We start from the raw sequence: 72,089 nt of genomic DNA, 5'->3' as shown, positions 1-72,089 counted from the left end.
TAAAATAGTGAATTTTTAATTTTTTGCAAGCTAAAATACTTGGTCTGCTTGAAGGTTGCTAAAATACTGCTTGAAGTAAGTGGATGATAAAAGAAAATTGTCTGAAAAATGAATGGAAAACTACAATAAAACGACATTTGCTAAAGAAAAATAATTTTCTCGTAATAATTTTAGCAAAACACGCATAGCAATAGAAAAATTAAATTAGAAACAATATTATAAAACGATAATAATTCATGATTCGAGTTAAATTGTAAGGTATATCTTTAGGTATATTAAAAATATAAACCGCATGGATAAAGTTTTTATTTATTTTTTTTTTTTTTTAAGAGGGTTTAAGATTCGAACCCGGGACCTTTACCTTATAGTGATGAGCGCCGTGTCAACACCTAACTGTTGCGGCTGTCAACGCCCTTTGGATAATGTTGAAATGTTGTGTATGCAAAAATTTTCTTTGCACACTTTTATTGATTAACGAGGGGATGTGTTCACGTTGGACGTGATAATCGGCTGAATTTTTAATTTTTTGCAAGCTAAAATACTTGGACTACTTGAAGTAAGTTGATGAGAAAAGAAAATTATCTGAAAAATGAATGGAAAACTCCAATGAAACCACATTTGCTAAAGAAAAATAATTTTCAAGTAATAATTTTTGCAAAACACATATAACAACAGAAAAATTAATATTGTACTTATTAGAAACAATATCATCAAACTATAATAATTCATGCTTCGTGTTAAATTGGAAATATCTTTAGGGGTGTTAAAAATATAAACCCCATGGATAAAGTTTTATTTAATTTTTTAATTTTTTTTACGAAAGTTCGCAACAGCAGAGGTTATATCAACCCTCGGGGTGCTAGTGTTTTTGAAAAAAAGCACATTTGTAAGTATTGTATGTCGGGTTCGAATGCAGGGCCGCTGGATTCGAACCCGGAACCTTTACGTTGCAGTGATGAGCGCCATGTCAATGCCTAAACCGTTGCGGCCACCGAAGCCCCCCCCCCCTGTATCCTTATTATGACAGTTTCAATGAAAATTATCTTTTATACGAAGGGCACTTTTCTATATCATGATTATTCGAGTGCAGTAACCACATCCAAATGTCTTTACACAAAATCATCAAACTTGCTCAAAAGATTGGATCATTATTTTAACAGTAAAATTAAGTGTTTCATATTAATTGTTGGGAGAGTTTGAAAAAACAATATTTGAAGCCATCCTTTTCCCAAGTTAATATAAAAATGGATTTTTTTATAAGTTACAGCTGGTTACTTGCATAATTTCAAAAAATCGAATAAAAATGCACCACCAGACCAGAACAATTTAATCAAATAGGCGACACTTGTCTATCTCTCTTTATGGTTTATTGATTGGATTACGGCACGATGATCGACCGGTTCGAAACATTATCGGCAATCCATCTCTTGATGGTTTCGTCCCCGGCGCCAACGAATCGCTCCATTTTACTACATTTCTTTTGACGTGATCAAATGAAAAAAAATCTCTTCTATCATCTACGTTTATTTCGAAATGTTCGATCCAGTAGAGCCAAGAGAGTCGACACGGTTTAGTCATAGTTCAAAGTGTTTCTTTTTGTTTAAATATAAATTTAAATAATAACGTAGATGTCAAAGAAATATAAAACTATTAATGATAAGCAATTGATTTGTGACTTACCAATCTTTATTAAAGTGTTTACTTTCTTACATTCATCCTGAGGTTCGCGTTGCTCTTCGGCTTTATCCACAATCTCAGGTTATTTATAAGACGCAAAGTATGCTGAATACTCCTAATGAAGGCTCTGTCTTCAGGCAATATATTATTTAACTATATGATTACAGGATGCTTTAAGAACCAAACAAATATTCTGGGCTAGAGGATCTTGAGTGAAATATGAACCGCCTCCGCGGATTGCTCCACAACATGCTACCCCGTTCTACACTGACACGCACGGATTTAATCAGTTTCGTAATCACTTCTATGCCGTTTAAAATTAAACTAATTAACGTGTTCCTGGCGAATTTGTAAGCGGAACAAGAAGAAGAAGAAATAGAAAAGTTTCTAACTTGATTTTTTTTTGTTAACCGTTTAACAGAGAGTGCGGGTTCGGAACTCGCAAATAATTTTTATCGAAAGGTAACTGAACAAATTTAAACCAGGTAAACTAAACTTCCGTTTAAATAACCGACCACCTGGTTTTTAAGCGAAAAAATGATTAACTTTGGATTTGCATATTTTCTCAGCCTTTTAAGTAGACCAGTGCTGGGTCTCATTTTTAGAAAATTTTACGCTGAACAAGATGGCTTTTTCAATTATTTCTTTACATCAGTCATTCATCAGTAAATTCAAAAATTCGGGAACGTGTTAATTTTTGCTGTTTTTACGAAAACTTCAAATTGACCTGTGGAGTCAGGAAATAGTCTGGAGCGCGCCCCCTACAACAATTGATGGGAAATTTTAATAAGCTTTCAATTGGTCACCTTCCACTTTTCCCGATTTCTCAACCGTTTTCGAACTATTCGGGATTTTTGGGCAAAAAGCGTGTTTTTTTACGTGCTGATGGAAAAAAAATCGATCACCCTTTCTCTCCCGATTTTCAAGGATGCAGAAATTTCGAACCATGTTTTCGCAAATTTGACCCTATCTCAAATTTCTTTGAAGACCGACTCAGTCCTAACATTGCCAAGAGCTCTGACCTTTGTTGTCAAACATAACGGTTCACCTTCATCGTGAAAGAAACTACAGCTGCAAATTCGTAGTATGCTATTGAAAATTAAACAAAAATATTGATAGTAGTAGAGAGTTCGAGATAATTTGAGATATTGTACCGAAAAATGCCAATATTTTTGTCTCTCTTTGAAAAGCAACGACATTAATATTGCTGAAATATGGTATGTCAAGTTTAATGCTTAACGGAAAAATATGAACTCTTATGAAAAAAACAATGCGTATCAGAATTAAAACAGAAGTGGGCGGTAACAAAGGAAAAATCAGTTGTTTGTCCGAAAAAAGTTTGCCATTGCCTCGAATAAGTCGAAATGAATTTTTCAATTTTGCTGAAGTTTGATTAGAGAACGAACCAGCTGTCTCAATTGTTAGTATCATTGTTGGTTGGAAAACGAGAAACCTTTTGATGCGTCCCAACGTATACAGAGTACCTTGGGTAAATTGCTAATTAGACCAAAGGCCATGGGCTGACCCTAAATCTTAACTATCTCAACTTTTTGTCAGACCTGGAGCATCAATTCAACCGGTATAAATGATTGTTAAGAAAGCCAGCAATTTTAAATTCGTCTCCTTGATTTGTTATTTATGCTAATTGGAATTTGAGCCGCAACGTTTGCGTGTCCCGGTTACTTAAAGGCTCCATGTTGCAATATCGGTTTAAAACAACGGCCTCAAAAATATTATGTTCCATTTTAACAGCGCTGGTGTTTTTATAATGTACGCAATTAATCCAAATGCATACGGTAGCAGATTTCAATTAAATTTTATGGCTGATTGGGTTTTTATATTGTCTACAATAAGTACAAGTAGAAACATGTCCATATTTACTCATAGAAAATTTGTGTATCCTGGAAGAGAGACAAAACCACTTTACAACAATTTTCTCATGTTATTCTAAAAAAATTGATGATTTATATCGGGATTCGAACCCAGAAATACTGGCATGGCAAATACGATTCGGAGGCCCTAATTACTCCACCACTGTGGTTCTACTACAGCATTTTCTCGTCGAATGAACCATTTTTAATTTCAAATTAATCCTATATACTTCAAATTTTTCATTTATAACTTTAAAATAATTTATTAATTCCAAATTTTCCCCTTTTAACTTCAAATTACTCATTTTTACCTCAAGTTAATCTTTTTCAATGTACCTCTTGTTGACTTAAAATTAACGTTTTTAATTTTAAATTAACATTTTATACTTCACATTAACCCTTTAAAATTTCAAATTAACCCCTTTTTTATGCTTTCAAAAACCTTAGGGGTGGTATGAAATAAAACGATATCAGTAGAGTAAATTTAATGTATATTTGAGATTTTTTTTTAATATAAAACAATTTGGTTTGTATAAAAGCATAATAAAATTAAAAATAAAAATCATATAAAATTAAATAAATACCTTTTATTTTCAAATTATATTTTTTAATTTTCATTTAACTTTTTCGCATAAAATTAACCTTTTCGTTATATTCACTACTTTCGTGGTCCGCTTGACCAATTAATACATGACAATTAATTAAGGTTTTTAGTTGAGATAAAAAAGTGAATGGCACAAACGGGATTCGAACCCACGATCTTCGGCTAGATGTCGTGTAATCGGATTGAATTCTCGGCGACAAATGAAATGGCCACGAAGAGCTTTATCCAATCCGATTACACGCCATTTGAAAAATGGCAGAAAGGAGGGAAAACTCAAAAGGTGGGGTTGAGATAGGAAGTTGATGTCCGAGTGGATCGAAGTCACGATAGCTCAGGTGTTAGAGCAGCGGCGTATCTAGCCGAAGATCGTGGGTTCGAATCCCGCTCGTGCCATTCATTTTTTTATCTCAACTAAAAACCTTTTCTTTATAGTTCTTCTAAATTCTTTAGCAGGAAAAGTAAATTTTTTTAGAATATGAAACAAATTACAATTAAAAGTAAAAATTACGTAAATTATAAATAATTAGGTCTTAAAAAATGTACCACGTTTCGTAAATGATTACAACATACAATATTTTTACAAACTCCTCTTTTATGCGGCGGAGCGTTAAGACGTCTGAGGCTACGGTTACTATGGATGCGAATTCTGACGAAATTTTGTTTTGACGAGTTCGTCCGAACAAAAAAATACTTCTTTTATAATGGGAGTGTTTACTTTGGCAGTGAAGTACATGTCAGAACATGCACAATGTCGTCAGACCCATTCCAGCATTTAAACCAGTTTGATTGTTCTGACGTTCATTTTAGAAAGTTTTGGTATTTCACCATGGATAAAGATAAACTGATTAGTCTTGTTTTTGAGAATCGGTGTTTGTAAGACATGAACGACAAAAATTATCAGAACGGCGATATTTCTCGGTCAAAGTGGGAGAAAGATTTTCAAGAAATCAACACTAGCAATAAGCCATATTTGGTTAGTGGTCATAATCAACCATATTAATTATTCTCATGAATAATTCTTTATATACCAGATTTTTGGTTGTGACGAAAAATTAGTGTCACGAGCGAGATTCGAACCCACGACCTTCGGCTCAATATGCCGCTGCTCTAACCATTGAGGCTAACGTGACTCGATCCCCTCGGACACCAACTCATCTCAACCTACAACCGTTCGAATTTTCTCTCTTTTTGCCATTTTTCAAATTTCATTTTAATTAATATCATCAATTATGACCGCTAAACATTTATGGATTAATATGCATTTTTTTATGAGACTAGCAATTAATTTGAAACTCTCCCGTTTCGTTTCTTGCGGAAAATAAGTGTTTAATATGCCCTGTTTTCCGACCTCCTACCAACATCTAATCACGGACTTTCAAGAAAATAAAACGACTTAAGTTTCTACATTTTGCTGGGAAGCAGAAACGTACTGACTATCAAAACACGCGCACGATGTAACCACCTTGTTCTGACGAGGATTTCGGACGTACTCGTCATAAAAAAATTTCGTCAGAATTCGCATCCATAGTAATCTTTTTCTGACTCGTATTTGCCACACTAGCGGTCCTCGGTTCGAAACCCGGCACAGCCCGAGGATTTTCAACTGTGAATAATTTGCAGAGAGTATTGCAATGTAGTTTGACCTCTGCGAAACCCAACTTGTTGGACGTTAAACTTCCTGTAAGACTGGAATTATTTTACTATTTTAAGTCCCTTTTTTTTAAATTAATTTCAAATACAATGCCATATGCTGTGCCGGGATCGGCTCGAGTAGCTACGCGGTACCCTGAAAAAAAAACAACATTATTTTCAATAAAAAATAAAACTCAGACTCTCAACACGACACGCAAGAATGGCACAATTACACAGAAAACAAGCATTTTGAGCCCTGAAGATGATCTCAATAAAGATTAAGAACGTTGGCACGATAAAGAAAATGTTTTTCTGAAACCTACATCACACCAGACCGCATCTCACGATTTCTGAATAATCTTTGACTAACGGTCACTAATCACCACACATAAAAAATAAAATTAATTCAAAGGCTTTTGACAAGGTCTGGCATGAGGGATACACCGAGTCAAGAGTGTAATGTAGTATACCAAACAAATAAACTCAACTATGCCAAAAGCGTTGTTTAAAACGTGCGACTTCTTTAACGCAACACGTGTTAGTGAATATCGAATGTAAAAATATATAAAAAAATAAATCCGCTATTCATCGGAAACGCGACGTCTCTTAAACGCCGCCCCATTTCAAGAGGTGAAGCTAATCTTTGATAGCCGTCTATGGACACGGTGGATAAGGTCGATGAAGAACTTTCCCAATATCGTTACCGCTTTTCATTAGGTACAAGTAATGCCGGTTTTGTTTACATAAGAACATAGGCTATCATTAACGTTGTAAGAGGATAGGGCCACGGAAAATATTGACTTAATATTAATATCGCCGTAATTTCTTGTGAGACCCGGGGGCAGGGGTGCTAAAAAGCTCGCAACCGCAAATCCTCTAAAACGTTAAGGCAAGCCGTAAGGGCCAAACACGTTTCTAAAAATCGTAAAATATTTTGTTTAGTTTCTTTGTAATACACTTTCCATTAAAGTACTAGTAATTGACATTAGAATTAGAATCATTTCCCTGTTTGACAGCGTTTCGACTTTTTATTAAAAACCGTTTTTAATTCATTAGGTAAATTAAAATAAAGCAAATATTTTCATCTAATATAAAATATTTTCTAAATAAAAGTAAACCAAGCTAAATTTAAACACGTGGCTAATATAAAAGTTCTCTACGTCTTGAACCCTTTTTTAATTAAGAGAAAATTTAAAATAATTAACGAGATAATACGTTTAAGAGACCGTTTTTCAGATATTCTACACACACAATTATTATTAAAACGATGAAACAAGTCGAATATGAGTGGTATTGAAACAATCGACTGGACATCAAAATTAGTGATAATTTTATGTTAAAAACAGGTCGATTGGTTAATAAAACTTGCCATTAATTAATGCAGACTTTACGAAACTAATTAAATCCCGAACAGTAATCGAATAACGTCAAAAATCACTCATAAACCTCCCCTTTTACCCGAAGTGTTTTTAAAACAATTTGTTTTTTAAATAAAATGATTTTACAGCATATTGCTGAATACCTCCTACTAGCTAGAAGACAGCTAGTAGGTAGCCCGATTCTTCAGATTGCAAAAAATATAAAATACTCTGATGAACATAGCTACCCTGTTACCATAATATAAGTAGGTAATAATTTTTCATACTCGCTATTTTTCTCCCTTTCATTTTACTATATTAGTTATTAATCTGTAGTTCCTCTTGAATGTTTCTTTTGTTGGCAGTCTTTGACTTCGAAAAAAAAAAGAATTGAAAATGTAAGGGGTAACAGTTCTTTCTTTCTTACCAACTCTCTCTCTCTCTCTCTCACTCACTATCTCTCTCGCTCTCTCTCCCTCTCTCCCGCTCTCTCACTCCCTCTCTCACTCTCTCTCTCTCACTGACTATCTCACTCTGCTTTGCTCTCTCTCTCCTTCTCTCCCTCTCTCTCGCTCTCTCTCCCTCTCACTCACTTTCACTCTCTCACTCATTGTACCTTTCTTCCTATTATCTATCCAAAAAAAAAAATATATATATCACTCTCTCTCTCTCTCTCTCTNTTCTTGCTTTTTCCCTTTCTCATTCTCTCTCTCTCTCTCTCTCTCTCTCTCTCTCTCTCTCTCTCTCTCTCTCTCTCTCTCTCTCTCTTCATCATGATTCCTTATGTACCTCACCTGCAAGGTTTGCATACCTCGAATCTGGTGATTCGAGTTACAGATACCTCTTGGTTAAGAGCGTTTGTGTTACATAGTTGCATGTGTATCCTGATTCACTGAAGCAATTCCTCATTATCGATTACGGCAGGTGGTCCCGTATCTTGTTCCCGAGGGCCCGGTTCTATATTTCACAGTGTTTCAAAAGTTCATTTGCCTTTTGAAAGTCAATTACTTGGTTTTCAGTTGGTGTACAAAACGGAATATATAAAAAAAATGAAGAAGAAATCTCGTCCTTATAAAGTTAATGAAAGTATTAAAATGAGATTAGCATTTTGAATACTTACTCATTTTTATATTAAACTGTTTTTGCTACAGCGGTCCGCCTTATTAGTTTTTAATATTATTATTATTTATTCACTGAAATCAACTTTATTTGTCGTTGGATGTGGTTTTTACACTTTGAACTTATGATGTCCATGTTAACTTTTTGCGATTTTATTTTTATTTACACCGTCGTGGCATGGTCATAAAATTTTTAGCCGAGGAAAAATGAAATCAAAATGACATAACTAAAATATTTATATAATAGGTTAATGGGTACATTTTTCTTAGCGTGTGTTGTATACTTTGACGGTTAACTTATCTTGCATTGAGCATGATTTTCACGGTCGCAAAGTTTATGAGAGAACATCGATTTACCTATGTCGGAGATGTATCACCGGTGTACAATAAAAAAGGGGAAAAATCAAAATCGCTATAAGAAATCGCTTGTCGTTTTCAAATAACGGACTCCCCAATAAGATCTTGAAATTGAATAATAACAATTATTATGTTTGGAAAATCGTTCTCTATTATTTCCATGGAGCAATAAAGCTTGAATAAATCGATTATGAGGCTTCATGGTTATTCAGCAAGGAAGGGACGCGAAAAAAAATTTATTGGTTGTTACTACGGGTTGAATGGCGGTAGTAGAATAACACCAGAGCGGCTCTCCTATTTCAGAGACGTTGACGAGTTACGATATACTTTTTTGTTGTTTAGTGAAAAAAAATCGCAGCTGACGTCGAAAAATTGCACTTTCTTCCCTTTTTCGTTCTCCTTTCTTCAGTTTAGTCATTTACGGACACAGAGTTCAATTTCCTATGGGACTATATCGGTTTCATTCACATCTATGGGTAGAATGCATAAATGTCTTTATCTGTACAAAAGTTATTATTTTTTTGCTAGGCATAAAGCAGGAAGATGATTATCGTTTATGATAGTTATTTTATTCCTATTGTTAGTAAATATCCATATCCAATGTTCACGATTTTTCTATTTAATTTTTTCCCCAAATTGTTTTGCATACAAAACTACTTGAAAGGTTCACTTGGAATTATTTCGACTGATTCTTGTATTTGTTTGACGTACGCTTGTGTTTCATCACATCTGATCATCATTAGAGAAAAAGAGAGGGAGGGGGAGAGAGGGGGAGAAAGAGAGAAGAGAGAGAGAGAGAGAGAGGGAGAGAGAGAGAGAGAGAGTGAGAGAGAGAGAATTGAGTGTGTAAAAGAGAAATAGAGTGAGAGAGATAAAGAGTGAGAGTGAGAGAATGAGAGAGGAAGAGAGAGAGAAAGGGAGAGAGAGAGTTGGGTGTGTAAAAGGGAGATAGAGTGAGAGAGGCAGATAGTGAGAGTGAGAGAATGAGAGAGGGAGAGAGAGAAATGGTGAGAGAGGGAGGAAGAAGAGAGAGAGAAAGGGAGAGAGAGGGAGAGAGAGAAAGAGAGTGAGAAAGAGAGGGACAGAGAGAGAGGGAGAGAGAGAAAGAGAGTGAGAAAGAGAGGGACAGAGAGAGAAAGGGAGAGAGAGAGAGAGAGAGAGAGTTGAGTGTGTAAAAGAGAGATAGAGTGAGAGAGACAGATAGTGAGAGTGAGAGAATGAGAGAGGGAGAGAGAGAAAGGGTGCGAGAGGGAGAGAGAGAAAGGGTGAGAGAGGGAGAGAGAGAAGAGAGAGGAGAGAGAGAACGAGAGAGAGACAAAGAACGGGAGAGAGGGAGAGAGAACGGGAGAGAGAGAATTGAGTGTGTAAAAGGGAAATAGAGTGAGAGAGACAGAGAGTGAGAGTGGAGAATGAGAGAGGGAGAGAGAGAGAAAGAGAATGAGAGGAGACAGAGAACGGGAGGCTTCGTTTATAGTGGTTGAATTTGTTCTATGGTCACATTGTACCTCCCAAAGCACTTCCTCCTGCGGGCATATGTAGAACCACAGTTTGTTAGTAGATGTGTTGCTATTTCCTCTGCTTCTTTGCAGACTCTGCTCTCGCCGTTATGGGTTGTGCCAATCTTCTTCAAATGTCAATTTAATTTGGAGTGTCCTGTTAGGATTCGAGGTAGTTTTTTCTGCTTCCCTTTATTCTGTTAATTTCTTTTCTTCCAACATTTGTCAGGAGGTTGTTGGATTGTTTATGTCCAATGATTGAGTTCCGTTGTTCCCTCATTTCTTTTGACCCTTCTGTCTGAGGTGAAGTAAGAGAGAGTAAGTAAGTGAATGAATAGAAAGAGAGAGAGAGAGAGAGATAGATAGATAGATAGATAGATAGATAGATAGAGAGGGAGAGAGTGAGTGAGAAACATTGAGTATGAATGTGTAAAAGATTGAAGATGTGAATGAGTTAGTGATTGAATGTTTGTGAGTGTCAGCATGACACATTTTGTTCATAAATCATTCGAAAATGACGGTTCTAAATAATTGTTCACTAGGTTAAGCGATAGTTACCGGATTAGGGCAGTCTAGATAGGAGAGTTTCACAAAGGGTTCAGATGTAACGGAAGTTGTTCACATGCGGAAGTTCCATAATTGATAATTTCAAGTTAAATATCCCTTTTCGAGGTAAAGGCTTTATGACGTGATTACGTTTCCTTCCCCAACATTCAGCCGAATTCTACAGGTCCAAATTATTAACCAACTCGAGGTAACTGCCAATCGAAACTTACGTACGAACAGCCCATCTGGGTGCAAGTTCTTACATAATGTCGCTTTTCTGAAAATACAGTGCCATGTAACCCCTGAGAAACGATCAATCTTTATAAAACACAGAGAAAAACATTCTTGACTAACGCCCACTATGGAAATTTTACAAAATTTATAATTTTCACGTATTTTAAATTAAAAAATTATCAGTGCATTGAACAGGTAACAAAGTGCTGTTTTTTTAATCACTGCACAATTAATTTTATTGAGGACTTTTGTTGCAATTAATACTGAATATTTTACTGAAAATTATTCCAATACGTTCAAAATGAAATATCAAATTGATCAAATCAATCGCTTGATTGACATTTATCATCTCTCGGTCCGCACAATCACGCTGTTTATTTTTGGCCGACGCGTTTCGAATTACCACCAGCCGATTATCACGTCCAACGTGAACACATCCCCTCGTTAATCAATAAAAGTGTGCAAAGAAAATTTTTGCATACACAACATTTCAACATTATCCAAAGGGCGTTGACAGCCGCAACAGTTAGGTGTTGACACGGCGCTCATCACTATAAGGTAAAGGTCCCGGGTTCGAATCTTAAACCCTCTTAAAAAAAAAAAAAAATAAATAAAAACTTTATCCATGCGGTTTATATTTTTAATATACCTAAAGATATACCTTACAATTTAACTCGAATCATGAATTATTATCGTTTAATAATATTGTTTCTAATTTAATTTTTCTATTGCTATGTGTGTTTTGCTAAAATTATTACGAGAAAATTATTTTTCTTTAGCAAATGTCGTGTTATTGTAGTTTTCCATTCATTTTTCAGACAATTTTCTTTTCTCATCCACTTACTTCAAGCAGTATTTTAGCAACCTTCAAGCAGACCAAGTATTTTAGCTTGCAAAACATTAAAAAATCACTATTTTAAACCCTTCTAGCTACAAGTTTTTAGTATTCTATTAAATTTTCAGTTGATCCTGGCATTCAGCTAGGTTTGACAAGGTAAATGCCGAATTCGCAATTGACATCACCCAGTTTCACAAATGTGTTATTCAAAGTGTTTTCAGCATAGCGACAAAAGAGGACACATTGCACGTTTAATCGGCCAGTTACAAAATCAACAAACTATATTATACGTTCACCACGTTCGGGTCAGTTTTTGTTAAACCAAGAATTCAAGACGGAAGAAAACCACTCAGACAAAAAATCCTAGATGTTTTTAGAATGTTAGCGACCGTTTTTCCACCCAAAAAGTCCACTTTATTTCAATTTAATTTTATTATATTAAAGTACAATCTTTCTGGCCCGGAAGAAAACTGGACCTGTGAGATTCCGTTCTTGAAATGTGCTACAAATTATTCTTTGAATAGTAGCAAATCAAGTGGTTTATTATGTTTTGAAAAACCTGCACGATTTTTGCATTTTGGGTATATTCTGTGGTCAAAAAGTGACGTCTTAAATAAAACGTACTTGATCAAATACAAACTGCAATCGGCATCGGTCTGTCTAATCTGTGTTTCTTGGGCGCTAATGGAAGAAATTCAATCTCGATCAGAAAATCGCTTTTTTTTAAACGTGTATTTTTACCATTTCGGCACAATTTGTTCCAAACCATTTTTACATATTGAATTACATTTTACATATTATTTTATTGAAAAAAGCAAGAAAATTCAATTGTGTTGGATTTTTTTGCACAAAAATACATACAGAAGCGAAGAAATCAATTTTTTGTTTGAGGGGAAATGTATAAAAATTCCTCACAATTTTACATTATTAACAAAATCGAAATGTCGCTTTTTTACACAACGTTCTTAGCTAGAAATATGTACTGCATAATGAAAAATAAAACCAAACATATTCGTTGTAAGAGACTATTAATTCAGAGATTATTGTACCAAAAAAGTATGTTACCGAAAAAAATTATTTATTCAATTCTTGGTTTACTATTGGTCAAATAATGACAATTCGATATACATTTCGGTAGGCAAATTCCGGTGCCATCGCCAAAACGAAATTATAACCAATGGGAAATTAAAAAATGAGCGGACATGTAGAATTCGTTAGAATGCCTTTCCGTTTTTTATACAAATATATATTTGTAGATAGTTTTTATAAATAAAAAAAAACGGAAAGGCATTCTAACGAATTCTACATGTCCGCTCATTTTTTAATTTCCCATTGGTTATAATTTCGTTGTAGATAGTTTTTATAAATAAAAAAACGGAAATTATAAATAAAAAAAATGTATATACATACATACAGGGTGTCCTCCATTTTAGATGACCGGCTAAATTTCTCTTAAACCAATGACGCTATCACAAAATACGTGTTTAATATTTTTTATTCTAGTTTACTTTTTTTGGAAAAAAATTATACAGGGTATCTCAGGCAGTTCAACTTCAAAATTTCATATACGATCCTATACATGCTGACACATCATTTTCAAGGAATTTTTGCGATGAAAACAATGTTCCATGCCAGGGCTCTTAGCACTCAACTCTGGAGCAATAATAACAGACATTACGACAGGCAGAGGGCTCGTATCTATAGACCTAGGCACTGCAAAGATACAGATATCCCACCACGTTTTAATACATGAGCAACTTGATTTTTTTACATTTTTTAACAATAACTTTAAACCAAACGGCCGTACTATAAAAACATGCCAAAATCATTAATGAGAATTGTCGGCTTAAAATATCATCTGGTTCATCATTTTTAACAAAGCAAGAAAGTTAAAAAAATAATATTGAATGTGATTAAATTTTGGGCTGATGTAAAATTCGTCGATATAAGGTTCCATTTTCGATAATATTTCTATATAGTGAGGACCCTTTACCTCTCCGATACAGTTTTATGTCTCATATTGATGGTGATTAAGGCTTATCCTTTTGATGGGTGTGCATTAGAGATCAATGGATAAAAGGGTGTATCAATATACTTGAAAAAATCATTTATTGTGGGAAATAACCCTTTAGCCGACACCTCTTCAGCCGTTTTCGCCTTCGAACAACACATAAGTAAGTGTATTATGGATGATATGAACGGGATAAATACATCGACGTGATGAAACGACGCCGTTGGTTCGCTGGCTAAATTTGGAATATATCTTCCGTAACCAGCCTCTGTATGACAACATCGGCTTTCTCTCGGAAACATCAAGATTCGGGGAAGGGTGGACTTCTTTATGCATATTATGATCTGATTAATTAAGGTCGGATAAATAATAATGGGAAGGTTCAACTGTACGTTTGCCTTTTTGACACATGCCTATCGCCCGCTTTTGCTTGGCTGAAATTCGAGATAACGGATGAATTCTGTAGGTCAGACTATTTTACGAAAAAATTTCACCAACCTAGTACATAAAAGTGCAACTTGGTTTTTATTTGTACAATAAATGCATACATTCATGGACAATAAACGAAACAGCTGCCTGTAAAACACCGTACACCAGACGTAAAGTTAAATTGTTAATAAATTTATCAATACGATTGCAATGAAAGATGTGAACATAGTATCTTAAAAAAATTGAAGCGCTTTTTCTAAGTAGAATCGATATTTTAAACTAACATATTCCTTTTGAAAAAAAATCATCTTTTTTTTTAGATTTATTTAAACCTTTATCTTACTTTCCCAAAAATTCAACGTTACCAGCTGGGCGATAAAATAGATATACGTTTTTTTTTAGATTTTTAAGTATAATTTTTTTTTAAATATAATGGTTACTATTTTATTTGCTTTACTTTATTTTTGATATATTTTATATAATTGGTGTCCCGTGAAAAAAACGTCAATACTTTAGAATTTATTCGATATGTCAAATATGACGATAAAGCCTCTATTGCCCATAGTCTGATGTTTATTTGTATTCAAAATATTTCACTTTTCAGATTAATTCAACCTGGCTCAACTTAATTCTATAAAGTATCCTACATCTCAGGATTTTTCATCTTATTGTAAATTTGATTATACCAACGGAAATAGAATTAAAAATCCTATATGATTATTTTTTTATTGTGCACTAAGGCTTATGAAATAAAAATTCGGTTATTTTTTCATGTTTAAAGGCTAAGGAAGATTTTTTAGGCTCTGGAAATAGTTATAGATATGGCACTTACAGAAACATTTTTCATTCCAATGCGCTTTAACCACATATGCTTAATTTCTGAAATGTCTGTTATCACCAGTGTAAAATTAATGTATAATTGTTTAAAAAAATTTAATGGAAAATCTTTAAAAAAATCAACATTAAGATGTTGAAACTGTTATTATAAAAATCCTGTCAAGAGTTCATCCTGCTTCTCTTCTCTCATAAAAAACATGATTCCTTAATCCTTTCTATGAGGTCCTTACTTGTGAAAGGTAGGGAATAGATGACAATTTACAGAATTCCACATATATAAACGTCCAACGGGGTAAAATCCGCGTTCTTTTCTTATTTTAAATTTTGTACCAAAAAATATTTTGTTTACTTTACATTGCTTTCAATTTTTAAATAGCAGTTTCAAAATCTTAACTTAAATCAAATGGTTGGGTTGAGATGGGAAGTTGGTGTCCGAGTGAATCGAGGTCACGATAGCTCAAGTGGTAGAGCAGCGGCGTATCAAGCCGAAGATCGTGGGTTCGAATCCCGCTCGTGCCATTGACTTTTTTATCTCAACTAAAAACCTTAATTAATTGTAATATATTAATTGGTCAAGCGGACCACGAAATTAGTGAATTTAATTATACTTAAGTTTAAAAAATCAGTATTATTTTCATCAACTTGAAGAACTATAAAAATTTAACGACGTCGTTAATCGGTATTATTTGTACCGACTGTTTCGTCTCGTAAGTAGTAAATGCAAAAAAATATTTATTTCGAAGTGTTATTTTTATTTTAAACCAGTTTTATTACTAATAAAACTCAAGATTACAAAACAAAAATCTGTTCTCAACTAATAAAATTTATGTTGTACTTATAATTTTTGTTTGTTGTTGATACCACGTTCAAGAACTAATTCAAAAGAAAAACAAACACGTTCAGGTAACTTTATTGGCATGTGTAGAAACTTCAGTAATGTAAATTGCCTGGTGTCCCATGTCATTGGACCCAAATCGCTCACTTGTGCGACGCCGATTTCGATTGTTCTCATACGTGACTACTCGTTGCCCCAACTCGCGCTGAAACAATGGTCAGTTAAATTGGATTCCAGGATGAGATAATAAGTATTGATGAAAAAGCGTTTAAGCGTGAGTATTTTTTTTAACGAGTGTTCGCAACAGCAGAGGTCATCTCAACCCTCGGGGGGTCGGTGTTTTCGAAAAAAAACGCTTTTGTGGGTAGGTAGAGTTCATTCAAATGCAGGGTCGCTGGATTCGAACACGGGGAAAATCCTGAGTTATGGTAGATTTTGAGAAGAATAAAAAAATATTTTAATCTTTTAACATTTCATTATTAAATTTTTGTCTACAAATAGATATATTTACAAATAACGTGTTTGATTTTTAGTCCTTTAGTTTAAAGTTTAGGTGTCGCTTAAATTGATTAATTTTTCCTTTCCTGACTTCATATCGTAGGCTAATTTTATTTTAAATAGTGATATATTTTATATTAATTCATTTGGACAGGTTTTTTACATATTATAGAAATCTTTTTTTTTTACGTTAACATAGGTGGTTCTAAGTAGGTCTTTATGCATGTATAATCTCGCTTATAAGAAAATCCACATAAACAAAATTTAAAAACAACTGGAATTTTGAGTGAAGAAAAGATATTGAGGGCCACAAAAACAAAATGTGAAAGCAACTTGAAGAAGTGTTTTTAACAATAGAAATTAAGCTGAAGTACAAGACGTCATATAAGAAAAACTGGTCAAATTCGGCTGTTCAAATTTGTCCGGCTTTATTGCTTATTAATTCTGCTTAATTCGTATACTTTACCTACGACAATGAACGGTTTCTGAGTACTTTACTTTATTCTGCAGGTACTCTTTAAAAGGATAGTTCCTACTCACAGTAAGTTCTTTTGCAACGATCCGGATTTCGAGCCTTTTATCTCATCATCAGGTTGAAGGACTTCTACAACCACGTCTCTCGGCATGAATTGCCAAAGTGAACCGCTGATACCTCCGCCAACGCAACGTTCCAATTATCAGCTGATTTTTTTAATGACGCTCAATTTGAACGTGCGAAACGCGGAAATTATAACACAAATAAATATTAGAATAATAAATACTTAATATTACTATAAATTACTATAAAAATAATAACAATTAAAATAATTAGATTAATTATTTGGATATTTGATATTATTTATGTACATATTTAAAATGGGAGGTAGATCAAAATCTGTTATATTATTAATGCATTTATCACCATGTTCAATTTTACATTTTTTAATTTCAAATTTCTCAAACCAATCTAGTTCTTTCCCTTTGTTGAAACTATGTAACACTCTTGTATTCAAATTTGAATCGAAATTATGTTTTGTTTCTTTTAGATGGTCCTTAAATCTAAAGGACTATCGATCTAATTTATCATTTCTATTATTCTGCAGGTTCTCATGGTTGGTAAGCTCAGTTTAATCGTAGGGTGTTCTAGGTAAATCAAAAATTTTTTTGTTTACTATTTAACTATATTTTAATAGTTGCGTTCATTATTAAATTTTTGTTGTATTTAAAATTAGCAGTTCTATGAGTGATATAATAAACGGAAGCCTTTAACAAAGGATGGTCTGATTTTATGTTTTCCCTTCTGTGAACAATGTACGCAAACTTTTATTTTTCTCAATATTCACCGAGGATAAATGCGGTCCGTTCGAAAAGACGTCTATCATTAGATCAAAGTAAAAGAATCCCTGCAATCCCCCAAATTTCCTTACATAGAATTAAGTGCGCTTCGTCGGCGCACAAACCTTTTTGAAGGTCAGGACGTAAACATTCCGCCTGCGGGCTCCGTATGGTATTTACTCCGGTACACCGAATTTGTTTGCCTGGTGTAATATATGCTAAAAGGAACGGTTTAGTGATAAAAGAGGAGGAGGCTCGTTTCAGAAAGGGATGGGATTGGAGGGACGCCACTCGTCCTGAATTCCAAGCGGCATTCATGACCCAGAGCACACGGAGTAGTTCCCGACGGACGAATCGGAAAAATTCAACCCTCTCGCCTATCAAAAGATTATTTAAGGTAGAACCCCCTTTAGCAAGTTTCCTGGGGTGAAACTTGCGGTGGGCCGCTGGTTGAGGCTGGGTAAGTTGATCTTTGAAGGAGGCCGCTTTGAAACGTTGGCAGCGGTGATGGGAATCGGTAATGCCCATAATGTGCCCGGTCACAAAAGTGAAACGACTTAAGCGGTCAGTTTATCATTCTCTTTCCCTTTTTCCATCACGATAACATCTTTATTCCTTTTTGAGGTGAATTATATATTAAATTCGTTGAAATTTAACAACGGACGTTCCTGCTACGAGAGATTTTTTCCCTCCAGCTTTTCTATCAACTATATTTTATCATCCAAAGAATACCAATAATATTATTGATTTTTAGCAAATTATTTTTATATTTTTGTCATTGTACGAATAATCTTATTTTTATAAAAAACATATTCACATGATACTCGCGCCGATTATTAAATAAACACAATTTATAGAGAGAATGATTACAAAAAAGCAAAATAGTGGCCAGTAACAAAAACGAAGTGTTCAAATAACAAATATATTTTCATCTAAATTGAAGCGTCTAAATTATTATAAAAACAGTGAACAGAAAGCCCTTCAAAATGTATAACATTTAGGCAATTTTCATTTTTAAGTAAACAGCAAAAATGTCACAGAACAAAAGTTCGTCGAAACAAAAAACAATCTTAAAAAATAAAATATTTCAAAATCATTAAAGAAAATTTTCATTTGATAGTGATTTGACTAATAAATATGCTAGATTATCAAATAAAAATCGGTCGAAATGTATAGCAGTAAATATGTATGGGTATTCCGCGTCTTCATCAAACGATATCCATACGTTGTATGTCTGTATACAACCTGCCTGCAGAAATCTGCCAGTAGTATACTTCATTTTCATGGCAATACATGGCGTAGGGTTTTTAGTTTTCCAAGAATTTCTGGTAGTGATAGTTTTACTTTCAGCAAGGCGTGGAATTTTTTATTACAATATAAACTTTTTTATTTCTTCATCAAACATTATGATGTGCGCTGGTGTAATTGTTTGTGTATTTATAACCTGCATGGGGACTTTTAGGGTTGTCTGCTTCATTTTCATGGCATCTTACGGCGTTCGAATCTTAATTTTATCAAGTCCTAACGATCTTAATAGTTTAGCATCTAGCGCGCCGTTAATTTCTTTATTCCAGTATAAAGTTTTTCCACTTCATCAAACTTCATGATGTCCACACGTGTTTTTGTGTGCTTGTGTATATAACCTGGCTGAAAAAAAGTCTGACTGTAGTATAAGTCATTTTCACGGCATATCACGACGCAGGGGTCTTTAGTTTTGCAAGACTTGCCGGTCGTGATGGTTTAGCATCTAGCGCGCCGTGAATTTCTTTATTCCAGTATAAACTTTTTCCACTTCCTTAAACTTCATGATGTCCACAGGTGTTTTTGTGTGCTTGTGTATATGACCTGGCTGAAAAAAAGTCTGACTGTAGTATAATTCATTTTCACGGCATATCACGATGCAGGGGTCTTTAGTTTTTCATGACTTGCCGGTCGTGATGGTTTAGCACGCCGTGAAATGTTTTAAATTCCATTCTCTTTCCACTTTTTCATCAAACCTCGTGATATCCACAGCTGTGTTTATTGTGTTTCTATGTATTTTTTTGAATTAACAAAATTATCAAAAAAAACATTTTTTTACCATCCAAGGCGTAGTAATAACCTATAAATTTTTCCAACTCGTTTCCATCAGATTGTTTAGTGAGAGTTTAATATACAGTACATTTTTATATACATGCATATATATGCAAATGTTTTGACGACTGTCTTTCGAGCGCTTTTTTGTGTAAAAGAATTTTTGAAAACAGCTGAAAACAGGGAAAGGAAAGGAAAGAAAAAGAAAAAAGTGTGAATAAACACACATGTATGAGAAAAAAAATGTTTCCCCAATTTGGAAATAAATCTTATTCGAAAAAAAAAAACAGTTAAAAAAACGGTTTTTGAGGTTTCCATTAAAGTAAGATGTATAACATCATTAACATAACGGTCGGATAAGGATATTTATGAAATTTTCTTTTTGTGTAAGTTCAATTTTTTCTATAAACTTTTGTTAATTAAACATTAGCATTGATTTTATCAGGAGTTGTTGAATTGCCCATTACCTTTGATCGTAAGTTAATTATCCAACTGTTACAGGTTATGATGCAGAGAAAAATCAATCTCATATCAGAATTGGCCTTACGCGGTTTATAAAGCGGTTACAGATGAATAATAGGTAATTGACTTCTGATTTAGGCAAGTAGGAAAATGCACTCCGTTCTTCCTACCAAAGTTAGCCTTCGACTCGTGAAGAATAATATCTTAAGCGCGGAGTGCCAGCCATAATGATACCGGCTGTGTTTTTGATGAGTACTTTTTTAACGGTGGATCTTTGACCAAATGGATCCTTTATTACTTCTAAAATTCAAAAAGTGCAGTTCGAACTATAGTTTATCACTTTTTGCGTTTTTATTCGCTTATTTTTTTACACATTAGACCATTCTAAAAAGTCTGTACATTTTTTTTTTTATCAGGGGGTTTTTCCGATAGTTTTTTCAATTTTTTGACGTTGTATAAATATCTGTATTTTCCTTAATTCTATTCCTACTACAATAAAAGGCTTTAGCTTTTTTTTATTGCTGTTTCATGTGTTTAGGAACCTGTTTGCATGTTTTGCACCTGCTGAATTAAGACGGGGGGGGGGTTATTTCTTTTTCCATACATTCAATACCACTCGTAGCGTTGTATTGACGTTAAAGTTCAGGTTCAAAATAGTTGAGGTCTGGTCCTGTTTTTATCAGTTTATTCAGTCTGCTTAGTTTAATCTCCTTGTCTTCTTATACCAGAAGACAACAGATTTTCCTGATTACGTTTTCCCAGGAAGTGGAGATATTTTAGCCATTCCCAGATTAGCTTTCAATGAAATGTTGAGTAGTTTAAGGCCTTCTCTAAAAATGTAGATTTGAACACATGTTATCCTTTTTCAGGAATTTCTTGCGCACACAGTTCTACGGCCGAGACTCGTCTTGGAAAATTGATGGTGTGGAGCCTAAAGATTTTGTAAAATTTGTTCCATTTACCATTTTTATAAAAATTATTATCTGTAGTGAGATAGTGGGTTTGAATAAATGTTTATGCTTAAAACTGTTACGAGTTTGAGCTTATATTTTGTGGGAAGAACAGAACAAAAACTGCACCGCTATACAGGGTGATTCAAAAACTATGGGCGAAACTCAAGGAGATAATTTTTCAGCTTTGAAACAAAAACTATTCTATACATGTTTTACAAAATCTTAATAGTTTCGGTGATATTTATAAATTAATTTCTTTTCTCCAAAAAGTTGTTTTCCGGTTAAAACCGTCATAACTTTTTTGCGCTTTAAAACTCTTTTTAGTAGTAAATTATTGGATAGTAACAACAATGGAAAAGGATTGTAATAATTATGTAAACAAGTTCATTTGTGTACACAAAAGTATCTATTTCTTGTCAATTAATTTTGTATTTTTCTTAAAAAGGGGACGTTATTTTATCCTCAAAAGTAATTATTTATTTATTTTATTATCGATATGAATTTAGAAAAAAGAAAGCATTCGCCACTTTTTGGGATTGATTTTCTTATTCCAACCCTTTTTTCTTATTTCAAGCTTATTACATGAAGAACGTTTTCTTACTCGCATAGCTATATAGCCCATAAAAGCCATAGCCCATAAGTGTTCAGGTTTGAATGCAGTTTAAAGCTCTAACTGAAATGAAAAAAACTAGATTTTTCATGGTTAAACAGAAAATGAAATGAAGATATGATGTTCGTCGATCGACCTGCTGATAATCTATGTAGGGTTCCAATCTTCGTAGAGGTCATTAGACAGGTGAAAAAAAGACTACATGCTGGGTTCACCGAGCTTTCGGCAATTTATAGTGCCATCATCAGGGTTTTCTCAAGGACGAAGAAAAGATATTAAACGTTTCTTCATCCTTGGGAAAGCCCTGATGATAGCACTATAAATTGCTGAAAGCTCGGTGATCCCAGCATTTTGTCTTTTTTCACCCGTCTAATGACCTCTACGAAAATTGGAAACTTACATAAAAATGAAATGCTTAAAAGAATCATTTTACAAACGTATTTATCACTGTAATTGGAAATTTATCCTTCTTTCTAATGGTCCTGTTTGATTTGATATGCATTAAAGAGCGAAAAAGTTATAATGGTTTTAACCTAAAAAACAACGTTTTTTGAGAAAAGAAATTAATGTATAAATATCTCCAAAAGTGTTAAGAATATTTAAAAAATGTAAAAGATATTTTTTGTTGAAAATAAGCTGACGAATCATCTCCGTGAATTTGGCCCAAAATTTGTGAATCACCCTGAATACTGGAGAAGGAATTTAGTAAAGCCTGATTCCAGTTCTAAAATACATTCTAATTACGAAGGACTATGCAAAAATCAATGAACTCAACTCAAAATAATTTGTCTTTTTTTCGTACCTATGGAGCATTCTAACATTGTAAGAGTCCATGTTGAAACAGCATATCAAGCGATCGTGATAAAACGTCTGCGGTAAATATTACAAGGTCGAGAAACGTCGTCGGTTTGAAGGCGGGTCTTCGGGAATGGAGAACAAATGTTGATCAAGTTGTTACCATGGATTGGAAGAGGGCGGTTGTCAGGTAAATAGAGCCGGCAATAAACGACCTGACGGACCCAGTTATCGCCGCCCCCGCCGCACAACGGTTCAACCGGAGGCACAGCTCACTCAAGCCGTCTGGCAGACGTCTTCATTCCAATCAGTCTTGTCCGTTTTATTGCGACTAAAACCAGTGCCCAACCACATATAAATCAACCTTAAATAACTTACTATCTTTTATTTCCACTCCTACATTAGTAAAATTACCCATGATTCCTATCTTTTTTTTGACTCAATGACCATTTGTTCTTTGCGACTTTGTAACAGAATAGAGTAGAATAGTTTTATTGTATCCAAAAATTTATAGTACAAACTTCAAAAATAAATATACAGTTATAAATACACAATTCATTACTTTATGCTTTTTACAACAGACCTATTCATCCTTCCGGTATATAGGATTTTCTATTAATAATTATTTTATAAATGTTAAAAATTCTTTAGTCGATAACAATTTTATCTTATAGGGGACCCTGTTGTATGTCATAATTGAATGTTTTCTGGGCTATTTGTTGATTTTTTTTTCGTTGAACATAAAATGATAACTAAATTATTACAACTGCGAGTATCTTGGTTGTTTCGAAGCGAGTCTCAATGACACGCCTTTCGATTATTTGGAGGTCGTGAAATGCGGTCTGGTGTGACGTAGGATTTAGAAAAACATTTTCTTTATCGTGCCAACGTTTCGATCTTTATTGAGATCATCTTCAGGGCCGGGGATTTATAAATATTGTTTAAATTTATAAATACATGGAGGATGTGTAAAAAAATATATGAATTTATGCAATGCTAGAAATTTTAGATTCAATGTATTTATACTCACTCAAAGTAGTTGTTTTCTGCGTAATTGTCCCATTCTTGTCGGTCGTGTCGAGAGTGCCAGTGAGGTATTGATGTTTTATGTCTATATACGTTGGATTTTGAAGAGGTGGGGAAGGAAGTCGGGATAGAAAGACATTTTTATATCAGGAGTCGGCTTGTTTGAGGTGAAAGAGCCGACAATGGGAAAAAATGGGTAATGGTTCGGACTGATTATCATTTCACGATTATACAGACGGCGATAATTAGGGAAAGGAAAGCCAAATTGTTGAAGAATTAGACTATATAAAATTATTTGATGTTCGAAATGTGAGATTGTTTTATATGTTATTTTATATGTTTTGTGTTATGTGATGATGATACATGCATGTTATCCATATTGAATTTGATTAATGATATTGGCGTAGCTGCACTGAGTTTACATGTGTCTATTATGTAATTGATGCTGTTTTTTCTCTGCTGATGTAAACCATTTCTAAAAAGCTACGATTATCTTGGTTTTGTTCTGTGTGTAATATTTTTCGATTGTTGAAGTTTGGTGTTCAAAATGGTGGGCAGTAGTATAAAAGTATATTTAGAAAAGAAAACAAAATATTACATTTTTTTACAAAATAACAAAATAATACTTGTAATGGCATGATCTAGTCGTCTGCCAGTTGACCCTTACATATTTACATTCAAATAAAACATAAATTATCATACAAATTATAAACTTAACATAAAATTATCTCTGCAATTCAGCGCATCTATAATATATCTATACAAACTAAACCAATCTTTCCCATTTAAAAGTTCTATATACTCACGGAATGTCAAACGACATCTGTAGAACCAAATTAACCTAAACTTCTCCAAAGTTGGACAAAGTGCCAAAAAATGAAACAAATCTTCCACCGTTTTTAGTTTACATACATGCTTGGTCTCTTTCCTCCAGCTAAGGCTTAAAACTTCAATATAATTGACCTCTCGCGCGAAAAACAACCTTGATCAAATTCCAGTTGTATTCCTTATACAAGTAATTGTTGTCTCAAAGATCGAAGTTCAATTTCTTGTATATTAAATGGTATGTAGAACATTGCACTTTTCTTAAACATTCTTCTTTATGATGAGTTTCTACTGCCTGTAATAATTGTACTGCCCAAATTTTGAAATATTTCGCATCTGTAAAATTTATACGAGAACTACAATTCAGTCAGAGGTAGAGCAAATGATCTTGTTTCAGACCCAAAACCCGCTGTATATAATTTAAATGACTCCTAAACGTATACACAAACAAAGGTCTAAAGCCTAATTCTAAATAAAGAAAATAACTTGGTGTATAATAGGGAGCGCCAAAGAACTACTTAATAAAAAAAACAAAGAAGTTTTTCTACCACTTCATACTGATGGTAGCCCCATATTTGTGATGCATAAAACATCACAGCCCTAGAGATGGAATTAAAAACTTTAACTTTACTTTTTATAGGAACATCTCCTCTATTGAGAAACCGTTCCAGGTTATATTCAATCCTTGTTTAGCAACCCTAAGTTTATTGGCCAAATGCATATTGAAGGTGGGTAGCCAGTGCTGTAGAATTTTGTTTGGGTTTTTTGCAATCATAGATATGTTGCATTACTCTCTTATCCAGATATTGGGATGTAATACCGTTGTAAGTTGCCGGGCAATTTAAACAATTGATATTGTAAATTACGTCAGATTTATTTGTTACTGGTGTGGGTTCTTTAATTTTGGAAAAAAGTGTGTGAATTGTTTTATAGTTTTTGAAAGCTATTTTAACGTCATCTGAAGAGAGAAATGTGTTTAATTTATGCGATAGACCGTGAATGAATGGCATGGAAATGTATGTTTGTTTGTCTGTATTTGATAGAATTGATGTAGTAATCCATCCATTAGTAATAATCCATTATTAGTAATAGTGGATGGTGTTAGTGTTCAGTTGTAGTTGTTTATTATTCTGAGAATTATTTGTTTAGGGTGATTTGTTACGTAGGATATGTCTGTATATCTTTATATTCTTGCATTTTTTCTATTTTTCTGCATATTTTTTACCTCCCCAAAATCTTATGCTACAATTTGCAATTCCTTGACATAGTGTTAATTCTACAGACGTAGTATTCAGATAACAGCGATATTTCTTAATGTTCTTAGTATAAAACCGATTTTTCAAAACGTTTTCTACATATATAGTTAATATAATTTTGCACTTTAAGCTTATGATATAGTACAAAGCCTAGAAAGCTTACAGTTTTGTTTTCATTGTTTCACTCAATTAATTATACACAATTTTTTGAAATGAAAAATTTGTGTCACACGTGGGTCTCGAACCCACGACCTTTGGCTAAATACGCCGCTGCTCTACTGGTTGAGCTACCACACGGCACAGACTTCTCATTTCAACTCTCATTTATTCCAATTGTTGTTTTCAATATCCTAGCTGTTGAACTGATTTTTATTCACATTTATAGGTAGGAAGTTGGCGTAGAATTGATCATATACTTCATTTAATACTGTTGTCAAATTTTTATATAAAATTAGTATCATCAGCAAGTTTAAAGGGAGAAATATTCTTATCTGTACTAGTTAGAAAAGCTTTAGCTTGACTAGAATAAGTTTCATTAAATATTACAGTCTGTTTTTCAAGAAGTTTTAACACAATTTTAACGATGTACCCCTAATGCCAAAATGGTGTAACTTTTCCAACTGAATTGTGTGATTAACTGTGTCGAACGCCCTTGATCACATAGTGAAATTGTTATGGGTGTGTAATAAATTGTGATATGACTGTTGTATTACATTTTGATATAATGTAAGCATTAATAATAATTAAGTTAATAAAAACTATAAATACTTTTTACAATAAATCTTTTTGGCTTGAATAAATAAGAAAAAAAGTCTTGGCGATATCTTTAAATCTTTAAACTTTTGGATATACATTTCTCAAGACCGAACAGTATTTTACATCAAAACACTCAAAAGTAAATTGCATTTGTTTATATTTCATTTATAAATGCAGTGTAACTATTATTGTTGATATAAATTGTCTGGTTTTGTAAGTTCAAAATGACCAGACCTAGGTAAAAAATTGGTTTTCTTTAAAACTTTCAACGTTGTTATAATCGAACAGAAATTTTCTTAACCCATTCTTGTTCTACTCCACGTACACTATCTAATGTTTATTCTCACTTCCACACATATTGATGTGGTGTCTCGCGAGGCTACATCCTTGGACCCACTCTCTAATCAGCATACACTTCAGACATTCTTATCAAACAAAATTCATAAATTTTGCAGATAACGCCAAGCTTTTCAGCAATCCCAAGCAAGCAGTGACCTTGAGAAACCTACCGGACGATCAGTCTTGTTCTTCCTCGGATAACGAAATAGGGGATCAGAATTGACAAAATCAAGTTACAACAAATTCTCTTAACCCTCCTTTGCTTTTCTTCAACTTTGTTTATCTTCCAGCAACCAATTACGTTTACTATTTGGAACTTTACATCGACAAATTACATACTTAAAACTCCAATACTAGACTAAAATAATTGGAAGGGAACGGAATTATAATGTAATTCAGAACAGACCAAATTGCTAACTAGAAAATAAACGCCTCCTTTACAGATTACTACAATCAATCTGGACCTAGTAATGTATAACGATAAAATTTGGCTTTTTAAGTCAGCCAAATAATCAAACCCGGTCTATTTTCCAGTTCAGATCCGCCTAAACCCGCTTTATTGAATGGTGGAATGAAAAGTATTTGACGAATAGCTTGTGATTCATGGGTGCTATGCTCGGAATTATATCTCTTTGAGATTTATACTTTAAAGGAAACGGCTACAAACCCTTCCCAAAAAATGATTATATTAATATTTATGAATTGAATCTTTCACGGCGAAAAGCTTTGGTTGTATGCTAATTACATTCGTGGGGTAGATAAAGAACTTGGAGAATAATTTTAGAATTTGCCGGTTCACAGGAAGTATCCGTTACGGCTAAGAGTCTAAGTACTTTTATTTATTCATCTTCCTCCTTTTCCTTCTCTTTCACTATCATTCTTTCTCTTTCCCCAGCGTTTTTCATCCAAAAGGTTTATTTTTATTTATTTCCTTCCAGTGGTTTTTAAAAAAACTTTAATATATTTTTCTGAAAATTGAAGAAATATTATTTTAACACAATTTATATATTTTACTCTGTTGGTTATTATTAATTTTAAGAACTTAAAAGTAAATAAAATTGAAAAACCTCTTCTCTTTTGTGCATCATTTAAGTCCCAGTTCATACACAGACTCAGAAGTTTGAACGGCTTAGGAAATGTTTTGAATAAATTTCACTAGCACATTAGATATTAAGTAAATTATTCTAAAAAATATGGCCCAACCCAACCCGGACAAGGCCATAAAAAAACCCGAATAATAACGATTAAAATGAAAAAATTAACATAACATAGAGGATTTTTTTAGCATTGAAAAGAGTCATAGGGACTTTATTTTAACTTTATATAAAGGGGCGTCGGTTGCGACAACTAGATTTTCGAAAACGTCACCAAAACAAAAACGATTTCGAGAATACATAAAAACCCCGTCAAAATGAATTAATATAAAATATATCACTGTTTAAAAGAATAATATAAAATTTGTCAATTCTAGCAGCAACGAAATTGATCAAAATAAATACTAAAAATTTTAAAAAGTTCTGTGTAAATATATATTGTTTCCAACGAAAATTGATTAATGAAACGTTAAAAGGTAAAAATATTTTGTTATTCTATCCAAAATCTTCCATACCTCAGAATTTTACATGAAAAAAACACTGGATTTTCGTACAAAATACAAACCACAATATAAACAATATTGTCAATACTTTAGAAACTAATTTTTAATTATTTAAAACATTATATTTACATAACTAATTATTGAAAAGGTCGAAGGTTCATCTAAGCTTACCGTCAAATAATTTCCAAGTTCTCAGCACTCAGCCAGGCATACCGTATCAAGTGCAGTATTTTATTAAAACGGCTATTTGCCAGCTAGACATTTCCATAACTAAATTTTTAATTAGTTCATAGTGGTTGAAACTATTTCCTCTTCTTTAGAGAACAATGAGTATTTTTGAGTTTGGGTGCCTTCCTGGATGTGGCCCAGGCTTTCGAAAAGGACCGAACACAGGCATTTTTCATATGCTTAAACGTGGCCACCAGTGACAGTTTCGATTCCAGCGGCTCTGCTTTAGAAACCTACATATCAACAATGTTTTTTTTAGACACCAACACCCCAACAATGATTTCCGCTGTTGCGAACCCTCCTAAAAAACCTTAAATATGCCATATAACATGCACTAACAAACCCTCAAATATGCCAAATAATTTGCTCTAAAAATATTAAAATACATAGCAAGAATGTCATAGATATCACCCGGCTAATAAAATACCAATTGTTTGTAATCAAGACAGTTTTTTTAAGTGTGACAAAATTGTGCAACTTTTATTAAACAAAAAATATTTTCCCCGTTCCTAGGTGTTTCTTTTTGTAATTATTAATTTCCGAAATTATGAAACGAATCACTTTAATATGGGGAAAATATTTAGATAAAAACCGATAAACGAAAAAGCAAACTTTTTCAGGAAGCGCAACTTTGTGATCGAGCTAAAATATCTACCGTTGTCCTTATTTATAATTTTTAAAAGGAAATATAGTTTTTAACACAGGAAACACTTTAATATGGGTATCTAATAAAAATTGTTTTTTTTTTCAAACAGAATAACGAATGGCGAGTTGCAAGATCATCAAGACAAGAGATATCAAAACACTTGATTTATAACTTTCAAAATATCCGTCAAAGTACTTACAAAGCACATAACCGTATGAGACCAGTTTCGTTTTGTCGAAAAAATGTCGCTTTCAAAACAAATATTGTATTTTATTTTGTACTATTGTTAGGTGTAAATTAATTATTTTAAAAAATAATTTTGGTTTTTTTTAGACCTTGTAGAAAACATAATTTTTAATATTTTGAAGTCCCAATTAAAACAAGGGTTTGGACGTTTATCTCGCATTGATTGTTCCAAGATTTATTTCCAAATTTCTCTCAACATCACTTGGGCACAGGTTTGAATGTTAATCCCGCATAGTGTAGAATCTACAGTCAGTCGATATCTCTTAATCAATTTGTATTTAAATTCAATTTGCGATTTCAGAATGGTTGGGTTGCTTTATCACTTCAAGGATTGACCCGTTTAGGAATCACCTGTAGGTTATATAAATTATCCTAATAATTAAACATATACAGAACCGAACGGGTTAGTTGTTTTCTTGTTTGGATTTAATATTATTATGGCGTGCATTTATTTATTTGTTTAAATATTTCATTACTGTGATTATGTTTTATACGTGAACATGAGCAGAGCAAGAAGGAATTTTTGCAACAAAATTTAAGTTAACAATTATTCCAAAATACAGTCTTTTTATTGCAGCACCAACTTATAAAACTACTTTACGGGATAAAGGTTTCTACTCATGATGGCATCTAATATTAAAAAAGTTTTTTTTTAATAGCCTGACGATAGAAACTAAGTATTAATATTTATCAAGGCTTAATTCACCGTTAATTGCTATAGATAGAAAGTAAAAAATAGACAGATTGATGTATAGACAATTAGCAGGATTCAGGGAAATAACTGGAAACGTAAATCGATAGACTGATACAGACAGAGATAAAGAAAGTGAAAGAAGGAAACAATGAATGAATGAATATCTCTTACAATTGTCGAGAAGAAAGGGAAAGCAAAGAGAGTCAGAGGAAGAAGAATGAGTGAGTGCAGGAATGAGCAAGAGAAAAGATAAGAGAGAGAGAGAGAGAGAGTGTGTGTGTGAGAGAGTGATAGAGAGAGAAGGAAAGAGAAAGAGAGAGAGAGAACGTATAAAAGTTGAAATTTACAAATTTTGTTTTCATTTTTTCCATACTTGGACCGGGACAACGCAACCTGCCCCCAGATATCGACATGTCATGATAACAACCCGATTTAAGACTGTGAAAACTGCGCCTTCCCGAGGAATGAACCTAATACCTTAAAAAAATGATTTAAAAAAATTCTAAACATTTTCGACCAACATTTTGGTACGATTTCTCGAGTGTTTTTGCTTGTGCTCCTTCTATAACTGTTTTTTTTTTCGACTTAACCCTTCATCATTTCAAATTAATTTTTTAGTTTCACATGAACACTTTATAACTTCAAATTAACCATATATTTAAGCATTATAAAATTATAAGACATTATGAAATATTGGCATCTAAATTAACATAAAGGTATATTTGCTTATTTTTAAAAAGTAAGAAATAATTGGGCTCTTAGAAAACTGATTGAATGATAATTACAATTGAAATTAGGTATTATATAAAATTAAATATTAAAATAAAGGTTACATTAAAAACCAAGAAATGTTTTTGAATTGTAATGTTGATTTTTAACTGAAATGCCACGAAAATTATTTATGACTAAAATTAAAAATTACAAAAAATTAATTTTAAAAATAAATAACACCGAGTTTTTAAGATAGAAAATAATAATTTTATATTTTAAAACAGTCTCAATTTGATAAAAGAAACGTTTGTTTTTTGTAATTAAATAATTTTATATACTTGTAATTTTAATTATAATTAATTTTCATGTAGTATAAAAACCTATTTTATACTTTTAAAAATTCTGGAAAAAATAAGGTTTTATTTTTTATATTTAATGCCTAATTATAGTTTTAATTGTAATTAATTTTAATTTCGACGACTAGGAGACCAATTTTTTTATATATAAAAAATCCCAAAGGAAAAAATAAGGTTTTATTTTTATATATTTAATTCTGCCTAATTTTAGTTTTAATTTTAATTAATTTTAATTTCGACGANTCATATATATATAAAATACCAAACATACATGAATTTTACTTTACATTCTATATATTTCATACCATCTCTCGAGTTTTCTTAATCCTGTAAAGAAAGGATAAATTGGAAATTAAGAACGTTCTTGTTAAAAAATTGTAATTTGAAGTTAAAAAGGGTAAATTTGAAGGAAAAAAGTTATAAAGTGTTTTGAACATAATAAAACAGACTAAATGCAAATAGAAACTAAAGGAATCAGTGACAGAAGTGAAAGAATTGACGAAGGCGTTCATTGCCAAGACGGTCCAAGAAAAAATTTGGGTCATCGTAATGCATACACTGCTGCACCTATTTCGTTTGTCTTATGACTTATATTATTTTTTAAGAAAAATTAAAAATTGAAGCCACTGCGGCGTCTCCACTGGATGAAACAACTGACTGATGACCCATGCGTCATCCGCAGTTAACTTCTTAAAGAAAAGTAGTGAAAGAAACTATCTTAAAATATGCTACCACATTTTGCCATTATAATCATATACATTAGATGTTTTAAAGCCTATGAGAAGGCTTGATGAATATTATAAGAATAAATGTTGAAATATTGAAGTGAAGGGAAGCTATAAATGCAAAAAACCAAGTCCCGTACAACTCGACCTTCCATTTCATAGAGTATGAGTAATTTTCACAATATCGCACCGTAGTCCGTTTGAATTGAGTAACCTTTTTAGCGGGAAGCCGCAAGCTACGTGGAATTTAATGCCGATTTATCCTAATAGGAGATGACAAAAAAAAAGTTAGACAGCGACATTGAAAATCATTTTTCCTTCGCGAATCTAAGTTAAATAAACGATAACTTTACGCAATAGGACTATTAAGTGTACTACGCTGGGATTGTCTCAGATAGAAATCTACTGTAAAAATTCCAAACTCAAGAATGTTACATGTCGAGACGAATACGAGGAGAATTCCATCCTCAATGAAATTCGCTTGGAATTTAGATGAATATGATTTAAACTTCATGCTTCGCTTAATTTGCCTTAATTAAACTCGCGGAATCAACAGGAGGGGTGTTTTACAACACGCGTAATTATATGAGAGTTGGCAGATACCACGATTGCAATTATTGTTGCGTTTTGAAAGATTGTTTTTATATCAAATGATCGGTTTGTACATTTCTTGGAAACAAATTTTTAACTAAGGAAAGCCTCGTCAAGTTTTATAATGTAATTCCATTTTTTTAAATTTCAGATGAACCATTGCATCAATTTGTACATAGCTAGTTGTACTTTTTCTCTCCCAAATATCAAAACAGTGAATAAAATTAAAAATTCCGCCTTGTCCAGAATTAAGAAATTTTTAAAGCTTAGTGTGAACAGATTTTCCTCGTTTAAGCTATTCCTATCTCGTAATTTTTTAATGCTTTAAAGAAGGGATTAATTTGAAAAAAAAAATAAAGGTAAAAAGAGTTAATCTGTAATGTAAAATAATTGAAGTTAAAAAAAGTTAATGTGAAACTAAAAGCTGTCAATTTAATAAAACTGTATTATCTTATAATGATAATATTGTTGTTGTTTAATTCTACGAGTTGTTATTAAAATTTATTTTTTATCTTGATCCACTCTATTCCACAGTCGGAAACAACAAAAAACACACTTTCATAAGAAGTAGTCTTTATTTTTTTTTAACAAGTATCGATTTCGGGGTGTTGCCCCCTCCACTTCTTCTGCTATTATGAGTTAAAAATAAAAAAAAAATGAAAAAGACATCTTAACAATTAATAAATGTAATTTACATGACCAGTTTCATGAAACACTGGTTACAATTAGCACAACAGACCATGATATTTCAAGTGTTCTTTCTTATAACGATGTACGTCGTCAACAAGTTAACCAATATATTATGCTCATTTTTAAACATTTATTAAAAATTAATTAAAGGTTAATTTAAAATAAAAGAATTATTTTGAATTTAAAAAGTTATTTAAATTTAAAAAAAAAATTTGAAGCTAAAAAAGTTAATTTGATGGTAAAAAGCTATAGCAGTAAACCTGACTGGCATGTAAAATAATTAAGCTTACTACTGTTTTCCAAACTGGAATCTTATTTTCCCAGGATGATTCCTGTTTTTCTCCGGAAAAGAGGAAATAGTGTCTTTAGTTTGCGAGTAGTAGCATTAAAATTTTATCCATATTTGTTTAGCGGTAATAATACACCATATTAATTATTCCAATTAATTATTATTTTTATCTACGGTCTTGGTTGAGATTAAAACGTCAGTGTCATGAGCGAGATTCGAACCCACGAGTGGATCGAAGTCATGATGGCTCAAGGGGCTAGACCAGCGGCGGATTTAGCCGAAGGTCGTGGGTTCGAATTCGACCTTAGATAAAAAGAATAATTAATTGAAATTAAAATTTAATTTGTTATCAAGGTGATTTTCACTATTGGCTCAAGTAGCGTGGATTTTTTCAATTTGTTATCCTATCAGTAGGCTAGTTTTTGTAACTAATTAATTTCCTTCGTTTTTGCGCTATTGAAGCTGATTTTCTTAATGAATCCATCTGAATTGTTTTTAATTATTTATTAATAACGATAGTAAGGAGAATTATTCTAGAATGTTATAAATATATGTGCTGTACTTTTGTAAAACTTTAAAAACGAATAAGTTGTTTTCTATACATTTTACATATTATTTTTTCGTTGCATTTCTTATTTTTAGACAGGTTATAGGCCAATATTGACTGTCTTTGAAACTTTTACATTGATCCGCTTTCTGGAAATTATCACGCCCCCAACTTTCAAGGTGTTCTAATGATTGGTGGTTTTACGTGGTAAAGGGTAGTTACATATCGGGTTCAAGGACCTGGTCGTGTTGTATTTTTTATGACGACTGTGGTCAAACCTGACGAACAAGCCAACTCCGTGAGAAAAACTCAAAGAAATTTTTATTTCACCCAAACCCCTTTCCATATTTTGCTTTCGATCGGCATAGGAAGATTGGTATTTGTTTTCTCATGGAGTATGAATGTACAAAACCCAAAAAATCATGTACTATGAAGAAATTATGGGTTTAGCCAATGGAAAAGATTAAACACAGACATTACATGGTACCAATGATAAAATACATATATTGATTTTTTAGAGCGAAAATAAAAAAACTCTCACGAATTGTGCAGCGTTACGATACATTACCTCATCACTATAACTGTCACATCAACAAATAAAATTTATTTCAAATTTTGCGGTGCTATCACATTATAAGTTATACACTTTTTTGTAATAGGACGGGCATTATAAATATAACAACCGTCCGTTGTTTTCAAAACTTTTAAATTTTTTTCAGATGTTTTAAATTTCTATTTAAATTTTAAACAGTATTATTCGGTTCTTAACGCAATCAAAGGTTTAGTCAGCTGTTGTACGAAGTAAAACTGGCTTTACACAGTTTAACAATCGGTTTTCACATGATAAAGGTTTTTTTAGAGATTCGATGTACCTTAGAACTGTAAAACACAATTTTCTGATTTTACAAAGCATATCAGCATGTTTTATAACGGAGCAGTAAATTTTTGAATTTTCCGTAGATCCTCCTATGTTTATATTTTTAGAGGGCCGGGCCAAGGAAACTGTTGGATGACTTATTACAAAATTTAACGTACATTTTAAAAATGACCTTTTCTTGAATTAAAAATAGAAAGATAACGGATAAAATATGTTTGTTGTTTTTGGCAAGTTCGTGTTTTTTTTGTTTTGTTTTTAGGAAAAAAAATTAAATACTTATTCCTTCATGGTTTAGTAGAAAACTAATTTCTGAGGCAGTCTACTTCATTTGGGCCAAAAGATTTCCGTAGACGACTATTTTTTAAGTTATCATTATTTACATGATTTAACATTGATCTTAAAAACATACTTAATTTTGATAAAGCATTACCAAAAAATATGCTTTCTCCAAGAAAAATACAAAAATCGTATCTTTTCGACAGCGTGAGTTAAAAAGTTATTGCATTTGCACGAAATAAATTTGATTCCAATCTCCAATTTCCAATTTTTTTTCCATCGCAAAGTGAATTATGCTGTACATTATTTTATACTCTAAAATATCAATGGTCGAAACGGTCAAAGTGTAAATCTGGAACCGCACCCCATCGTCCCAAAACTGAAAACATTTTTTTTTTAAATTTCATTTAATACAATTTATTGTTATAAGTTTTGAACAAACCTGCCAGGTGATTGTTTTTCCTTCTATTTATATTACAACTATATTCATTTTAGTATCAAGTAACAGTGTGTGTATATTTATTTAGAAATCGTGAGATGCGGTCTGGTGTGATGTAGGTTTCAGAAAAACATTTTCTTTATCGTGCCAACGTTTCGATCTTTATTGAGATNTTAATATATATATCTATATATATTTATATTGACTATTTATTTTCCAATTGATTAAGTGGTTAGGAGACTGGGTCGTTCTGGGGGTGCTGGGATTGCTGGCTTGGGCTGTCTCCGGGAATGCTCCACATGCAATGGGGGCAAATGGTCCCCGGGAAGCGAAGAGGATGTGGACTTTTCCAGGGCATCTGTTGCCATGTACGGTTTTTATCCACAACCTTCTAACGCTACCGAAATTTGGTGTATACCCGAATGAGATGCGGGTGTATGGGGTAGTGCCCTTTGGGGGTGGCGCGGATCGTTGGGGCTGGCGAGAGTTCTCACCAAAAAAAAAACCGCAAAATTACATTGACTGAAAGCCTAAAAGCCAATGACAAAAAAATGGAAAAACTACCAACTGGTAACTCCTAAATGTTCTTTATTTATTCGCTATCACTCGACAGGCGATCCAATAGTCATCCTCTTTTTATTCGGGGAGGAGCGTTGGAGGGAATTCGTCGGGATGAGAGGATTTATACTTGAGTATTTATGCTGGTTGGGAGTTTTATACAGAACTGTCGGTAACGGGCCTGGATTACATCTTGGAAAAAAGGAATATTCAGGTCTATATAGAGAGTTTTGTTGGACCCACAAAAGGGAACCTTAAAGATTTTGGTGAGGATTATGCATTAGGTTCTTTGGATGCGGAAGATATTGAAATGTTCGGCTGAACCTCACAATTCCCCAAATCCATTTCGCTTCACTAGGGTGTTCTAAAGCAGTCTCCGCCAGGAGGACGTGTTTTTCTTAATAAAAACAATATTAATATTTCATCTTTAGTCAAATGATTATATAATTTTAAAAAAATATAGATTTAATAGATTAAATTTTAAAAAGCTAAGTATCGACTTGTCGATCATCCATATAAAATGACAAAACAACTTATCCCATTTTGAAAAACAAGTCATCAAACGAAGAAAAAGGGCTTGTAATTGCTGTTTGAACAGGAAGGAATTCCGTTTCCTTATTTAGACTTTCCCGGCAGAGAAATGCCTTACTGGAGTAGACAAATGTCACTCAATGTAACTGGGCACGGTTAACTTATAGCCACGATGATAAAAATCAATTAACAAATTATTAATGCGTAACCACATAAATCAACCATCGATTAATGAATGTAAATAAACAAAATTAATTTTAACCGTCTTCTAAATAAACGAGTTCCTGTAGATTGTTTTTAAAACAAAGAAACAGATTTGAAGAAAGTAATAATTAATGATATTTGAATAATTTTTGTTTTGATTGCCGATATATGCCTCGTCTCTTATAAGGTGGGTATTATTGTTACAGAAGGTAAAGTAACACTTCGCGTACATGGTAAATCAATCGATAACTCAGAACCTTTTTTTTTCGTTTCATGACATACATGATACAAAAGTTTCTCATCGATTGAAACAACGGAGAGAATGTGTTTCTCAGACCGAACCGTTATAGAATCTGTTAAATGTCATTAGGTGCCTAAGTTCGAATTGCACGGGGTTTGAGTGTTTTTGTAAAAAAATACTTATGTATGTTGAATTTAAATCAGGGCTGATGAGATTCGAACCAGAGACTTTTATGTTGATGAATCGTGTCAACAACGCCCTATTCGTTGAGGCTAGTGACACTTTAATTGTAAATTGGTCGTTACCGTTATTTTGGACTCTCTCACTGTTTTGGTCAGACCTGATCTTTCTTTCCAGCATCATTTTTTGTCTTTTCAGACAACAATTACACAGACACACAAAAAGTATTACAAACAGAAAAAGTACACTATGTAAACCGGGCCGAAAAATCTCTCAGATATGTATATAGTTTTATTACGTCAATTTTTTTTAAATTTCAAATTATCTTTTATTAAATGCAGTCAACTCTTTAAACACTTCAAATTTTTTTTTTTTTCAAATTTATCTAGGAAATGGCACAAAAGGAAGCAGGTAAATTAGCAAGTAAATAACTGTTTTTTTTTCTTACTTATAAAATGTGTGGGCTATTACGTCACGTGACGATAACTTTTTCATCTCAACAAGGCCTTAGATGCAAAGAACAATTAATAGAAATAATTAATATGGTAAATTAAGACGTTTAAACACACATTATAAAAAATTTTAATTTTTAATTGAGCTGTAATAATACTGCTCGGGGTGCTTCCTTGATACGGCACTAGCCTGTGATAGGGTTGGCATCCAGGTATACTGTTGAAGCTCAAGAGGATCCTTCCCTTCACCTACTTCTTCATAATCCGATCATACCTGATTAACCGCTTCTCTCAGGTCAGCCAGGGAACGAACATCTTGCTCTGACTAATATCTTGCTATGGCTGGAGTAACCCAGGGTAGTATGTTCGATCCTATCCTTTATTCAACGTATACTACTCACCTCCATTCCTATCCTGACACATCCATTCACACTTTTCCGGATGGTAATGCTATCATATTCTCCAATAAAGAACCCGTCCTCTCCTATCGCTCCTTACAGGCTGAGCTATTCAAACTAGAACCTTGGCTAAAAACATGGCTTATAAAAAATTAAAATAGATAAGTGCCAACGTATAACTTTTACCCTCCGACGTGAAATAATGCCACCACTATACCTACGTCACATATTCCTTCCTACAATTAACCACGAAAGCTACATTGGGCTGTGCGTCTACAAGAAACTAACTTCGAATTCCCATACAAGGTTAAAAAAGCAGAAACCGATTAGACGTTTCAAAACACTCTCACAACTGTTAGACTAACGAACAAAGCTAACGCTGCACAACAAAATACGGATAGAGGAAACAATAATTAAACCCATTTGGACATACGACAATGAACTGTGGGGTTCAACGAAACATTCCGATTAACTTCACTAATTTCGTGGTCCGCTTGATCAATTAATATATTACAATTAATTAAGGTTCTTAGTTGAGATAAAAAAAAGTCAGTGTCACGAGCGGGATTCGAACCCACGATCTTGGGCTTGATACGCCGCTGCTCCACCCCTTGAGCTATCGTGACCTCGATCCACTCGGACACCAACTTCCCATCTCAACCGCACCTTTTGAATTTTCCCTCCTTTTTGCCATTTTGCAAATGTCGTGTAATCGGATTGGATTCTCGACGACAAAACGACAATGAAATGGCCAAGGAGAGCTATTAGTGAAGTATACTTCATTTTAAATCATTAAATTCACTCATTTCGTGGTCCGCTTGACCAATTAATATATTATAAGTAATTACGGTTTACTGTACGCAGCGGCGTATCAAGCCGAAGATCGTGGGTTCGAATCCCCCTATTGCCATTGACTTTTTTATCTCAACTAAAAACCTTAATTAATTGTAATATATGAATTGGTGAAGCGGACCACGAAATTAGTGAATTTAATGATTTAAAATGATGTATACTTCACTAAAGCTCTGCGTGGCCATTTCATTTGTCGTCGAGAATCCAATCCGATTACACATTTGAAAAATGGCAAAAAGGAGGGAAAATTCAAAAGGTGGGGTTGAGGTGAGAAGTTAGTGTCCGAGTGGATCGAGGTCACGATAGCTCAAATGGTAGAGCAGCGGCTTATCAAGCCGAAGATCGTGGGTTCCAATCCCGCTCGTGCCATTGACTTTTTTTTCTTAACTAAAAACCTTAATTGATTCCGATTAACATCGCATTCAGATTTCCCAGTTCAAAATCCTCGAAAAATAATATTAAAAGCTCTCTTCTAACCACACAATCCACAATGTCCTTAAAATTCCTTTTATCGAAGATGTCATAAAATCCCGATACGTAAAATCTCACGACTCTTTTTCATATCACCACAATCCTTTAGTTCGAAACCTGGCATCCCGAACTATCCCCAATAATCCCCCAAAGAGATTGAAGTGGCAGTGGCCTGGCAACCTGTTGGGTAGCGAGCCATAGACCCTAGTGAAAATGTCATCACTTAGTGATTCTTCACATTCTAGTACCAGTCTTAGTTTCAGATATTGTCTTAGTTTTTTTCAACATGTACATGTCAACAATTTTACTTATAGTATGAAAATAAATACTTTTGTAAAAAGAAAAAAATAGTTAATTAATTTTCATGCAGTATGTTAGATATAAACATGGTTTATATTTTCATAAAAACTCTCAAATTTAAAAAAATGCAAATCATTTATTTTAGTATTTAATTTTTAATTTCAATTTTAATTAATTTTCATGTGTATTTTATGTACGACCTCATATTTAATTTTAAAATAATTCTCAGACATGAGTTTTAATTTAAATGCACATACTTGTATTCATTTATTACCATCTCCTATTTTTTTATAAAAGGGTTAATGTGAAATTAAAAGCTTGTCAAGTATTCCTAAATGATGTAAACCTTTCATCTGGGGTTTCAAATTTATAATAATAATTACAAAGTTAACAAATATTTCTAATATTAAAACACATATTTTTCGTAGGAGAATGGCCATCCTTACCAGCTTAAGGATAGTTGCAAAGTTGACACGGATACTTAGTTTTGTGCCAAACGTCCTGCTGATTCCTGGCTGTAGGCGAGCTATGTATTGGCTTTCTTAAAGCCAATTAGAGTTACTACTGGAGCTTTGACTTCCAGCGGACCGAAAAGGAAACTTAATCTTAATAGCAGAGTTGATTTCCTAATAGAACTGGAGATGCTTCGAACGTAGTTGTACATGAGCCAATAAATAACTGGCTATCTTATTTTCAATCCTTTCTCCTAACGAAAAAATTTTCGCACGAGCCAGCACGGCGGGCGTTCGGAGGAACGAGGCTTAAAAAGACAAGAAAGGCTTCTTTGCCATTAAAAGCCTCCGAATTAGACCGATCATAGGAAGTGCTAACTTTCGCGTAACTTTCCGTATTAGTTTAAGTCCGCTCTTTTATAACTTATTAGGCTGTTAGAAACTTACTTTCCGGTTTCGGCGTTTCCACAAATGCCGCGAAATTTCAATCGGATGTAAATACGATGACGAGTCATCGTTTACAGCCATTTTGGTATGTATTTAAACATACTGGTAATTTCAAAATTGAGCTTTTAACCATCGTGGTTCTTACACTCGTAAAATTAAGAAAATCCTTAGAATGTTACACTTATCCGACGTCAACTTATTTCTGAATCTTTCTGAAAACATGTATACCATATGTTTATTGTTTATATTGAAACAAACAATTCCATAGACGGAGACAAAAAAAAATGCACTATTATAAAAAGCCTTTATTTTTTTAAACAAATATCGTGTTCGGGGGGGGGGTTGCCGGTAGCTTATGCTATGCTAAATTTTATGGCCTTTATGTCAATAACTTGTCCGTGTATGGTTCAACTAAAAATAATGCCTTTTTAATCAACAAATATTTAGAACAGTTTTTGAATTCAAAATATGTAGTTAAGTTGTAACAATTCGGACTTTGTCATTTTCAACCGTTTAATCGTACTTCGCACTGAAATATGCAATGAGCTTCCTTTCGATAAACGGAGACCACACCTTGCTTCGCAGCAGCAGTGGAGGTAACCCGAGATTTTCCCACTGAACCTCAATGCCTCATCGTATCTGACGTCACTCGTAGTAAATTATTGAACGTTGGTGCATAACTGCCATCCACAACTTGACTTTTAGTCTAATTTTCAATCAAACTTGTTTTTTCTTAATTCATTCAAAGCTCCTTATGTTTCTTCATTTTTTATTGTATTTTTAGGTTGATTGTATTTGCTTAGTAATTAATGAGAATTTTGTTTACTTTTATACATTTTTCGTTCACATTAGAAAATATTTTTTTATTTGTAAGTCATTTCTAACATTTACGCGATTATAAAATGAATGGTATGAAAAAGTTAATGGTACAATCAATTAAATATTTCATAGATCTGGCATAGTATCTCAACGTGATATATCAACACTTTTGTGATAAGAATTACCTCGTATAATCGGTTCAGAAAGATCAAGCCTCAACATTACCTCATTCCGAAAAAGAAAAATTAAAGTCTGCAAAAGTGCCCTTTCTTTTTTTTCAATATTTTTTGTTAATTATTTTGTAATATAAGCGTATCATAAATGAAAAACCTCGGATATAAAGGATGTCCCAATCTATTTTTCCTCCTTCCTTTTTGACCATATTTTAACACATCTCCAGAGTGTGTTATTCAAATCGAATTATTCTAATAGAAGTACTAGTGAGAAAATGCAACATTATGTTGTTCATGATTATTTGGAGGTCGTGAGATGCGGTCTGGTGTGACGTAGGTTTTAGAAAAACATTTTCTTTATCGTGCAACGTTTTGATCTTGGTTGAGATCATCTTCCGGGCTCAAAGTTTTAGGAATTTATAAAATAAAATATGCCTTCTCCTTTAAAATGAAAGGTTTAGGTTATTTACTCTTTTGAAAACAAAAAATATAAAGTGGAATGTTAACTCCGAAATGCCAGTAGACCAGTCTCATGGGAAAACATTAAAAAAATCTTAAATTTACAAAAATTAGAAAGTTAGCAGGAGGTGGACATATTCATTGGGACCTCTGCAACAGTGAGCGAACGGCGTTGAAGACCATGTGTCTTGCTTGCCACTGACGTTGTGCTGGTATAGTCTATCCTTAGCCGTAATTTCACAAATATCTATGTTCAATCACCCAAAATATACATAAACATAAAATAATTTTTATAACATTTCTAAGTGATTAAAAATGATCTTTAACATAATTCTTAAAATATGCCTTATTCAGGGTGAATTAAGAATAATGTCTCAAACATCAGGCAGGTGTTCAACCTTTGGCAATAAAATAATCGATCCAAATTTTAAATGGGCATAAATACGTGATTGTGAAAGAATTCCTATAAATTGATAGTTTGTTCAAAACCGTCCGTCTCGTTCTACGCTATACAATACGGTTTTTTTTTTAAATTCTTCTTTATTCACACATTGTCCCTCAATTTAAACGGAATCGCAAACTTGAGTGGACCGGTGAGTAGCGTATCAGAATCAGTAAAGGTTTTGCAAAATTTTGCATATTTATGTATAACCACAAAATTCGTGCAATACCACAAGTACCCGCTATGGTATTATTTTGGAAATCTAATAAGCTTTGTGTCCTAATAACTTATATATTGGTGATTAAAAAATATGTCAATTTTTACGGAAAACCCTACGTTTACTGAAAAAACATAAATCCCGAAATACCACCTTTACTATTCAAAGCTAGACAGGGGCCAATAAAAACTTTTGTTGTAATTTAGGTATAAAACATCCCTTGAAATTTGACAAATTATTCGCATATTTATTACCTCAATATGACACATTTCTATTTCTACAATATAAGCTTCAATAATTGTGCCAACAGTGCAATCAATTAAAAACTCATTCTCACCTCCTAGAAACATTTAGTAAAATATAACAGCCATGTAAATCTAGCAAAAGTCTATAAGTCTAGTTTAAGTATAAATTATTTTTTGTTTAAATATTTCAAGGGTAAATATTTACAAGTTTTGACTTTTTATTTCGAAACAAGTACAAGTACTTAAATGTTGGGCAGTACATTGCTCTAATCAATTAAGAATGTTCGATGAAGAGTTTCTGTTAGCTAATGTTTATTTTGCAGTAATGAATCTCGTTTGGCACAAATATACTCAATGATCACTTCCGTACGTGGCCAGAATGAAAAGCTTCTAACATGAGCTAAATATAGGGATCTAAACTTTCAGCTTGTTAACGTTTTTTCTCTAAATAACCCCTCATCAAATAGGCGGACCTAATTCTAATTGTCCGATGTTTTAAAGAAAACGAGATGGAAGTTTTCCCCCCATTTAACTTTGGTTTTCGCCTACTAACTTTCGCTCCTAAGTATGTACTCATGAAAATAATATAGGAACAGTCCTAGAACGCTTCGTTGGGGGAAACTAAAAAGAAAAAACTAAAAAGTACTATTATAGCTTTTTTCATCAAATTAACCCTTTTAACTTCAATAAACCGATTTAATTTCGAATTAAACCTTTTAACTTCAACTTAACTCTTGTTAATTTCAAATTTACGTTTCAAATTAAACTTTTTTTTTAAACAATAAAACAACATAGGGGATAGAATGCAAAGTTTATTCCTATATATTTTGGTTTATTTTTAATATATTTATAATAATTGTATTTTAATTAAAAATTAAACAGATTTTTATCCTTTTGATCCGAGATTTTTTAAATACAATATAATTGGTGTATAATATATATATATAATTTTTATATTGTGACGAATCTCGACTAATTAGAAAGCGCTTTAGTTTTTATATTTCATTTTTTTTACAATTTTTTCCAGCTTTTACTTTTATTTATATTTAGTTTTCATGTGATACTTTATATAAAATCTTATTTTACATTAAAAAATAATTAAAGCAGAATTGTTTAGTTTTAAATGTTATTTTTATATCAAGTTATTAATTTTGATTGTAATTAATTGTCATATCGATTTCTCAGGGCTCAATTAGTTTATATTTAAAATAATTCACAGTTAATTTATTTTACACAGGTACCTACATTTCATAGTTTCTCAGCTTTGTAATGTTTTACAGTAAGGGTTAAATTGAAATTAAAAGAGTTAATTTGAAAGTAAAAAAAAGGTTCATTTGAATTTAAAAAGTTTAAAATGGTCAATTAAAAAAACTGTTAATTTCAAGTTACAAAATGCTAATTAAACGGAAGAAATCTGTATTTGAGTTTTAAGTATTATAATATATATGAAATATCGCTTTATTCACCTTTTTTCTTAAGAAAGTTCTTTTTTTTCTTTGGGTTTCAACATATTGGGCCTAAGTCCAGAATCTGTTACGACTTAATATTCTCGCACTTTCTTTACACGTTCCAGATTTCTCTATGTGTGAAGTGATGACTTTAAAGCCCCAACACCTATGACAAATGAGAGACGTCGAAAACATGCGGACCCACGGATGATCACGCTGTTAACCTTTCGTTCAAGTAATAACAGGTCAGCCAACCAAACATCATAATATCTCTTATCGCGTACGCTTCGCCTCACCTGGGCCAATCGCAATTGCCTCGTCCAGGAGATTGAAATTTCCAGCATTGAATCCTGGTGATTCGAGACCTTGTGCCAGTTTTACATAAACCTATTTAATATTGAAACGGTATTCGAGTTTAAAAAACTTATTGTTTTGTTATCTTACGAATAATACATTATAATGGAAAAAATAAAATAAAACAGTTAAATTAACTAGTAAAAACGGTGTATCTTGTATTTTGAAAGATTTAGTTTTATCGTGGTATTCTGTTGGAAAGGACGAGACATCTCGACATCACTGCATTTTTGAGTAGACGTCAAACTAAATTCGATTTGTGGCTTGCCAGATGAATTTTAATGAGGGTTAGGCGTTGTTCCGTTATTCGATTTTATTATCATATTGGAAAAACTCGTATAAAATGAAAATTTTGCGTGAAGACAATTTCTAAGAGAGGAGGGAAATAAAAACGGACGTGTTTCACGAGTTCACAGGGCAAATTAGAGAAGGTAAAAAGCCCTTGTGATCAATTGTGTATATACACCAGGGTAAAGGAATATCTATTTTTGCCACCTACTAACCGCTAACTCTACCACCCACATTGTTCTTAACCCTCTTTTCCCCACGTTCCAGTAAACTTTCCTTTCCCCTATCATCCATTACCGCACTCATCTCTTTATCCGCTCGTCCCCCGGAACAGGTAGCATCCGTGAAAATTAAAGCAACTACCCTCGGAAAGCACAATTGAATGCCGAAAAAACACTTGGCCCGATTGGGTAATTTTACGCCAGGGAAATGAGATAGATCAATTTCAACAATTATAACAGTTTTGTTTAACGATCATAAACTCAAAATTGTCTTAATGTTGGAAGAAGTTCACATTTCCCTGGCAGAAAATTGATTGCTAACTGGAAGACTTGAAGAATTATTTTTAAGTGCAAAGATTTTTGTAACAACCTTGCCTGCAATTTGACCTCAGGGATGATAGAGCTGAATCTTTGATCATTACTGTCCATCCCAGTTATACCAAGGTGTATATCAAGTAGGTCCACATCAATCAGCAGATCTCATCCAAATATAAAAATCCCCTTAGTTTTTCAACTTAAATTAGTAAAGTAATTTTAAATTAGTTGCTACCCCTTCCTTTGGAACTTTGGAAGTCTGTCCGATCTCCGTCCTTAACCAGAACAACACCAAATTAGCAGATTGCAGCAATTTTGTCTATCTACATAGGTTATTTTGCCTTTCAACAAGTTGAGCAGAAAACGTAAAACTGAGAATGGATGAAACAAGTGCAAAGTTCAAAACAGCTTTAACAAATTCAAATTTTGATCTTTATTCCAAAGCAAAGTTTGTTATCAGTTTGAACCACTTAACCTCGATATAACAAAATATTTTGACTTTTTATCATTACGTTTGCATAATCATGTTTTGGATTTTGGAGCTAATTTGAGCAAAATATGGACCTTTTTGCTTTAACCATGTGACAAATCATAGTTATCTAATCTTGGTCGGATATTACAAACACAGAATTCTGAACATGACAGCTAAATATTTAGATTATCAATCCACTATCTTTAGTTAAAATCTGTACTATTGATGATACAATTTTTTTACCTTTAAAGTCAGGGAAATTGTCATAGCTTTATAAGTTTCAAAGTCAAATGTTGGCCTTAAAGAAATAAGCAGGGAAAGGCAACTCGCTGATTCCTTCCACACCCGTGAATTTTTTCTGGCAGTTCAACAATTATAATGACTCTTGAATAAATGGACATTTACGACGAAATAATTCCGCTCTACTGACGCTAGTAAACTCATACATTACACATTATTTAAAAAAATTAGAAATTAAAGTTTTGTTGTATACAAATGTAGTATTTTTTCTTGTGTATACACACCTAAAGAGTTTGTTATAGATGAGATTTTAAAAAATGGTAGTTTCTCAATTTTAAATTTGGTCAAAAAGTGACCTCATTTATTTATTATTTTCAAAAACTCGTGAAGAAGTTTTGCAGTGCAAATAACCGGCAAAAATATATAATAGAAATTGTATTGTGTATTTTCTATTCTATCTATTCAGTTGTGTAGATCTTCAATAAAAAAAAGCATTTTAATCTTGAAGTATTTCCATCATATTTGACCGGATGGTACCTGGAAATTGTATAAACAGAAATATAAGGTAAAAATAAAATTCTTACTCCCTCCTCTCTTACTACCTTTCAGACGTAACAATATTAAATTTACCCCTCGCTTATTCACCCTGAAAGTGTTTGTACAACAAAGGCAAAAGTTAAAAAAGTTTCTCTCGACTTTTGTCAAAAGCTGGGAGCATTTTTAAAGTGTACCGGGAAGGCCCCCGCCAGGAGCCTCGAGGATCTTAAGTAAATCCGTTTAATCCGGTCTCTCCTTCTGAATTTTCATGACCCGTTTATGTTGATTAGAAAACCTTGTCCGCCGAACAAGTCACCGCAAGCGTGGCGTTACCTGCAACAAACAAAAATGAAAATGTTAATTCGGTTTATTAATTCTTTTATGTTTACACAGTTCACATGAAAAATCTTTAACATATATTTAACATTAGCAAGTTTCCGTCTATGGCAATTAATTTACTGAATGATGAAATCAAATTGCCAAATGGTGTTTCCTAATATGTGAATTTTCCGTATGATTTTTTTGATTCCGCCAATGATGTTAGCAGTTAGAAGGCAAAAACAGCAGAAATTACTTAAATTATATTAAAGCTTGCTGGGCGTGAGTGTACGCCATGGTCGAGCTTAAATGATTTATTTGGCTTGTGGATTTAAGCGAAACATATTTGACCCGTGAGAAATTAATTAACTTTGGAGTCAAAATGGTCAATTCAATTTACTATTTTAACATTCTCAATGGACTTGGTAAAGTAATTTTAAGCATTTCACATGTTTTAGATGATGGACTGATTTTCTTGTTTGATTTTGTTTTATATTTTAAATGTTGCAAACATTATTGCGACTTATTATTATTTTCGAACCTAAGAAGGTAATTTTTTGTTTTATTTTGTCTATGTATTTAACAGTACACAGTAATTCATTATATAAAGGAACTTAAAAAATAAGAAGGACATGTATGGGCAAGTCAATTTTGATAGATACGCCCGATTTCCTTCCTGGACGCCCGGATATTTCGAATCTTCCGAAAGTTTATTACTGAGAGGCCATCGATGGAATTATTAAATTTTAGTGGGCCCGGTGAATATCGGGTTCAGGCCCGGATACCGCCGATCACCGTTCGACGTATGGGAATAAAATTTAACGGTCTGCCTCATGTCATGGGAACCCCGAGTTTCATGGTCTTTTCATCTCTATCACATTTCATGAGTAACACAAAGGAGAAGGAAACCTATAATTAAACCATTCAGGCGAACAGCATTTGCGCCCTTTTAATTTGCCGACAACACTGGGATTTTTATTACCCGTACTGTACAGATAATAGCTAAAGTTTGTCTTAGGTCAACCCTCAGTTTCCATTTGACTTATTTTTATGATTCCCATGACCCGAAAATCGATATTTTTAATAAAAGGAATGTAAAAAAATCCACCCTTCAAAGTTAATTAACAAAATTTAAACTTCCACCTAGCGTTTACAAATTCAGATAATAGGGGTATTTACGATGTTTGTAAGATGTTAGGTCGTGTTAACTCGAATCTTTATTCCAAGTATCCAGTAAGGTCGTGAATGCCCCCTTCAAAACTTAGCATGTTAAACGTTAATTTTTCAGAAAAAATAAACAGCTATAACAGTCTTTGCAGGCTCGTTGTTGTTTGCTTTGGTTTTCTTTTGTGTTAAATTGTAAGACGCCAGAAGTTAGTAAAAAAGTAAAGTTAATCAACGCTTTCATTCAAAATGGTATCTATCTATGCACTCGAAAAGTACTAACAAATGACGCGCTTCAATTCGTGCCGACATACCTAACTTGTGTCCTAACCTCTAACAGCGTACAACTTTATAGGGTAGGGGATGTATCTGTTATAAATGAGAGTGTAAGGACAGGTCAGAAATTAACAAAAGAAATGCATTGGTCCGATTTAATTAATGCGTATTTAAGAAGAAAAATACACGTAAACGAAAAACAGCTGTTAAATTCATGGCTGCCATGTTGGTTACCTACGCCCTGACGGAGAGCAATGTGACTACATTTTCGACCTAATATCTATCTTGACCCTAGCCTGTTAGATCCAGCAATGTTAACTAGCCGAATCCAGCAGCAATCCTTCATCATTTTTCTCGATCTACCAGGACTTAATAAAGTTAACAGGATTAACACAAAGATCTTTACTACCCCTAATGTCTCAATTTCAATCCATCTATTCTTTTAATGCTCTTGTGTACATGGTGGCCAAACCCTCCACACGGCTATTTTGTTTTATTGAAGACAAAAAAGAATTTATTTACTGTACGTTGAATACATTGTTCTGAGTAAAACAGTAAATGATAATATGTGTTCTTAATGGCCGGTTGTTCAATAATTTGTTGAAGTCGTGAGGAGCGATCAAGAATGAAGTTTTTTGAAAAACACTTTTTTCATTTTTTTGCAGATGTTTTGACCTTTATTCGGATCATCTTCAAGGCCTGGATGAATTACGAAACATACGTTGATTGGAAAAGATAAAATGCATATGTAAAATATAAATGCTGAACCAAATGTTTCATAATCACAAAAATCCACACCAACAACCGATTACAGTCTTTGGCAATGTTAAGACTGAGTCGGTCTTCAAGGAAAATTCAGTAAAAACTTAAATATGATAATCTGTAGACGTATTTAAATTTTTTTTAGTTCTATAGAGTTATATTAACTGTTAAATCAATTTTACAAGTATGTTTTTCATAATGTGAAATTAATATGGGCCCTGATGAAGACCTTATATTAGTTCAATAGCTTTGCAATACCAACCGAATTTGCTTGTTTCTTTAAGACCTTACCTTGATCCTGAGTGTTCGTGAGTGTAAAAATAGTTGTTATTTCTAATACTAAAAACACTTGAGCTATCGTGACTTCGATCCACCCGGACATAAACTCTTCATCTCTTTCAGAAGGTCCTGCTTGACACTTGCTTTTTCATCTCAATCAACAATTATTACGAAATATTTAACAGTTTAGAAAATGTTATAATAGGGCAATTAAAGTCAAATGTATTTACACCAGAAAGTACTATATTTTCATGTAAGTTGTTTTGATTTGGGGGACTAATTTTAAGTGTATTTAATTGTTTAATTTCTATTATTTCATCATTAATATTTTTATTATTAATTCTTGCCAGAAAAAAATTGTACGTTTATCATCAGCGAATCCCACTATTTTACCAGAATGTTTTGGGTTGAAGTAAATCGTTAATGTAAATTAAAAATAATACAAACCCTAAAACACTTCCCTATAGAACACCACAATTAATATAAGTGGAACTGCTAAAATTTGCTTATTTTAAAAGACCAGTTATAAATTTGAAGTATGGGAAGACATATTACGGAAGAAAAATGTTCTAACCCAAGATTTGATGAATTATGCTCAACGTAGATGTTTTTATCTTTTAACTCATTTAGCATAAGTAAAAGTTCTTTATAAGATATTTGTTTTAGTCAAAAAAAATTTATTATAGAAGAAATTGAAGAAGATAATTTTTTAAATTTATACAAGTTTTTAGTTTAGTAAAACTGTAATCATTACAATATAATTACATTAAACAATATAATCAAAATTGAAACTTATACTATAAAAAATATAAACAATAAAATAATTCTCCTTATACCCAGGTTATGAGAAGGCATATGCAATAAAAATATCCATTAATTTAATCAGTTTGGTCGAGGTTAGGAACGGGTTTGTTTAATTAGGGTTAGGGACGGGTTAGATTAGGGTAGGTAAAGTTAAGTTGGGTTAAGCCAAAATATTGTTAGGAGCGAGTTTGTTAAATTAGGGTTAGTGACTGTTGAGGTTTGGTTAAGTTCTGTAGGGTTAGAATCGGGTTAGAGACCGGGTAGGTTTCTAGTTGAAATATGCATTGCACTCTTCTTCGTTAAATTGACTTGTTAAAGATGAAAACGAAAATGTAAGTTACCATTTCAGAAAAAAACTTTCGTATTATTTTTTCCAAGTTATTAGAAAAACTTATAGTCTCTGCAATTCATGAATAGAAATTACGCTATTTTTGTACAAATAATAAAACGGTTTTATTCTAGGCAGAGTAGGTTTTTGGAAGGAATATAATAAACATAATTCATGATTTTCCAACAAAAATTTACTATTTAAATATTATCATATGTACATTTGGACCGTGTAGGAACTGGTTAGTTTAGATAGGGTTAGGAACAAATTAGGTTTAGTTAAATTAGGTTGGGTTAGGAAAAGTTAAGGTTAAGAAATGGCTAGGGAACAGGTATGATTCACAATTTCTCCGTGAATTTGAGAAAATTTTTCGATTCAATTTTTTCCAAAAAATCTAATGCAATTGTTGTAGATGCAAATGAAAATGAAGGTTAACAATTGAGAAAGAAAACTTTTTTTTTCAAATAATTTACAAAAATATGTATTAAAAAATCATGATTTTTAACAAAAGTTTACTATTTAATTATTGTTATAATCACATTCAGTGGAACGTAAAACTTACGAAAAAACATGTTTACTTTTATTTTCTAAGTTGGGTAGGTATTTGTGTGTATATATTTGTTAGGTTATGTGCTACGCAAATAAATATAAGGAATATATAAACAAACATTTATGGTTTTACTACAAAAGTTGGCTATTTGTATTATTATCGTAAGTACATTTAAAGAAAAAATTTAAATGAAGAAAGTGAAACCTGTATGAATATTTATATTCTAAGTGGCCATGAAAATATTACGCAAAGGGATATTTGCTAGAACATACATAAGCAACGACTCTCCAGCCGGGGACAAAACATCGTTTAGCTACAAGAAGAGAGAAACGGATAGTCGGAATTGCTCTCTCATCATAGTTAAAGGTAAATTTGAATAATTAATAAACCTCCTTGCAGGCCCTCAAGTGTAATTTGATTAATTACTATGGTCAGTAGAGAAATATAATCCGTAGTTAATTTGGTTAATTATACATTTGCAACGATATACATTACTTAACAGAGTCTGGGGTCAGGGCTCTAGTCGCTAGGGTGTTTCCGTGGGAGGAGGGTAGCGTAAAAACCTTTGTGTTATGTGTTCATGGTGTTCTTTTAATAGCGTTTTCACAACCTGATGTACCTTCGAGAGGTTAGCAAGCTACGAATACAGGAGACAAAATATGACAGACACAGAGACAAAGACGCACGAAAGAAAAAAACCAAAAAATTTTTTCGTTTAAAGCGCAGAGGGCCGGTGATGACCACTTGATGTTTGTCCACTCATAAATAATACATACATACATACATAAAAGAGGTCCTTGCAGATAAAAGTGCATGCTTTTTTTCAAAACTAAGTTTTATTTTTCTGTTTGTAATTTCATTATAATTAGAACTTTTCAAATGATATATATATTGTTTAAGACTTGGTTAAGACATTTTGATACATTTAAATAACTGCTATTTATGTCCATTTTTGAGAAAATTGTTCAACAAATCATTTTGCCAGTTTAAGTCGGTAATAGATTAAGTTTAAAATATCGTTCATGAAAATTCACTTAAAATATATATCGTTGAAGTTGTGTATAATTAGGTTGACTGAGGGCCCGGTGGAACTAAACAAATTTATGTAATCGTGTGTGATGATTAGTGACCGTTATTCGATAATTATTCAGAAATCGGTTAAACGCTAGTTCAGAAAATTTAACCCTTCCAGGACTTTTTTTTTATATTGGTGCAAAGGTCACGCATAAACAAAAAAATTGCTAGATGGTACATTTCAACATTTTCAATTGAAACTATTTAAAAAGAACAGATATACCAAAAATCAGCTGACACCGAGGGATAACAAAATGAGATCAGGTAAAAAACTTTAAAAATAGATCGCCGATGATCTGATGTATTGTCAACAAAGCCATCTTAACAAATCAACGCACGTTTTTACTGGGATAAAACCAATCTTTTTTCTGAACCGTGTTATGACTTGTAATGAAAATTGGATTTTCCAAGACATTTCAGACTTCCAGGTGGACAGAGATGAAGCACACCACATTTTCCCTTCCCACCTTCGGGGAAAACAAAAAGTCATCCTGGACTACTTTTGTAATCATCAATTACATCTGTTAGCCCCCGGACAATTGATCTGTGCGGAGAAACGTTGGGAAGGAGACGTGAAAAATCCCACAGAAGATAGGCCATGACTGGCTGGAGATGGAGGAAGGACCTGTGCTTCTGTGTAAATGTTTCAACAACAAACGTGAAAATAGTCCCGGATTCGACTGAAAATTATCTTCCTTTTCAAAAACCATTTATCTTAGAAAACCTCAGGTTAATAGAAAATTTTCTTACGAATATGAAACTATTAAAATTATATAATATTATATAATCTGTTTATTTTTTTTATAATTTAAGTTTTAATATTTTAAGTTAGCAATGAATAATGTGTTCTAGAATTAATTAGATAGAACTACTTTTTTTAGTAATATAAAAAGCAAAAATTATAAAACCTTAGCATATTTATAATTTTGGGCTAGATAAAACATTTTGGGCATGAACAATTTTTGCGCGACTGTTTTTGCGTTATGTCCATTGGTGGGATTAGGTAAGGGATGGTCAGATCAGGTATGTTTGAAGTTAAATGGGGTTATGTACGAGGTAGGTTAGGATAGGTAGTGTTATAGTAAGTTAGGTATAGGTACAGGTTAGCTTAAGTTAAGTTTTAGATTAGGGAGCGGATTTGTTACATGGTTCAATTAATATGCAAAAGTTATATTCTACACCCATGTTTTATTGAAGAAGAAAAATACAGAAATATACCAGTTTACCACTTTTCTCGATTTTATTTTATGCAAGTAGATTTTATCACATGGTGAAGTAGTATAAACTGAGATTGTGAATTTAAAAAAATAAATAAAATAAAATAAATTAGTAGAACATACAAAAGTACAGAGGCTCGCATGCACTTGTATACATTGTAGCGACGAGAACATAATTCCAATTCTTTAAAATATAAAAAACGAAAAATTTTGCCTCCATTTTAACATGGTTAAATTTCTGGGTTGGATATAGATTTTTTGTAACTCGGGACATTTTCGCGTTACAGGATAACATGATTGACATGGGGGTAAGGAATGGTTATGCTAGGTATGGTTAAAGTTAGGTTGGGTTAGGAAGGGGTTAGGTTACCTAAGGGTTAGTTAGGGTAAAGTTATGTTAAGTTTAGTGACGGGATTGGTTACATGACCGTGATTAAATATTTTACCAAAAGCGGATAATATTTCTATTGCATTTTGTTTTCTTCAGAAAATGGAGTTGACTTGTTTTCCTAATAAGTTGAAAAACAAATCGATAATCATTGCATGAAAGTAGATAAAAAAGATAAAAGAAATAGATAGGTTAAGTAGGTTTTGGAAAGAATATATAATTTTAAATAAATCGTGATTTTACTACAATAGTTTGTTATTTAAATTCTTATCGTATGTACATTTGGTTGGGTTAATATGGACAGGGTTAGGGAAAAGTTAGATTAAGTAAAGTTAGGAAGTATTAGGCTAAGGTTGGGTTAGGAACGGGCTAGGGACGGGACATATTACATAGCTCTGATTCAACTTCTTTTCGTGGACCAAAGAAAGATTTTCATTTCATTTTGTACATAAAATCAAATGGATATCTTGTTACTCAAATTCTTCTCATTTCAACAGGTCGCTTCGGTATATATGTGGTAAAAGATGGTCCATATGATCTCCTTAGGGAAGGAATTTCAAGAAATCCTTTCATAGCGGCTAGCCAGGCCATTATAGGAATGCACTGTCAGAATTTCCGCCCTTTAGATCCATCGGTTTGGCCTGTGCGTTGTCTGTCAGTCAGTCAGTTACTGCTTTGTGTATATACATCATCGCATAACATGATCATTGCAATGTATGAAAGTTGGCATGAATTGCAAGTGTGAAAGGCTTGCTTTTTTCCAGGTTGAGTAGATTTATGAAAGGAATATGTATTTTTAAAAATCATTACTTTACTGCAAATGTTTTCGACTTAATTTGTTATCATAAATACATTTCATCTAGTTAGCAACTAGACAGTTATTTAGGTAGAGTTAGGTGACGTAAGGTTAAGGTAGGTAGATTGGGTTAGGGAGAGTTAGGGTTAGTGTGGGGCTAAGTTAGGTTATGTAGTGGTGAGACGGGGCGGATTACATAAACATCATCCAAAATTTTCCATTAACAAGAGGACGTGTTTCATTAAGTTTTTTCCATATACTCGAATGGTTTTGTTTAATCTGCCAACGAAAATGAAGCTTACCATTTGAAAAACAAAGCTTTTCTATTTATTTATTATATATTTAATACAATTAACGTACTAATTGCAAACATGCCAAAAAAGTGTATTTTTCTTGGTTCAGTAAGTTTTTATGTGTGCACTAGAGCTAACTAAAAACAAATAAATATAAAGAATAAGTAATAAAAAAATCATTATTTTACAGTAAGGATTTAATGTTTAAATTATATCATTAGTACATTAAGTCTTGGACAGAAAAAGATAGTTATTGTTTAAAAAACTGCTTATTTTATGCAACCGTTCGATAAATATTAAGTAATTTATTGTAATCTATATAGTTTAAATTAATTGTAATATGGAATAATTGTGTGTGGGGAATATGAATGAGTTACAGTTTCACGTTAACGTGTAACGTGTATAACGGGCAAGTAAAACTTGAACTCAAAAGCCGACGTCAACTGCGAAAATCAACAGCAATGAAAATTACACTTTTTCATCAAAAGTGGTTTCACAGAAGATTTGAGATGACAATAACCACTAGATAGCGTCCGTTCCGAACGGAAAGCACCGTCAACCCTCGCTGTGTTTATTTGGCCGACGAGTGAAAAGAGACAAAAGGTGGCAAACGCAAAAGTGCTCCACATTGGCGATATTCTCGACAATTTGGTGAACCATTGTAAACCGGATGCAAATTTTAAATGATTTTTATTGCATTATTGATATATTTTTTAGTAATATACGATATTGTTACGACGGTATGAGTTGAGCAGTTTGAGGACACACGTAAAAACATTTACACGTTAAATACTTTTCCAATCAGAAGAAATGTCAAAAGTTTGTGATATGAGTCTTATATAACCGTAGTCATTTCTGCTACAATCGCTTCTGCAATGAAATAACATTTGCTATGTATGTATACATGTATTAAATTTGCTTATTATGTCAGGACATTTACCACTTCTCACTTTCCTCTGAAAACAAACATTTAGATACTTATTTTACACATAGAAGAAAAAATGCATCAGCTTACATTTATAAAAACAAAAACATAATAGTGTGGTTAGTTTTCAATCAACCCCAGAGTACTCGATATTCCTCGGGGTGATTGGGGATGAGCTCATCCATTCATAAAATTAAATTACATTCACAAACACAAATTCATTCACTCCACCCCAGAATACTCGATATTGTTCGGCGTAATTGAGAGTAAGACTTTCCAATCGCGCTAATAAATTACATTCACACATTCATTCACACTACCGCATAGTATTCGAAATTTTTCGGGGTAGTTGGGGATTTGGGGATTAGCTCATCCATTCATACAAATAAGTTACATTCACCCACCCAAATTCATTTCCTCTTTCCCAGAGTACTCGATATTTTTCGAGATAATTAGGGATTTGGGGATGAGCTCATCCATTCATAAAAATAAGTAACATTCACACACCCAAATTCATTCGCTCTACCTCAGAGTACTCGATATTGCTCGGGGTGATTGGGGATGACCTCATCCATTCATATAAATGAGTTACATTCGCAAACCCAAATCATCCACTCAACCCCAGAGTACTCGATATTCCTCGGGGTGATTGGGGATGACCTCATCCATTCATACAAATAAGTTACATTCACCCACCCAAATTCATTCCCTCTTCCCCAGAGTACGCGATATTTTACGGCGTAATTAGGGATTTGGAGATGAGCTCATCCATTCATAAAAATAAGTTACATTCACCCACCCAAATTCATTCACTCTTCCCCAGATTACTCGATATTTTTCGAGATAATTAGGGATTTGGGGATGAGCTCATCCATTCATAAAAATAAGTTACATTCACCCATCCAAATTCATTCGCTCTACCTCAAAGTACTCGATATTGCTCGGGGTAATTAGGGATTTGGGATGAGCTCATCCATTCATATAAATGAGTTACATTCGCAAACCCAAATCATCCACTCAACCCCAGAGTACTCGATATTCCTCGGGGTGATTGGGGATGAGCTCATCCATTCATACAAATAAGTTACATTTACCCATCCAAATTCATTCCCTCTTCCCCAGAGTACTCGATATTTTTCGAGGTAATTAGGGATTTGGGGATGAGCTTAACCATTCATAAAAATAAGTTACATTCATACACCAAAATTCATTCACTCTACCCCAGTGTACTCGATATTGCTCGGGGTAATTGAGAGTCAGACATTCCAATCACGCTAATAAATTACATTCACACATTCATTCACACTACCCCAAAGTATTCGATATTCCTCGGGGTAATTGGGGATTTGGGGATGAGCTCATCCATTCATACAAATAAGTTACATTCACCTACCCAAATTCATTCACTCTTCCCCAGAGTACTCGATATTTTTCGAGGTAATTAGGGATTTTGGGATGAGCTTATCCATTCATAAAAATAAGTTACATTCACACACCCAAATTCATTCACTCTACCCCAGTGTACTCGATATTGCTCGGGGTAATTGAGAGTCAGACATTCCAATCACGCTAACAATTTACATTCACACATTCATTCACACTACCCCAGAGTATTCGATATTCCTCGGGGTAATTGGGGATTTGGGGATGAGCACATCCATTCATTCAAATAAGTTACATTCAGACATCCAAATTCATTCACTCTACCCCAGAGTACTCGACATTCCTCGGGTTGATTGGGGATTTGAGGATGAGCTCATCCATTCATACAAATAAGTTACATTCACACAACAAAATTCATTCACTCCAGAGTATCGATATTCCTCGGGGTGATTGGATGTAAGCCCTGCCAGTCACACTTATTCATAACATGCACACACTGAAATTCATTCACTCCACCCGAAAGTACTGGTGGCGTGCGATACCAGAAAATATTCGATACCAGTACTCGATACTGGTATCAAATGAAATATTCGATAATAATCATGTATAGACAGAAATTATTCGATAATAACGAGTACTAACTCATATGAGTACTTTAACGTTAATTCATAAATGATCAACTTACTCACTATCGACATGTGGGTAAAATACGCTCATGCGTTAAAATAAATAAAAATTTGCAGTTTTCTTCATATTTTTAAGTATTTTTTCATACAGTGGATTCTTAGGTAACAACAAGGAAAAGCTGTCAATACATTTCAACAAAATTGATATTGCAATTTTATCATTATCGAGTTTTGTGAAAATTGATCAACAGGTGTTTTCTTTTCAAATATTTGAAAAGATTAGACGTATTCCCGGACAGTTGTCAAGATGCCGACGATTCTGTTTTCTTAGTAAAATAACCTCATGCTTTTCTTTTGGGAGGAGACATGATTATATCTACCTATGAGAATGAAGAACACTTTTAGGTACTTGAAGACAAAAACATTTTTTTAAAAATTACTGAAATTAAAAGTGTGAGGAGCGACGCGGGAAAGAATTATGAGTTACCAAAATTATCAGCAGAGTTACCAACCACTAATTGGAAATCTCGATTTACTTTGTTGACACATGCCGCGGTACTAACAGTAACTAGTGAACTCTCAGTTCGATGAAAGGTAAGTTTCGAACATAAAATATCAATATTACTTGAACAATCGATGAAAAATCTATTTGAGGATATTTTCCGATACTACAAAAAGTATTCGATACAGTACTTGTATCGAATGACAATATTCGATACCAAAAGTACATGGTATGGAAAAAAATAGTCGATACTTTACTCATATCGATTGGTATCGCACGTCACTCCAATCACGCTAATAAATTACATTCACACATTCATTTTGGATAAGCCCCTTTACTCACACAAATCAATACATAAGTTCCGATAAATAACATTCATCACATATATGAAGGTATCAAGATATTTATAAAAATATTTATGGCAATGCAATATTGGATCAGCGATGTCGTGTTTCTTTCTTTGCTGACTTAATTCTTTGCAGTTGTTCTTTAAATGTAACAAATTCTTTTCTACTTTATTATGCGGGTATGTTGCCAAAACAACACGAAACTTGGTTTTGGCTATCTTCGAAAAAACTAAGTCGGAAAGTACAAAATGAATAATGACAGATGTAAGACCTCGTTGTAGACTAAAGCACTTGTTTTTTTCTATTTCAATATGGCTTTTTCCTTGATTTTTGAAAACGAAGTTAATATTAAAATACGTTATTCCTCGTCATCATGCAGTTAATTTAAACAATTCAACTGTTAACATTTGTAATATTGATTGTTCATTGATGGGTAATAATATTATTAATATTATTAACCATGGCTGTAACAAGACAGGTCTAAATCGTCCGTGCAGAAGAGATGCGTGTTAACAACGAGAGGGAAAAAATAAGGTGCATTAGGGATTCAAGGTGAGAAAGTTTCTTTCTGTTCGTCCTTTTCAGGCAAGGAGCTACGAATAGTAAGAAAGGTAGGTAGTCTGCTAGTGATTGGCCGGCAATCTTCGTCGATTTATCTTGCTCAATGCCTCCTCCCACGGGGCATAAAGGGATTTCATCACACCGTCGCCGGAAAAGTGAGGAAAAACCCTTTGCAAAGTCGAAACGGTTTACTCCGTTTAAACTTGTCATCCCAGATCTTTCACGATTCGGCACTACAATCGGCCCTCGCACAGCCTGTCCGCTGATGTAGTCAGATTACCTGTAATGAATTTTTACTGTTGAAAATGGACCGCCAGATATAGTTCATTTCTTCTCGATAGATAATAAAGTTTTGGGGTGATAATTTGGTGCCTTTTTAAGGATTTTGCCACAGTGTAGAATGAAGAGTTAGTTAAAAAACATTTGAAAAATCGTACCTGATTTCCTATTACATCTTGAGATAAATTACATTTCTATTCTCCGAAAAAATATTTTCTTTAACTTAACAAAAAGGATTAGCTATTCTTACGTTTTAAATACGCTTTAACCGGTATGCAATATGATCACTACAAGAATTGACGAATAAGAATTATCATTTATCGAATAATTCCACACTAAAAGAAAAATTGTGTTATTTCTTCTTTAAAAGATCGTAAAATTCTTCAGCAGAAAAAGCAGCATTTTTGTAGAAAAGGTATTATGGAACGAACCCGAAGAATTTCTAGTTTTATGAGAAATGAATGTTTCTTGATGGTGATTTTTGTCTGATTTTATAGTGTTTTTGGCGAAATACTTCAAAAAATGTGAATCAAAGCAATCGCTGAACCACGTCAGGGCTAGAGTCGGATCGATGATCAAATTCTAATTTACCAGACGAGGATAATTGCCTTTGCCGATGTTAATTCTATGGCAGCTTGATCACTTCTATTTTCCCTCTCAGGGCATGTTAATAACCTATAATTGACTACGGTCCCCTCTACAAATGTGACACGAATTGCACGTTAATAATTTCCGATCCGATCTGGACCGGGAAACGCTCCAAAACATCAAAAACTAATAGCAAAATGTATCTATTATAGCCTGACGATGAAAAACAATTGTTTCGTGTTTTTTCAACAGGCTTAGGGAATAACACAAACTTTTGTGGTAGATAATTAGAAAGATAAATTTATTGAGATACAGACAGACATACAGAGAAAGATAGGAAGACGAATAAATAGATAGAAATAGAGGAAAAAAGAGGGAAAAGAGATAGAGAGCCCGAAAGACATTCATAAGAAAAAATTCACCCATTTAATCCAAAATTAATAAAAAATGTGTAATTTTGCAATTATTTGATCATGGTTCAATATTAAATTCACCAGACCAGACGGACAGACAGAGAAAAATGACTAGAAAGGTAGATAGTAAAAAATATAGTCTAAATTGATAGAGCAGAGGGAGAGAGATAGGTAGATAGATAGATAGATTGGGAGGAGAGAGGGAGGGAGAGGGGAGAGAGAGAGAGAGAGAGAGAGAGAGTGAGAGAGAGGGGGGAGGGGGGAGTAAGAAAAAGGATCAGAGAGAAAGAGAAGAGAAACAGAGATAAATAGATAGATGGATAGATAGATGGATAAATAGTTAGATAGATAGTTAGATAGATAGTTAGATAGATAGATAGATAGATAGAGAGAGAGGGAGGGAGAGAGAGAGAGTAAGAGAGAGGATCAGAGAGAAAGAGAAGAGGAACAGAGATAAATAGATAGATAGATAAATAGAGAGAGAGAGAGAGAGAGTGAGCGTGAGAGAGAGATAGAGAGGATCAGAGAGAAAGAGAAGAGAAACAGAGATAAATAGATAGAAGTATAGATACTTAGATAGATAGATAGATAGAGAGAGAGACAGAAAGGGAGAGAAAGAGAGAGGGAGGGAGAGAGAGAGACAGAGAGGGAGAGAGAGTGTAAGAGAGAGGATCAGAGAGAAAGAGAAGAGAAACAGAGATAAATAGATAGATAGATAAATAGTTAGAGAGAGAGAGAGAGAGAGAGAGAGAGANCCCAATGTTTTTAAAAATTACGTCTGTCCAGAACCGACAACTCGATCCCGACGCCATTGTTTAAAAGGGTAAAGCTACATTTATTAAAATCTACCCTGAAAAATATTTGAATAGATTTTTTTTTAAACTTTCTTAATGATGAATGATCGTTATGAATTTCCATTCAGATATACAACAAAATTTCTTGAATGTTTTTCCTGAAACAATTGTCTTATATTACAGATATTAAATTTATTATTTTCAGTTTTTATCTATATCTTATTTGTAGGGTTCGTATTTGTGGAAAAGTGAATTTATACAATTCAAAATATATTTTTTTTATATATTCAATCTACATCCAAAATGTAATTGTTATATGTAAACAATGTTTTTAAATCTCAGGCCCTGAAGATGATCTCAATAAAGAGCGAAACGTTAGCACGATAAAGAAAATGTTTTTCTGAAACCTACATCACATCAGACCGCATCTCACGATTTCTAAATAAATTGCAATATAGCATTAATAACTGTTAAAAAATATTAATGACTAACGACCACTGTTTTAACCACTGCGTAAACTCACCTGAGGAAGGATTAAAATAAATCCGAAACGTTGTGGATGAAAGAAAAACTGGTTGTTGTTTTTTTGAGATGACCTATTATCCCACCTTCGAGAAGGAAAAATCACAAGTTAAACTGTTGAGGTCCAAATATAAGAAAACATCATTAATGGCTGTAATAGAGCTAATTAGGTAAATTACCTAAAAAAAAGTAATAATAGGTAATTAGGTATAAAACTATGTAATTTGCCTTCAAAGAGCCATAAATATTTGATATTTTAACACTGGTCATAAATAGTTAAAATTTAACCTATAATGTAATTAAACTCTTGATAAATTCATAAAAATGTCATATGTATCAATGATGTGTATAGGAAGATATTAAATTATTAGTTATTTGCTTATTTAGTTTATAGTTTTATTTACTTTATTAGATATATTATTAGTTATTTACAATTATAGAATTTTTAGCGTTTCGCGCTACGACTTGCTAACCTTCACGCTCAGGTTACCATGTTTTTACCAAAACGTTAAAAGGTTTTTGCAGTTTTTCACTTAATCGAGATAATCGTTCAAGCTTAGCTATACCACTTACGACCAAAGGGTTTTATATAATTTTATAGAGCGACCGATAATTTCACTTGTTTGAAAATTACTTCAGTATTTTACTCAATTTTATCAACTTACCTCATTCATATGTACACTAATCTATGTTTGCTTTGAGTACATTAGTTGTCTTTCAGTTTTGAGTTTTTTAATTAAATTAATTGTATTCTGACCATTTAATGCATATTGTGAACACATTTTTAAAAAGTTCACTGCTGATGACGCCAGAAAGGCGCCATAAGTAAGTTACTTCACTAGGCGGATGATACCACAATGGACTCACAAGTGCGTTATTTCACTAGGCGGATGAGGCCACCGTGGCTGCAAGCTTTCAGTTTTTTCACACCTCACAAAAAATATCCACCCGGATAAAACGTAAAACGAAATAGGTCCCACATTGAACGCGCGAATATCTTTTTTTTTCCTTGAATCGATCCTTTCAATATTCTGAAAATAACTTCAGAGGTTTTCTTGAATTTATATATTTGCCTTGCTCAGTTATGCCTTAATCTAGGTTTGCTTTGATAACATTATCATCTGAGCAACGCCAGGATTTTTCATTTTTAGCGGTTTAAAAAATGAATCAATAGATGATAATATAGCATTATCATTCTTCGTTTGGCCGAGGATAACGGTAATGGAAAATTATTTTGAGATAGGGGAAGAAAAAAAAGGATGTGAGAAGAGAAATTTTCCCAGTTTGCAATTAGATGGCGTTGTTTAGCCGAGAGGTCTACGGTGTAAAAAGGCGTCAGTGAACGGGTGGGCCCCCAGGCTGTGTTCACTCCACGCCACCTTCGCTATTAAGGAACCACCACCCCTTTAGAATTTATTACAATGGAGGGATGATTTTTAATTCAGGAGGGTGTGGGAATGCGTTTAATTGTCGAGCCGCGGCGTTCTCTCCATTACCGGGCGACGATCCAGTGATCTACTAAGTCAACGTCCTTTCAGTCTCCTCACTTCTTGGCCGCGTTTATGGCTCCCCTGACTTTTTCCTTCTGCTCCTTTTCAGCACTCGATCCGCTTACGGACTACCCTCTGGTGTGCTGTAATCTAGGATATTTAACACCGGTTTTTGACTTCATTTTTGTTTTTTAAATGCTTCTCGAACTTTATGACGAGTCGAAGTCATATGAAAAAATAAAATGAATCTTGTTATGTTGGATCGAATTGCACATAAATAGCCAACTCCCCGAAACACGGAACAGTCAAAACAAAGGCTAAAATTATGCTCAACGCCCTTGTGATATCCACACTGCCCCATTGTCATTCTGAATCATTAGGCGAATATGAAATTCAAGCTTCTGTTCTGGAATATAACACATGATGATTTAGAATGATTCGAGACAAGATTAATATCAATCATTCTTAATATCAAGGCTTTAGCAGTTCGAAATAAAACAACGTTGCGAGATTGAGCTCGAATCATGATTGAGGTCATAAGTAGTTCGTTATGAAGAAATGGGGTGTATTATGGATGGGCACGTCGTAAACAAAGAACCGAAACAAAAGTGAGCCTAGTATGCTCCCATGAGGAAGTTTCAAAATTTTCATTTTCTTTGGGAACCGACCAACTTTACAATCTGCTGTAGTCTGTCTTCCCTGGAGATATGAGGCAAACCACTTGAGTTTAACCATTTACATCATGCACATCCAACATTCTTATAACAATACCATGACGAACTCGGTCATAAGATTTGGATAAATCCAGGAATATTCCGGCCGCGTAATCTTCCCCAAAACATGCTACGCTTAGTTTGTTAAGTAAAAAAATTCTCCGTTGATCTACTTTTCAGAAATTCATGTTGGGGCTCGAATGATGCACATTTTTAATAAATAAATAATGGTTTGGAAAAAATGTAAGGGATATTGGTAAATAGTAGTAAGTCCTACGTGACGTCACATGGGCCAGTAGTACCTTTACATGGGCTAGTAGCTCCCGCATTCTATCTGATCAAATCATCTTCTCTGCCAGAAGCTCCTTGCACGAGTTTAAGCAGGTGTGCCAGAAATTACTCGTCCGACGAGGCGTCACATGGGCTTGTGGTACGTTGAAATGGCCTAGCAGCTCCCCGCACTCTGTCTGATCAAGTCATTATCTATGCCAGTAGCTACTTTCACTAGTTTAAGCAAGAGTCACTTGTGCCAGTAGCTACTTTCACTAGTTTAAGCAAGAGTCACGTGTGCCAGTAGCTACTTTCACTAGTTTAAGCAAGAGTCACGTTTGCCAGTAGCCCAATACTCAATGTTTGTCCGACGTGAAGTCACATGTGCCAGTAGCGCTATCATATGGTCTTGAAGCTCCCCGTGTCAGTAATTCATTGCATTGGATCAAGTAAGTCGTTAGGTGTGTCAGTAGTTCCATACACCGTATGTCCAACCGTGGAGGAATAACCTCAAGCTTAAAACTAAGGCAAATTTACTGATTTTTTAATTATGGTTGCATATTTTAGCACGTTTGATTATATGCGAACAATGTATCGATTTTGCGACCGCAATTTTATACAGAAATTCTATTTTCCGAGTCGTTTCGACTTTTTTCGAAAACTGATTTTGGACTGCTTGCATTTTTTTTAATGTTTTTAGATCAAGTAAACCACCAAGTAGGACGAGCTATTTAAGCAACGGCCTTACAATTGTTTCACAAATTTTATTTATCTCCGAAATAAGATTTCTTGGTCAGCAGCTAAAACGATATATTTATTTTTTTAACACTTATTTTAAACGAATATGCTAAATTCACATCTGCTAAGTTAGAAATGGCGTTCAGAAAAATCAAAAATAGAATAGGGCCTATTATGTATCACTGTGCTGCCCCTGAGTTTGAGAGTTTTTTAAGTATAATGTAGCTATTTTAATAACACTTGAAAACTTGTAATCACTCATCCCGAATATAAAGCTTTAAGAATTCCATTTTATACGATTTCCTGCTGAAATTGGTGGCAGTTTCAATGGGCCGGGTCGACAGAGAAGCTCTTACTATTAAGAGCAGTGTCGTATGGAGTGGTACTCGGAGGATCTGACTCGTAGAAGAAGGCTCATCCTTACCCGGCTACGAATAGGCCATGCGAGGTTCACACACGTACTCTTACTTTTGGGCCAAAGTCTGCGTATGTGTCCGGCATGCAGAGAAAGGTTGCTCTGTGTCCTACCTAACAAAAATATGCAATTCCTTGGCTCCTTACAGAGAGCGCTCAGGAACGCCGCCCGATTTGAGAATCGTGCTCGAGCGCGGCAGTGAGTATTTAGTCCCCTGTTCAGATAATTGGAGGAAACGGTGTTGTAGTATTGTATGTAATAATAATAGTTGTGTATATCTACTTTGTGTTGAGAGTGAATGTATTTATTAGCGTGAATGTGCGTTGTAAGAGGGACGATGGCGGAATATCGAGTACCCTATCGTCCCTCGATTAGGTTTAGATGTATAATATGTGTAAAGGGTAATGGAAGAATATCGAGTGATCACCCTAATAGAATGAATCGTATATAAATATGAGCGAATTTATTTAAAAATGAACTTGAGTAGGAATGGGTTTGGAAGGCGTTGGGTGCTGAATTGACCTAGCTGTTGACAAACCCCCGGAGCACCACAACGGAGGTTGGTTGGATAAGGCTGAGGTCTGCCCCCATACTGCCAACCCCCGGGGTGGATGTTCTCGAGTATGCCGGCAATTTACTGTAAATAAAAAAAGCTGGAATTGCCGGAAGAATAGGCTCAACTCGGCACGTGTTTGTATGTATGTAGGTACCTGTGCATATTTGAGCTACATAAATCCAAATCCAAAATTCTACTGAAATTACAATTTATAATGTATCATTTTTGTAAAACATTCCTTTCTTTTTTGTGCGGTAAATTAATTTTTACAAAATGACACGTGCTATATCTGTACAGCCGTGGGAGTTAATATGACGGAATGACGAAAAATTATGGGATAACGATGAGTTGTGAAGTAGTTCCACCCTGCTGACAACGCTAATTTGCTTCGAACGTGCGCAATCTTTTCATCGCTCCCTCATCTCATTGTAAAGAACTTCATCTTTTCATGAGTGCGTTTTGATTAACAACAAAAAATCCGTCCATATTCTCTATAAAAATGAAATATTTAACCAAAACTATAATGTGGTTCTCATATAATAATAAATTTGTTTAAATGTACGTTCAATTTGTTAACTTCCGGACTTTAATTTCCGAAGACCGTAGGTTCGAATCCTATCCGTGACATTGACCTGTTTATCTGAAATTTCATGTTTTAAAATTAACATATTTAGTGTTACAGAACGAAGCTGTGTCCGGCCGGATTTCTTCTTTCCAAGACGGGATTTTCTGTCCGAAGGAGTCACGTATGGGGGCGGGTTCGAGGGCTGAGCCTTTAATATCTCCTCAGTTAAGTTGAATTTCTGTTATTAAGCATTCCTCGTTGATTCCAGATAGGCTTCTGTTTTAAAACGGGTCGACATCCTCGTTTTTCCGCTCCATCGGCATTCCATCGCGAGCGTGGGTGACGCCGCGCCGTCGAAGATGCGATCCAAGTCTCATCATCCCGAATTCTTTCAGCCGTGTAAATTTACCACTGAATTATTCACTTTATTAAATATGCTCTATCCGTTTAGACAACAGGAGAAATTTATGTAAGTGTATTAAAGTCGTGATGATTATTTTCAATCATGATTATACAGCATAGTTCTAGATGCTTAATTTTTATTTATTTATTTACGGATCGAAATCCACTATAAAAAAGACATTTTACAATAACAAAAAATATAAATAATATATGTAAAAATACAAATAATATATATAAAAAGAATAAGGACGTATATCCATTGTAATAATATAAATGGTAAATATAAATGATAAATATAAAATACAATTAAAGAGTAAAAACTGAAAAACAAAAATGAAAGACATTATTAGTAACCAAATAAGGCAGAGAAAACAAAATAAAGCTGAAAGACAATTGAAACTGCAATAATTAAGTACATATTTAATGAAAATAATGCTCTTTGTAAATATATAATAAGACTAGAGTGCAAGAATTAGTTGAACCAGTAAATGAAATAAAATGTAATAATTTTAAATAGTATAAAATATAAAAGCATTCAACTAAGATTGTAGGATTGTTTTTCATAGATTGCACAGAACTATTGAAGAAGTCAATGCTATTGCAGATGTTGTTACTCTTGATCAACATTCTGTGTAGAGGAGAAGAGAGCATGTAGTTAGAGCTTTGGAATTCAATATAAAATAATTTATAGGTTTTAAGAGAGTACGAAGGGACATGTAGCTGTAGTTGAGAAAGGAGATAAGGACTATCAATGAGATTGTTTAATAATTTAAATACAAAAACAATATCAAAGTAATCCCTTCTTAGTGCCAGTTCGAAAAGTTTAAATTCAGAGCGGATTCCAGGGTAGGCAGAATTCGGAGGAAGATTGAGTTTGTGGAAAGTTTTTTTAAAAATTTGTTTTGTACAGATTGAAGAATTTTTTGATAATTTAGATAGAATGGGTTCCAAACAGGTGTAGCATATTATAGTATGGGTTGTACAAAAGCTTTATAAAGATAGACAAAACATAAAGGATTTTTAAATTCATAGGTGTTCCGGATGATGAAACCTAGCATCTTCATAGATCTATTTTTTATTGAAAAAATATGTTCTTTAAACTTGAGCTTTTGATCAAAAAGTACACCAAGATCCTTTACGACCTCAACTCGCGTTAAAAGAGCAGAGAGTATAGAGATAAATAAAAGGTTGTTTCTTATGAGAGAATGTAATTGTGTAGCATTTGGAAACATTAAGAGCAAGTTTGTTATTAGAGCACCAGGTTAGCACATTATTGATAGAATTTTGTAATTGTAAGCAATCGGAAGGAGAAGTGATTATGGAATAGATTTTCAGATCATCAGCAAATAATAAAAATTGAGCAGAAGGAAGAGCAAGATGGACATCATTAATAAATAAGAGAAACAAAACTGGTCCAAGGTGAGACCCTTGCGGGGATCCCGAGGAAGCCGCAAAGGGGCATGATTTAAATGATTTTATTTTGACTATTTGTTTTCTGTCAGAGAGAAAGCTGGATAACCAATTCAAGATAGTTCCGGTGAAACCATAATCCATTAGTTTCCTTAACAGTATTGTGTGATTTACTTTATTGAAAGCTTTAGAAAAATCAATATACACTGAGTCTACTTGGTGTCCAGAGTACACCAAAAAATTGCTAATATTGCTATTAATAAATTAAAAATAAATAAAATGGAGCAGCACATAGTTGTGTGAAAAATTGTATGCAAACAGAAAAAACCCCAGATTAGATTATTGGTATGTCCCTGTTATAAAATGGATTAAGGGAGTCGTAAAACATTGTGTGGTCACCGGGTTTTCAGCATTGCAGCTTGAGCTTTTACAAGTTGCTTTGACATGCTAAGTCGAGAACGTTTACAACGCATTCATTAAAAGAGCTGGCGAATAATGTGAACCAGAGTATACTGTTGACTTTGTTGTTTGACAAAAAAAATTTCGAATAAACCTGTAACTGTTCAACTTCCCTGTAACATTTTTATTTATGAGAGCAATTAATAAATATAAGGACATGTCCAATTTTTTTTTGTAGAAATTTTTGTGAATAGCAAATATAAAATATGAAATATTTTTAGTGATATTTTTTTTCACCTGGCTTGTCACAGCTTTGTGAAAACGCCTCACTTTCTCCTTCAAGAGAAGCAACTCCTTGCATCCTAATTTATAACTCGTTTAATATTCAATGAAAACGTGTCAATAAGCTTGCAGCACGAGGTAATTATCCTACAGAGAACCTCAATAGCGGAGGAAGGTTATCCTAACCGAAGAATTGGCCATACTCGGTTGACACACGGACTCCCGGTTGTCAATGTGACCCTCGTAATTGAAAAGTGTCCTTGGCTCGAAACAGAGAGCGAGTAGTAATCCCAACCGAAAATACTACTCCCATAATCAAATATTTTTGTCTCCTCGTTCGATTTTTGAAGGAAACAGATTTTTATTATAGAATATACAGATTTTTTGTAATTAATCTTGTTATTCTTTGTTGCTTCCTTCTGTCAAATTAATCCTCTTTACCTTGAAATTAACCAGTTTAGATTTCAAATTAAACCTTTAAATTTCATGTTAACACATTTTAATTTCAAATTAATCATTTTTTTAAAGCTTCAAAAAACTTAGCAGAAGGAAATTTGGGAGAAAAACCTAACTTAGAAGCTTAAATTAAACATATTTTTTTTAGAGAACATATATACACATATTTTAGGGCTAGATACAGAAAAAGTAAATTAATAAAATTCTTTCCTCCATAATTAAATAGTGTTACTCCGAAGTGATATATTTTTTTCCGTGAAATTAACACTTTTTAAACCGAGCCCTCTACCAGTTGTATTTCTGTATAATTGTAAGTTAAAGCACTCGACTTAAGGAAATAAAACTATTCAGTCTAGAGTAATTTAGAAAAATAGAATGGACAGTGTTTGAAAAACAGCTGAGTTCTTGTATCAAGCACCTTACACGAAGACTTTGAAACAATTTAAAATAATATAAATGGTTGTTATTATTATGTTTATCCATTTTTTTGTTTGTTAACTGTTATATAATATAGTTTGTAGAATAAAAAATACCCCACGAAAAAGTGCAGAAATTCTGAGATACTCTTCATGTCTTAACAGAAAATTGAGTTATATATATGAAAAAATCAGCTTAAAAACCTTTGTTTTATAAAAAATTAAAAAAGGGCTAGGTATAGGGGAAATTAAGACAAAGAAAATTAATCAACTGGGTCGTTGTAACGTTTTTCTTATAGCGAAGTCGCTGGTCATGAGTTGGTAGGAGGAAACTGAAGACACTAAGAAATCTAAAGAACGAACTTTACTTTTATTTTTGACCATTTTAAAACCAGTATTGACAAATTTCCAAACAATTATCAGGAAATCAGGAATAAGACCAATTTAAACTATATAAAATAGTTAAAAAAAATATATATAAAAGAGTTTTTCCCGTCAATTAACACTTTTAACTTAAAATTAACCCTTTTTAACTTCAAATTAACACTTTTTAACTTCAAACGAACCCTTTTAAATTTCAAACTAAAATTTTTTAAAATCTATAATTCACTCTTTCTTAATTTTAAAATAATCTTCTTTTAAATCATTAAAAACTAAATGAATTAAAATGAAATTTCTGAATGTTTTCTTTTTTTAATTATACTATAATTCCGCCCTTAGAAAATGTTAATTATGGTAATTAATTAAAGCTTTTTTCATAAATTAAATTTTAATTAAATCATTTCATGTTTAATAAATCTTAAATTAATAGAAAACCATTTTTGAAGATTTAATTTCGTACACATTTAATTTACCTTGTAATTAATTTTTATGTTTTGGCGTACGTAATGCAGTATATTGATTGCAAAGTTCCCAAACGTTATGTTATGTTTTATTTTTGTTTTTTTACCAAATCACTACACTTTACAAATCTTCGTCTTATGTTTAATATTATATGAATGAATTCATAATCAACCTGGTGAATAGATAAGATTCTTTAAAATTAAAAATAAACAAATTGATTACCTGTATGAAGTCATAAATGGCATTAAAGAAATGAGAGAGCCTTGAAACAAACCGAAGTACAAAATTATTCCTCTTGTAAAGGGAGTGAGGGTTCCCAAAGTTTACACGTACATCGACCTACCACAACTATGTTGAATTTGAAGGAATAGCAAATTCGAAAGCTAACACTAATACATTACAATTAAAGTGTTATTTTTTTAAACTACAGTATCCTCTTGGAATTCATTATTTTTCGAATGAAGATCTTCATTTCATTGTCATCACTGTGTAAAATATATATTAAAATCGTATATAACTCCATTATGTTTAGTGGTCTAATGACGAAATTACTTCTTTCAATAAATTAATCTTTTTATGTAAGGTTTGGGTCGAAATGAAAATGTTACTGTAACGAGCGGTATTCGAACCCACGACCTTCGGCTAAATACGCCGCTCCTCTACCACTTTAGCTTGAAAGAAGTCATGATAGCTCAAGTGGTAGAGCAGCGGTATTTAGCCAAAGGTCATGGGTTCGAATACCGCTGTTTTACAAAAATAACAAAATAACATAAATAATATAATTTAAACAATTTTAAATCCCGATTATAAAATTTTTATCTAACTGATTTTTCCTACATTTTTTTTTTAATAACAAAAAGAATGATAATTGTTAGACACTAGTAATGTTTTGGGAGAGTTTGCAGCCGTTTGTTGATGCCGTTTGCAACCTGCAAATTATGCGCAATGATCCAAACCTGGCTTACGT

The sequence above is a fragment of the Cimex lectularius genome, unplaced genomic scaffold (genome assembly GCF_000648675.2).
Source record: "Cimex lectularius strain Harlan isolate CLEC.00 unplaced genomic scaffold, Clec_2.1 scaffold102, whole genome shotgun sequence".
NCBI classification, from domain to species: Eukaryota; Metazoa; Arthropoda; class Insecta; order Hemiptera; family Cimicidae; genus Cimex; species Cimex lectularius.
This window is presented reverse-complemented; position numbering follows the sequence as displayed.